The sequence below is a fragment of the Lipophrys pholis genome (genome assembly GCF_963383615.2).
Source record: "Lipophrys pholis genome assembly, chromosome: 9".
Lineage (NCBI taxonomy): Eukaryota > Metazoa > Chordata > Actinopteri > Blenniiformes > Blenniidae > Lipophrys > Lipophrys pholis.
In genome coordinates, this window is record NC_137639.1 from 15,106,341 (window position 1) to 15,161,115 (window position 54,775).

Below are 54,775 nucleotides of genomic sequence, written 5' to 3' on the forward strand. Positions count from 1 at the left end.
TCGACTGATTCTCTCACTGGATGGTCACAGGGACTGACCAAGTGACCTTAACCTTCCACACCCCAGTGCCACATACACACCCATGTGCACACACCCAAACACACATGCCCCTACCCCCAGGGGATGGTGGGGCTGGTCTAGGCAGGGATACAAAGACGTGCATTATTCCTCCATATCCCTTATACCAAAGTTCAGAGACTAGGGAGAGGGAAAGTTGGTCATTTTACGATAAAATAGAGCAATATCTTGGGTGGTTTGTTGTTTTTTGCAAACTCACATAAGGTTACGTGTTATTAAAAGAAAAGAAAATGTATTACAAATGCAGAATGAATTTTTTTCTGAATATAAAACAGAAAGAATTCCTACATTTGTGTATGAGCGTTATATGTATAATTACAATACATTATCTAATAACCTTGTCAAAGCTGGACTCAGAAGTCAACCTCAGTGGAGGTAAAAGAGTTTAAAACAATGTATCAATCTGTGTTGTGTCTCACTGTCCCGGTCCTGAGTTAGTACAGGGCAAACAGGGAAGTGTTCCCATAAAGAAAGAGCCCACAGTGTGTTTGCATTGCTTTCCTCAGCACAGTGACTGATGGAGGACCAGAAGCCACAGGGAGGAAAGCACTGGACTTGTGCATACTGTTCCCCCTGAACATCAACACACTAGTTAGACAAATGACGCTTCAGCCCAATTTCCACTGCACTGCTCTGGTCTCCGGAGGCTGGAGTCCACTAAATCGAGAGGTAAAAAGTCTCCATGTTTAACAAAATTTATCATCAGACTGTCTAGATGTGTTTTATCTGCATGTTCAAAGGCTCTGGTGGCAACAGAAGCAAAGACCAAGTATTTATGTTTTCTAGATGTAAAACATTTTTGGACAAAATTATGTCCTAATGATTTTTTTTTTTCTTTTAGTTTTTTGTTTACTTGTCTGTTTTCATATATTTCTCTTTCTTCCCATCCAGTGATATTCAGCACAACGAGCAGAAATAAGACATTTGGTCTCATCAGAGAAAGGTCAAGTGCTTTAGTTCAGAGTGAGATACCAGCACTTGTCTGTTGAGAATGTGCGCCTCAAGCTTTTATGGAGCTATCTCCCTCTAGAGGTGATGTGATGAGATGCTTCTGCTGCCTCTTTGGAACATGTCCTTGCACTACACCAAACCATGCCTGCCACTCAAATCGAGGAGAGAGGGAAAAAAAAGATTAAACTGGAATCCAGTGAGTCATCTTGTACCACTTCCCCCCAATTTAAAGTAGCCAGTCTTTCCAGGTGCATGGGCTACTTCTTTCTTGTACTCCAGTTTTTATCTCCAGGTGCAATTTTGTAGATCATTCTCAGATGCCATGACTGAGAAGAAATGCAAACTAACCCACTGCAAACTTAGTGGGTGACTATGTTGATCGCCTGGAGAAAACGAGTCAAAGCAGGCACTGAGAGGAACAAAATTACATCTTGATTAATGTCTGCTGTCCTCCTTGATGAAAGTTGGCTGATGTGCCTTCAGTGTTTTCTTAAAAATCATTCAAAAAGACTCTGGATTGTTATGTGATTTACTTTGCTTTGGGGAAAAGAAACGTTTCTCCTGAAAGCTTCAGAAAAGAATTTAGGAGTCACACGTGTGAATTTAAAAAATGGGAAAATACACATGAGAAGGAGGTCCTCGTGTCCACGAATGTCCATTCAAAATGAATTAATGAGTAATTTGATTCTGATCAAGTTTCAACTTCTGGCAAACATGAATCACAGACAAGCAACGGTACACATGTGTAAACCCTCACTAAAATAATTTCAGCGTCTCTCTCTCTCTCTCTCTCTCTCTCTCTCTCTCTCTCTCTCTCCTCTCTCTTTCTGTCTGTCGGTCTCTGTCTCTCTCTCTGACGCAGAGGGCATGCCCTCTAAATAAACTTTAGAGCTCATAGGGGGAGAAAGAGAAAGAGAGAGGGAGACAGCAGAGGGCTGAAGTCATCAGCGGGCCGGCAGGAGGGGAGTGAATGGGTCCTGCACGCAAAGCAGAAAAGCGCTGAAACTGCGGAGAGTTCGATTCAGTTTGGTTTGGTTGCAGCTCAGAGGAGGTGTGTGTTTGACAGCGGGGTCCTGCGGAGCAGACAACTCACAAACTGATCTGGTGGTTTCCAGTGTTGATCCTGTGTTTGCTTTCATTTTTTATTTTCATTTTTATTTTTAATTTTTTTGCCCTAGCTGATGCTGAGGTGCAGGCGAGAGCCTCGGCGCGCCTGGCACACTCGCGCATCCACACGCGCCGGGACGCACGGCGCATCTCCACTGACAGGCGGAGGGGAAGACAGACAGAGGCCAATTTGAAGTCATACGAATGGATTTATCATGTAAAACACATAGAGAATCGCGATAAAAAATTAATGATAGTAAGTTGTTTAAAATATTTTTGGGAGGTTTTGGTCAATACTGATGTTTGATTCTGTTCTCCACTTGCGCGCGACGGATGACAAGCTTTTTGGTGCGCCTGTTTTGCTGATTTTCCAAGGGGATGTTCTTCATCACAGCAAGGATAACGGATACCTGAGTCAGTCTTGCTCTCTTGGCACATATGTGGACCCTATCCAGGATGTTACAGTCTAAGCGGCCCAGGAATCATTGGGCCACCACATACCATCACCACATATCACCGCATAGCTAAGGATCCTGCTGTGTCCAGGAATTATCTTCACTCCAGCCTCTGTCTACGTCTGGGGGAAGAAAAAGGAATCCTAACCAATAATTGATTTGGTGAACATTGACATTGGCTTTTACGAGTCTCACCTCTGGGCTACTATGCAATTACAACTGATCTCCTTTGTTTTGATCATCTTGCACTGCATGGATTACACTGGATGTCAGCAGCACAGCAGCTCTCGGCACCGGCAACATAAACGTGAGTAAAGTAGAAGCAGGGTACGCTGCCTGCTGTTGGGTGCAGTAAGTTAAACTTTTAGAAAACTTTTTCCTTAGATCATTTTTTTTGTTTGTTTGTGTGTTTGTTTGTTTGTTTGTTTGTTTGTTTGTTTGTTTGTTTGTTTGTTTTCAATCAACTCACTTCAATTTATGAATCTATGTAAACCTTCATTAAGCAAGAAGACAAAAGGAACTCATCTTGTTCTTATCTCGAAAAATCTTTTTTGAAATATAACTATTTAACGACAGGTACACTATTTTTATTGTGCGACAAAATGGTTAATTTGCAGGTCACTAAGCTAAACTTCAGTCCATCTTTGTTTGATTGATGTTAATATGGTCAATAATAGTTAATATGATAAAGGAAAAGAAATTCGTGATGGATCATAAAATATAATAAAATAAAAAATCAGCAAACATCAAGGCTATTATTCACAATTTTCTTATGTCCCATCTCTTTCTGTATCAAAGGTTTGTCCCCTTAAACGTGGAATCTTCTGCTGCAATGGGCTGTTTTTTTTTAAGCCACGTCCACACAATTGTGATGGTGATTTCATTAGTGTTTTCACAAAGAATACCACACCTTTGATTGGTTTCCTCTTAACTTTAATTGGCAGGTTAATTGTTGCCTCACCTGCCGTCTACCCTGCGCCTCCAGCCTTCTGGTTCCCGTCGCTCTCTAGCGGTCAGAACTGCAGACTTCAGGCACGGAGCTGCTGCTCGGCTGTCAGTTCTCATTACTGTCTCAGTGCTCATTTAGGACATTTAGCTGTTTAATTTACTTTCTGAAACGGTGTTAGAAAAGCTTCTTCTAATGTCACCTGGTGAGGAGATCTCATCTAAATGCTGAACAGAAACTGGACGAGGATATTCCCTGAATTACTGGAAACTAAACAGAAGGTTTCCTTTTACCAGAAGCATTTTGGATCTGTTTTATTTTATCCCCCATGCAGTATATTGCTATTGGCTTCGAATCTGTGTCTCATCTCTTGGGCAATGACCAGGCGTTTTCCATGACACTATGAAATAAGTATCAATAAAATATATTTTTCCTGTTCTTCCTACGCACACTTTATCACTCTGGGTCTCCAGATGTGCTTGGTGACTAACTCTCTTAGAGAAGAGCAATGATAACTGGAATATTCCCTCCAACACTTGCCAGCGTGGTCAAAAACTGTCTGTGATCTACGATAATAGACCTTCAGAGTGATGTTTGTATCTATACCACCTGGGACTGCAACTTCTCTCTGTGTGCACATCTCTTTGTACACAGAGCTCACATGTACACACTGGGCCAAAAAGAGAGCAGCATTTGTTGGCAATTTGACAGGGTGAATGTAATACAGGAGCATTCTTGCTTAAATCTGTGTTTGTGCTTTACAAATGTAGAACATGTCGGGCTTGCAGTGTCTGCTGTGCAGCATGCGCTACACAGCAAAATACACAAATTCTCCCTTTCTGTGTTTATTTCCCTATAAACAACATTAAAGAGCCTCTCAACACAGTGTAAGAGAGAAAAAGCATGAAAGCACGCATGCTTAGTTTTTCAAACTTATGTCCAGAGGCTGAAAACTGCACATACAGATCACTTCTTGTGTAATTACACATAAATGTAATAATACCTCCCGTATGACTTTTGCTGCAGGCAAGATGATAAAATTAGCTTTTTTCAGACTAGAAAAGATAATCTGAATTCACATATCGTAATGTGATTCAGCTCTGCAGATGGGATGGCAACATTGAAGCATTATTTCATTTTGGCGTAGAGTGAGGACTAATCTTCCGCCTTCCATTCTGACTCAGTAACCTCTAATTGATGAGTTATTCCTCAAATCCAAACTTCCTCCAATGATGCTGATATGTAACACTTCCCGAGATATAAAGTAGGATGGAGAGATTAGCTGGTGCGAGGGGGTGAATGAGTACAGACTTGAGAGGGAAAGAAGGGGGTAAGCGTAAGTAGGGAGTCAATGACCATTCAGTTAACAGGTCAGAATTAACATGCAGAGACAAAACCCAAGCCTGCGCTTCCTGCTTGTGATGATGCTGTGAGACATGAAGTCCAGTAGGATAACAGGAGATACTGTACAAATATTACGTAGTTTATGTGTGCGTGCGTGCGTGTGAGTGCGTGCTTATTGCATATATGACTTTGTCGGTGTGTTATGCAAGACACTGCTGTCCAACTGAGATTTTGCTGGTCCAAGTACAAGGGCAAGGCCGAATTCCTGCGTCTTAAGGCTTCTGTGATACAGAGCAGCTTGGCAGGAACACATGTGCACAAATGAACAGCAGTTGTAAAGATAGTTGAGATATTTCAAACAGAAAAATCCATGATCTATGGTAAACTGGCAGCTAAACCCTGAACTGAAAAAGATGGCCAGCCTAAGCCAGTGGCATGAAGCTGCAAGGCTGAAGAGGATAACCTATTCCTATGGGTTCTCCAGAGGTGGATTTTCAATTACTGCACTCATGGAACTAAAGGTAAACAAAGCTGAACAACATGAGTTGTTCCTCTTCTCAAAAACCAGCAGTGTTGAACCATAACGCGGATTCAACCATACCAAGGCATTTATATGTGATGTGTTAAACCATGTGCCTCATGAAGACAGTGTAATTGTGCCTCAGACACGAAGATGAATGAATATCCAAGAGCACAAAGCCGCTCTTGTGTTTCTGAAGGTTTCCCTGAGGAATGCCCTCTTTTGTACTCAGTGTTATGCTGGAAGTCCAACCAACCTGCTCTCAGCAATTACCGTCATACATGTCATAACTTTACTTCTTGGACAAACTCAGCATATCTTCAATCCAGGTTTAGATCTATGGAAGACAAACTGTGGTGAATCATCTCACATATTAGAGTAGAAGAACAAATGAAAGCCAGCAGTTGAATGTTTCTTCGACAGTAAGTGTCAAGAAATTTGTATTGTAAGTCATATCTTTGATCAATAATTACTTAGCTGACTCTAGCTTAAGCCCCATGCTTTATCACACAATTGATGTCACTTTCAATCAAATTGTATTCCTTTTTCAAACTGGAAACTGCTTCTAAACCTATAGTGCCATCCTATCAATCACCCAGATGTCTCATCTGTAAGATGTATATGCACAAGCATATCCCACATGACATCAAAAGTGGGATTAAATATGGAAGTATAGATTTCAGCTTTTCATTGAAGAGTAACAGTATGCACAATAATGCCTTACAAAAGCAAAACACATGTTAGACGAAATACCAAAGTTAGACAAAAGGAAACATTTAAACTCAGATGGGTTTCATGTGGACATTTAAGAAAATCAGCCTGATCCTGTTTTGTAATGACTTTTACAATCGACGACAATAAACTGTTGAAATAAACATATGCTGTTGTATGGTGCACAAATGAAACTCATGCCATTTGCCACACACACTTCCAAAATTGCAAGTTTAAATTGGAACTAAATTAAAAGCAAATAGAATGGGAATGTTGATGGTTAACTTTGCCCTTTGGAGCTTTTAGTTGGTAAAATGGATTAAAAGATGATTTTTCACAGAGCTTGAAAAATAGTGGCCCCACACAGCTTCATCTCATGCTGAGTAGTAATTTTTGGTTGAGTGCCAGATGTAATAATGTGTCTCATGTTAAAAAATATTAATAGAAGGAGGAATCAGTATAGCAGTGAAAAAGCACAACTTCTCCAGACGCTTTTAATTAAAAACCTTTAGTAAGTCTTTATGTATAGTCTGTGACTGTTGTACGGTTTAATGTTCTCTTCATTTACAATTCAATTCAATTTTCATTAAGTAGCACCACATACAACACTATTACACTTGCTGTACGTTCCGAAAACATGTTTCAATAAGATGCTAACTAATTTAAACTGCCACTTATTCCTTTCCACCATGATCTTTTGTTGAAAACAGTCATAGACATCCCCCTGAATCCCAGATTGTTCCTGCTGCTATGCACACTTGGGAGAAGGCCCACCCAGCACTTTGAAAGCCACTGGGTTAAACTCTTAAAACAATAAAAGCAGATGTGGAAGAGAAAATTGTCAAAAAAGTGAGACAATGAACAGATTTAAATGTTTGAAAGATCTTGGTGAAAAATGTGTGAATGGCACTTTTCTAATGAAGGTTTTCTCGTGTTAGGATTAGTACAGCTATTCAAGTATAACACGTCTCACTGCCTCCGTCAACAGAGCTCTCGGGTGTGACCTCTGGGTGTCAGCAGGGTGGCTGTCTGACCTGCTCCGACTACAATGGCTGTCTGTCCTGCAAGCCACGCTTCTTCATGCACTTGGAGAGGATTGGGATGAAGCAGATCGGAGTGTGCATGACTTCCTGTCCTCCAGGCTTTTATGGCACACGGTCACCAGAAAGAAACACCTGCACAAGTGAGTCATGATTAGTAATACACTGAACTCGCATGCAAGAATCAGAACATCAAATCAGTGTGAGCATTCTCCTCCGTGATTGCTTCCAATTGAAATGAACCCATCAAAAATGATATTAACTCAAGTCAACATGGTATTGAAAGCCAGATGTCTCTGGAGTTCGTTTCATTGCTGTCTGAGGGAATTTCCAAAGTCCTGTCTCAAAGCAAGCAGATTCACACAATACTGTATTTCTCCAAGTGTATTTGGCTTCTTATCATTGTGAAAATGTTGATTCTTCCATCCTCTATTCATCATCTTAAGCAACAATCTTTGAAACAAGCTTGACAAGTATGGCAACTTCTATGCTTGTGAACAAAATTGAAAAAAAAGAGAGTCATCCACTTAAGGATTTTTTCTTTGAAAGCAAAGTGTTGAGTTTACTTTAAACATTTGGCCAAACATCAATTTGACTTCAGTGCTATACCTTCAATCCAAGCCAGACATGAACACACAAACATGCACACATGCACTGACACAAACAGGACAAACGCAATAACTTACACAGTTTGAATAATTGTTGGCGGTGGGTCTGTGTTGCTGTGTCAGAGTGCAGGTCGGAGTGCGACTCCTGCTTCAACAAGAACTTCTGCACACGCTGCCGAGCAGGATTCTACCTTCACCTGGGCAAGTGCCAGGAGAACTGCCCCGAAGGCCTCATCCGCAGCGACACACAAAGAGAGTGTGTTCCCCGTGAGTGCTCAGAGTTTGGTGACGATGACAGTCATAGTGTTAACCCTCCCATGGCCTTAGATAAGTGGAACAACAGTGATGCTAAACTCACATACAGTATATGTGCTTGCAGAGTGCCCTGCAGAGTGCGAGTCATGTGCGAACAGTGAGACGTGCACGCGATGTCGGCCCGGCCTTTACCAGCTGAGTGGGAGGTGCCACCACGTCTGTCCAGAGGACTACGAACCCAGTGACAAACTAATGGAGTGCATGCCACAAGGTCAGTCCAGTGCGTGTGTGAGGATGTGTCATAAAAACATAAAAGCCAAAACATGGTTTTCGTGTAAGTAAGTGGGCCTTGTTTTAGGTTGTAGAATTCTGAAAACTGAAATAAAAAACAGCAATCAAAACTATTCGTTCCTTACGGTTTCACTCCCATGTCTTCCCTGTCCCAGTGCACTGCGAGGTGGGTGAGTGGAGTGAATGGAGCCCCTGCTCCAAGTCTGGCAGAACCTGTGGGTTCAAACGGGGCCAGGAGACCCGAACAAGGCAGGTCCTGCAGTACCCGTCACCCATTGGCAAACCCTGCCCCGACATCTCAGAGATCAGAGAGTGCCTGGTCAAGAGGAAGAAGTGTCCAGGTAAGGATAACAAACTTAATGGCTGCTGAGTGGCTCTCCTTGTCCAGAGCGCCAACTCATGACTTTAGAGACGTCTGAACAAACATATGAACCGAGAATGCCAAAAACTGAATAACCAAACGGGTTGTATATTATATACTCTCAGTTGTAGCCACTGCCAGCCCGTCACGCTCACTGCCAGCTCTGTATTTGTGGCACATGGCACAGTTTCAACTCTGTATGAATTCCAGACCACGCTATTTCAGCTTGTACAACCAGAGCTAGCCATTCTTCCGCTCAGGCCAATGACTGTTTACTCAGAGGACTGTCATTGTGGCTAGAGCGAGGACAGTGAAGGAAACACACATGTGTGATGTTGCAATGGGTATGTTATGTGTTTTCCCATGAGATCTCTCTGGATTTTAAACAGTAAAACCACTTTTTGTGCTCCCAGAAAACAGGGAATAGCGTGATCATTTCTAATGAATTGAGTGAAAACTGGTTTCAGACGGGCCCCATCTCTTCATCAAGCCTGATGGTGCGGTGCATTTACGATTGCCCTGTGTTATGTGTATGCATGTGTGTGGTTACTGAGGTGGTTGGCGGCCACGGCTGGTTGTTTTTTCGCCTGGGCTCTGTAGTGTTAAATGACAGATTGCAGACAGGGTAGGAGGCTGAGATCCACCCCCCTGGGGCCTCACACTTACAGAACAAACACTGTGTGTGTGTGTGTGTGTGTGTGTGTGTGTGTGTGTGTGTGTGTGTGTGTGTGTGTGTGTGTGTGTGTGTGTGTGTGTGTGTGTGTGTGTGTGTGTGTGTGTGTGTGTGTGTGTGTGTGTGTGTGTGTGTGTGTGTGTGTGTGATGCAGCAAAAAAGCAGTTGACTCCGGAGCAGAAACAGCCAGCTCAACATCAACATCCTCCCCCTGAGAGGCACGCGGCCACCAGGGGATCAGTATTGGTTTATTCCCACAGCTGCCAATACACACACAATAACTCTCTCTCTCTCTCTCTCTCTCTCTCTCTCTCTCTCTCTCTCTCTCTCTCTCTCGCTCTCTCTCCCCCCCCCCCAATTCAGACAATTGTACAAAATCACACTTGCATCCCAAACACACGTATATGCGCGTGCTGATGCACGGGCACATATAAACTTTGTGTTAAAATAACTGCACATAACTGAGGGCACATAACTAAAATAACTACATAGTCTTTGCTTGTGGTGGTAATTAGTGAAGAGAGTCAACTGTGTTGACAATATTTGTAAGGCAGACTTCTAAATGTGCCCTCCGTCACCCTGACTCTCTCTCTCTCCCACTCCTGATCCATAACCCCCCCCCCACACACACACACACACACACACACACGCACGCACACACACACACACACACACACACACACACACACACACACACACACACTAAAGAAAACATAGACCCCCATATAAGCTCCCTGCTGGCGCTCCCAGTCAGTCGGGTCGGGGCCGAGATTTTAATGTAGAGTCGACAGCTTTGTTGATCTAACCAAGCCTGGTGAAGGGGGTACAGAGAGAAGAGGGAAGTGAGAGAGTGAGAGAGAGTGAGAGAGAGTGAGAGAGAGTGAGAGAGAGAGAGAGAGAGAGAGAGAGAGAGAGAGAGAGAGAGAGAGAGAGAGAGAGAGAGAGAGAGAGAGAGAGAGAGAGAGAGAGAGAGAGAAAGAAAGAAAGAAAGAAAGATGTGTGTACATCCAGTGCAGACCCTGCTTATCAACCTTGGCCCTTGGTGCGATTACTCAGTTGCCCAAGCTCCAGCAGGATCCCTGGTGAATGGGAGCTAATTATCTGCTTCGGCGCATCCTTTCCTTGCTGTTTACGTTCTGCACACGCTAGGGGGTCAGTGGTCCGACCTCAGAGAGCCCCCAGTAATCCTCCAACAGCCCTCCGACACTGATACATCCTTCTCCTTGTCCTCATCCTTTCCTCCTCTTTTGGACGTCCTCTTGCCCTTTTCCTCCTATCTTGGTTTGTTCTCTCCTTAATGCAGTTATTCTTGTCCTTATGAACCCACTTAGCTACTTTTATTTTCCTTAGTCTGCCTTTGATTTTCAGTTTCCTTATTTTCCTGACTTTCAAATGACATAGTATCTCAATTTTGGCTCATTAATATATAATGCCGTCAAATGTTTTTACAGGCCAACATTTCTTTGTTTCATTCTTTTCTTTGTTGTACGTTTTGTATCGTCATTTACCATCATGATCTCTCATTTGGACTGCAACTTGTCAAAATTAATGAAAACATTGAGTTTTAAGTCTGCGAAAAAGGTTCAACTTTTTAAAAAAGCAAAGTGGACTTTGATTGTCATAAATGCGTGTAGCTTTTTCCTTTTTGCACGTATGTCAATTACAGTTAGTTTAGTACTGTGATTTGCTAAATAGAAACATTAACTTCCACATGGCAACAAGCGTTGATTGATTGATTTACATACAATACAATGCCTTTCCAAATACATTCATCATTTTGTTTTCTTCTATAAATCTATTTATAGTATGTCTGTGGTATTCACAACTTACTTCTTGAGATGATACTTGTTCTTGGCAGAAGCTATTCACCACATTCAAAGCATCAGATTCTAGCTGACGTGAAATAAAAAAGGCATATGTTCCAAAATCTGAAATAATCTTTTCATGGTGGAGTCACGTTTACTGCCCCCAGTTGGAAGGAACAATTCGAAAATCACAACAGCAGTTTGTCCATATGAACACATAAATCGAGTTTTAGATTAAATGTCATGTCAGGAAAGCTGTAAAATTGTGGCGAATACGCAGGCATTTATGAATTAGAGTCCGAGAAACCTGGCACTGCCCCTGTCTTATCCACTGCTAGATTGTGAATGTTTACACACACATCCTCATTTGCCGCCTTCTCTCTCAAGTTAATGCCGGCTAATTTGTCCTTCAGTCGACCTGCTGTTCACCTCTCTATCTCTGCAGCCGGATAGGCCGTGTGCCCTCTGTAAACCTCCGTCCCCTTTAACTCCCACACACATAGACACACTCACACCTCCCTATTACACACAGAGAAACATAGAGCTAATCAAGCTTGTACCAGCCAGTCTGTTGGGGGGGGGTTACACACACCCACAGCCCCGGCATTCCACTTGTGGGACAACCCATAGCCTTTAATCCCGGCCTGGCTCCCGCCAAAAGCTCCCCGGACGACAGAACGCCTGCCACAGAGGATGTGCCACCATAAAACACACAGTGCCCCTCCAACTGTGCACACATACACAGACACACACGTCCTCTCATCCTCATTGCCCCCTTCTGCTTTCTACTTTGACCTCTGTCTGTTCTCCATATTCTCAGCTTCTTATTCTCAGTCTCTATTGACTGGGATCTACCATCCACCTTTATGTTCCTCTCTCCATGACTTTTACCCCGGACACTCACTTATTGTGCAAGCATTCACATGCACTTCTCACACTCAACAAACCATGTGTTTTCTCCCATTGAGTAAAGCTCCTCTTTGTTTTCTTTACAGTTGAGTTCTGTTACATGACAGTCACAGACCATTCCGCCGGGCTGCACTCAGGACTGTGTTTACACCACAAACAGGGATTTCGGTGGAATAACATTGGATGAAAAATATTTACAGATTTCTGAGCACATTTCTATTCATTAACCACAGATCATAGTAAACATGCAACGATGACAAACATTTGTGCTCCATGAACGGAGTGTGACACAATGTAGAATAAGAGAGCAGCCACAGACAACACTTTTATTGGAGCCACATTGATGATAATGTGACACAAATGTCTTTTTTTTGTTTTGTTTTGGTACCATGTTTGTCTCAATACATTTTTTAAGCAAATTACAAACAGGAAGGTCTGGAGGAGAACGTGAAGTCTGCAAAGAACAGACGTACTTCATACAACAGGAGTGACAGGTTTTTGGGGGATTTACAACTGTTTCCCTATAGCACACCTTTCTGATAGATTTTTGCGCTCACTTTTATCAGCCTTTGACAATGGTCCAGGAAAAGATTCAAATTTATGTTTCCATTTCTTCACACCTGTGACAGTTATATCGTCAAACACCACATTAAATGGATGGTTTGATCCTGTCTGGCTCAGTTATATAAATAAAAGTAGAAGACTCTCAGATCTGCAGGAGAAGTATATTGAGATGAAGACAGGAGACAGCCCTTCGCTTTCTATAATAGTTCAACATACCAGTGCCTGAAAAACAGATACCTGTACCTTAGATTGTAATCATATTTAACTGTCATTGAAATGATTATTTTACCAGAGTCTAGGTCTCCTAACAGAAAATTAGACCACCCGCTGCTTCATTGACACAGTCGACATCGCTATAAAACATTACGACGACTGATGGATCAAATGATTTTAAACAGGCTGGTATCAGGATAGAACAGGAAGGCTTATGGGATCTCTTTAGAACTACATCCTCTAAAATCAACATAAATAAGTAGGTCACCTGCAGTTAGCAAGGTATTAACTCAACCTTGTCACTGCAGTGGCCTAATGATTGCTCCATATATATGTTGGATGAATTGAAGTAATTTTTCAAAGTTGTGGTTAACTTTTTTTCATCTCTGGACCCGTGTATAAAGTTTAACACTTCGCATTTGTGACAGTGAACTAAGAGATGTAAACAGATAAATACACATTGAATGGCTGTTGTGGTGTATTCATGAATTCTCAATAGTGAACTCCATGCAAATGGAGGAGTTAATGTGATGGCATGCTTAACTGCTTAGAAATAAATCTCAGCAAGAGAATGTATGAAAGTGTTGAAACACCAGCAAGAATTCCTTTGTTGCACATGATCGACTGAAAGGACGTGGTTCTTCTGACACCCAGTACATCCTGTGGTTTGGTCCGGCCATGGAGGTCTTTGGTTTGCACTTAGTTAAATATTTCAGTCAAACTTTAATCAGACTGCCTTCTTGTTTGTTGAGAAGCAGGTCGGATTTTCAAAAGGTTTCGGTTCACTTGTTTAGTGGTCACTCGTGTCTGAGTGACACTTTTCATATTTTCACAAAGAGAGGGCACAAAACCCAGCTTTTGCATTTGAACCCTATGTGAGATTGTTTGTCGTGCAAATACAGAGGGCAGAAAAGCTGCCTCTGAAAATATATGAATTTATCTTCTATCTTCCTATATACCGATATCTTCTAAACTCACTTTTCCAAGTTAGGTTAGCAAGGGACTAGACTTATTCCATGGTGAAATGCAAATGCCATGCTGGACCACTTTTGGTCTCACTGGCCAGCAATTTAGAACCATGAACATTCTTGCTGCGAGATGGCATTGCTCCGACAGACCACACATCCTCTGTACAATGCTCTGTCCATGCCAACACTTTACCATGAACTCTAGTGGTGTCAACGTATTTGCATCTGCATACTAGGTTGGAAAATGTAAATACTAGCTAATAAGCCAATTAACCTTGATTTACAAGAGGATTTGGCCAGCCCAGTGCAAACACTACTGAACCATCACTGGTACTGATCAAACAACCCTCAGGAAGGTCTAAACGTCTCGTCTTACTCAAGGGAGCCATTTCAGCTCAGGTTCAAGTTACACTTCCCCACAATACGGGAGGAGGACTGTTCTTGCCAACCAATCTGTCACTGCAAGCCACCGAGTCATGAAGATATTTTTCATGAAATCTTGATTTTTGTTAAGGTTCTGAAAGTCTGTTGAAAATGCTTCAAATCTTCTGAAGGTGTCTCATTTACAGACCGTTATGCACATGTCAACACACAGCTTACAAAAAAGACCACCAGAAACTGTGCCAACTAACTAACTGCAGGTTGGGTTGATAAACACTCCCCTAATCATCTCAACACTGGCATGGATTAGATTTCTCCTCTGGCTCGACAAAAGCACCGGGGCTACAGTATGACTAATCCTCCGAACTTGTAAATAGTTATGGTGTCAGGACAGAGAAAACAATGAGAGCGAAGGGGACTTCCTGTGTTTATAGAGGACGGGGGCATACTCCGAATGACTCAGTGCACCAGATTACTCTATTCATTCATCCGTCTATGAAACATTTCACCTCACAATCATTGATGGGACTCCTTTTGACTCACATTTTACTTTCGGGAGATTAAACCTCAAAACTACCCTGTGGTATCCATTGAGATATGTCTCATCCTTTTGTCCTCTTATAATATCTAAAAGGTTAAAACACATCAGGTGAGGGAGAGGTTTGGATTACTCTTTCAAAAGATGTCATTCAAACATGTGCTGTGGTCCAGCCAGAGACCTGCTTTGATTAATGAACGAACTGGGAAATGATGAGTGCAGGGGGCCAAACATGAGACAGAGAACTCTTTCTCTCATGTGGTTTATCTCCCTTTCTCTCTCACTGTGTCTGTGCCTACTGCCGACTTCAGCAGTTTCACAATCCCCGACTGTCCAGCCAACAGCCAAGCACACCGTGCTGCTCCGTTCCACTCACACATGAGCTGCAGCAGTACAACAACAGGAAAAGGGCCTCTCTGCTTTCTCCTGCGGCTCCTGTCTCCAACCTCCCTGAGGGTGGATCTTGTTATTATCATTAATAACTGGCCTGAGTGGAGATAAGTCGTCAGCATTCCCAAACTCTTGGTTTTGTTTATGAGATGGTGTTGCAAGAGAAGATAAAACGAGGGTTTATTTAAAGGCTTTCTATTTTGGACAAAGGTCTGCTCATCACAGATAGAGAGCCGCAACAGCTGATAGAGGCTGACAGTGTGGCTACATTTAGTGGTCGTACACTGACCCCTAGCGGTCAACATTGTGCCTTACAGTCGAAATGAAAGGAGCTGGTTGTCCATCTTTTGCTTCCACTTCATCCAACTTGGCGAAGGTGAAAATAGGATAGTTTGGTATGTCTATTTACACACGAAAAGGACTTTTAGGGCTCAGTTATTTAATTTTCTGTCCCAAAAACAAAACGTTTGAGACAATATTCAATAAAATAATAGATGTAGGTCAACTCTGCAGTGGCCTCAACACAAAACACGGAATTCTTAATATGTAAAATAGATATAATTCTTAATTTATTGTAGAATAGCTGTGGTCATATTTTTCAAATTTGAGATTTTTCTGTTCAATATACAGCATTAATTCCTTAAAACTTGTTTTTCACTAAATCCTGCCTTAAGAGAAAGAAGAAATGACACTAACAACAATTTTCCTTACTTTTCAGGTGGACGCAGGAAGAATGATCGGAGAGACCGGAGAAATCGGAACAACCGAAAAGACAAGGAGAATCAGGAGGGCAGACGGGAGAGGAAGAGGGATAGGGAGCAAGAAAAGGAGAGAGACGCGGGGGAACGCGAGGACTCTGATAACAGGAACAAAACAGAGCACAGGCACCGCAGAGGCCACTTCACAGAGCCGCTCTCCCCAGAAGAAAGTCTTGTACAGTAACACCTGGAACAAGGTCTGATGAGTCCCCAGGTTGCCCTTGTTATCCCCTCAATCTCCCTGCCCTCACCCACTGTTTGCCCCCCACGACCCCTCTCTGCAGGGGTGTTGCTGCTACCTGTATGATTTGAATATACTGTTTATGCACAAGCGGAATGGGGCACATTCAGCCACAAGGCTTGGGCCACTAATGACTTTAGAAAGTCTTTATTTCTACCCCATAGCCTCACTTTGTTCACTTCCGCCGCTGAGGGTGTCTCACCTGAAAAAGTGCTGGAGACACTGCGGAGACTGCTGTTGGGACTGAAGAACAGAGCGAGAACTGTCTGTAAATGTGTGGAAAACTATCAGACAGAGAGACAAAGGTGTTATGTGCTTGTTGATATGGTTATTTAATGGGGCTATGGTACAACATTGCGCATCTTGGTTTTTGAATGTAGATTTTAGAGCAATATGTAGAACAATTGTTTATTGTTGTTTCTGTGCTTTAGATCTCTATTTGGTGCAGAATTTGTCAAGAGATGGAAATTATGTGAATCTTGGTCATTTTGTGACATCTTCACAATCACTACAGTTGACAGATTGCAGGGGCACCTGCATCCTGTGGATTTCAACTCAAAAACCATGTTTTGTACATCTTGGACACAAGGTAATCTCATCCAGATAAGTGACAAATCTAATCTATCACTGGTGTTTCTTTTATGTAAATGGATTCTGTGCTCTCAATAACGCTCTTTGACTAGGAAGCAAAACACCTGTATGTCAAATAAAACTATATTGGGTTTGTATTTGTGTCTGGTACGACTTATTTACCTTCATCTTTTCAATCGTCACCAAAACGCCTGCTCTTCAGAACGAAACAGCGTGAACCTCAGCACCAATATGCAACAAACTTAAGTGTTATGCTTTCATCCTGGAGGGAATGGATTTTGAACCTGGGAAGGGAATCATGTGCTTCAGATCAGACGAAGGCCACTGCTGGCCCACATCCACAATATCCCTCCTAAGAAACAACAAATTGTTGGAATGAAGGTTTTTTGTTTTTTTAAACATTGAAATCAGGGAACCTTAAGTTTAATTCAGAGGGAACAAACCAAATGGATGAATGCTAGGGACATTTAGAAACAGCTTTTCATTAAATCAGCACCCATAATTCTTATAAATCTTCATGGTAGAAGCCCTCACTCAGAATTTGGCCAATTAGCAAGGATGGCATGTTTGTAGACCTCAATGAACAGAATTACTTTATGTAATATGTCACTTTGAAACACAGGAAATAAACGACCAACAAAAGTAGTTCTCTGTAATAACAGTAAGTCATATGGTTCAATGTTTCTGTTGGTTATGTTCTGTTTGATGCCACTACAAAGAAGTGATGACAAGTATCAACACGATGCTCAATCTTCACAACTGAACGTCTTTACTTAATTCAAGTGTACAATTACTATGACTCACTTGTGCCTCTCAAACTAATCCAGAGTGGTTTGGTAGTTCACCACATTCAGCTTGTTTAAATGTAGGTTAACTGTCAACCTGATCTGACATAGTAAGCCGGGTCATGGCCTTTCTGTTTGAAGTTCACATGTTGTCTCTGTACCTGCAAAAGCTCCACAACCACAACCCGCCCATATTATGTAATTAGTTACTCTTGATCGTGGCAGATGTGCATCAGTGTGTTCTTATGATTGCGCTGTAAATGGACTGATGGCCTATGAGCGATAAAACTTGACCTTTGCTTACCGTCAGCTAGAACACGCTCCAGCTCCTGTAAAGCCACCCAAAGCAAAACAAGTGTACAAAATGGCTGGACTAGTCTTGACTATCAGTTATTGGTGTCTCTAATCAATCATTTCAATGTCACCGTAATAATTTGAAAATCAGGAGTGAAAAAGAAGCAATTTAAAGCTAATCTGTTTATTGGTGGAGTGAGTATTTTAGCTCATTGAACAACATCTACTGCATTCACATCAACGGGCAATACAGTGTTTCCTCCTCGTCAATTCAGCAGAGAATTCTCAGACTGTACATGAAAATATAGGGGATATTTTTGAGATTTGCAAAATGTAGAAGTCACATTACAGTATGTACACAAACCACAGGTGTCAGATAAAGCCATGTTTGTAAATGTAAGGGAAATAAAACAGAAAAAAGACCAAAAGCAATATTTTGGAGTTGAATAATTTCTACCGCTCAAATAAAAATGAAAGAGGAAACACTGACAGGTCTCCAGATTTACCCTGATGCTTTTTAACTTAAACTGGAACAAATCATCAATCACAGTCGCTGTTTCGGACTAAATAAATGTCCCCTGTTCACTTCATGTTGGCCACAAAGTCCTCTCCCTTCTTGATGGAACCCTTCAGCTCTCCAATGGCATCAGCAACCAGCTTCTCCTCGAAGGCGGTCAGCTTGCCCAGCCCCAGGTTCTTCTCAATGCCGTTCTTGCCCAGGAGGAGAGGTGTGGAGAAGTACTTGCACTCTGTCTCCTCAGACCTGACAAAGGCGCACTCCACCACTCCCTCCTTTCCATTGATGGCGTCCAGCACGGAGAAGGTGAAACGGGCGCCAGCATAAGCCATGGACAGGGTGGCAGATCCGGCTCCAGCCTTGGCCTTCACCACCTCAGTGCCGGCCTCCTGGATCCTCCCGGTCAGAGCGGACAGCTGGTCAGCAGGGAACTCCACTTTGGGTGTGCACTGGGAAATGAGGGGGATGATGGTCTTTCCAGCGTGACCTCCAATGACCGGCACGTTGACGCGAGCTGGGTCGAGACCTTTAAGCTCTGCCACGAAGGTGTTCGCTCTGACGATGTCCAAGGTTGTGACACCGAACACTTTGTTGGGGTTGTAGACGCCGTGCTTCTTCATGATCTCTGAAGTAATGGGGATGGTGGAGTTGACTGGGTTGGCGATAATGCAGATTATGGCCTCGGGGCAGTTGCGGGCGCAGGCGTCGGCCAAGGTGGCGACGATGGTGGCGTTGGTGTTGAAGAGGTCGTCGCGGGTCATACCGGGTTTCCTGGGCACACCGGCGGGGATGACCACGACCTCGCAGCCCTGCAGAGCCGCGTCGAGCTGGTCGGGTCCCATGAAGCCGGTCACATGGGCCCTTGTCTCGATATGGCTGAGGTCCGCCGCCACACCGGGCGTGTGGGCGATATCGTACAGGGAGAGGTTACTCACCAGGGGGCTGTTCTTAAGCAGCAGAGACAGCGGCTGGCCTATGCCGCCTGAAGCCCCGAGCACTGCCACCTTGGCGTGGTTCTGCGAGGAGGTGGACAGGCTCCTTGCGAGGCTGACGGTGGGTCTGACGGCGCGGGAAAACATGTTCTCTGCGGTTCTGTTTTCTGTTGTTTTGGTTGAAATAAGGAAACCTGGCGAGCCCCTCTACTCTGTGACACCAACGTCCTCTACTAGCCACGAGCGAACAGGAAGACGCCTCCACGCGCATGCGTGTAAGAGAGAGAGAGGTCGTGCCATTTTACGTCAGCTTGCGTCACCACGCACAGTTACGTATTCGCCTTTATCCTCTGCCTCTCTTTCGGAGGAAAACAAAGCCAGTTAACGCTGGAAGTCGCTAAATTAGCATCGTGCATAAATGCTGTCATACGAATTGTGACAGTGAACCAGATCCAGCGGTACGGTACGTATACAGCCTCCGTACCGTTTGTTTCGTGGAGAAACGTTTTTCACGACTGTTTATGTCGCCACGGCGAAAATAAGCTAGCGCCGTCAGACGAGCTGCGTCTATTTGCTGGAGTCGGAGCGCTTCCCACGGAATAGCCAGCGTCCGCTCACCACAACAGGTTCTCTTTGTTTTTCGGGATTCTGTTTATTACATTTATTCCTTCAGCGGCCGAATGGTTGGACTCATGTTTGTGTTCGTGGGAGCAACAACAAATGCCTCGCTTTGAGGCGGATGTTGTGCGTCTCAGCGTCTGCTTCACAAGTTGTTTTGGACCGTTCGCCGTGGATGTGACTCCGGTGATAGCTGCCTCTGCTGGAGGGCAGCTGGCTCCAGTCAGAGCAAACTTGTAACAGCTGACTCGGTTAACTGATTGTGGCACTATCGTGAACAGAGCAGCCCTTTGTTTACCAGCAAAGCAACCTCTTATGTTTCAGTCACAACTAAGTGAATTTACGTAAATAATCTGCGTTCACTCGAGACTTCCAGGTCATTAGGGATGTTTACGTCAGGAATGACCTTTCATAATATCGCTAAAGTTGCACATAATCAGCACGGCTGCCAGCAACAGCATCCCTCACATTCTCCACATTGTTTGTGTTTTGTATTACTGTCCTCTGCTGCAGCAACTATGAAGAGTTCCCTATTGTGAGACCATAAAGTCTTATCTTATATTATCTTTATACATTGCTACCATTGTTATGATTGGTTGACGTTACATTTTCACAATCTACTTGTTTTCTTGATGCAGTGGGGCGATTGAAGATCCAACAGCTCTCCTAATGATTCATCACCACTGAAGCTACTTTGAGTAAGCATGAAATACCATGTTTGCTTTGTGTGACGGTAAAGGGGACATTTATCTACCAACCCCCTCATTAGATGCACGTGTTCATGATGTGATCCACGACAACAGCTTTACTGTATCTGCTCTCATGAATATGTTGTATAATTTTTCTTTATGTATTTGCTTGGGGTGGGCAACACAACAACAAAATGCAGTAATGTTCAATAGCACTTCTATTGAGGAGTAGTTCTAAGCCATAAGATCTTGAGCAACACAAAGCTTTTTCACGTTTTAAAAAGGTAAACATTTTAAAAATTGTACTGGATCACATCGGAATGTTCAATGAAACACTGGGCAAGTGTAATCTATTTACACAAGTAACTTTAATAATATGCAAACCAGTAAAATACATAATAATACAAATAAGTGTGTTATTGATTTTTTTCTTTTCTTGTCAATTGTCCCCTTTCTTTTCCAGTTCTTCAGGATGGCTAGTTGTGGAGAAGTAGACCACTCTGTGAACTCCCTTCCATCCAGTAAGAAAGGCGGCAATAGTGGTGGTGGAAGTGGGAACAGCGCAGAATCCTCCTGCTCCGGCTCCAGCAACTCCTCCCCGGCCTTGTCTGTACCAGAGTGTGCCATCTGCCTGCAGAGCTGTGTCCACCCAGTCCAGTTGCCGTGCCATCACGTCTTCTGTTTCCTGTGTGTGAAGGGAGCGTCCTGGCAGAGCAAACGGTGTGCTCTGTGCAGACAGGAGGTGCCGGATGACTTCCTGGAAAGGCCCACGCTACTCTCACCGGAGGAGCTGAAAGCGTCGGCAGGCGGTCGCGGCGGGGCAACGAGTGATCACGCCTGGTATTACGAGGGCCGTAATGGTTGGTGGCAATATGATGAGCGAACCAGCCGTGAGCTGGAGGACGCTTTCTCAAAGGGCAAGAAAACGGCTGAGATGCTGATTGCTGGTTTTTTGTATGTAGCTGATTTAGAGAACATGGTGCAGTATAGGCGCAATGAGCACGGTCGTAGACGAAAGATGAAAAGGGACGTTTTGGATATTCCCAAGAAGGGAGTGGCAGGACTGCGTTTGGACGCTGAGGGTGTGACTGGGGCAAGTCGAGAAAACTCTGCTGATGGTGCTGATACTACAGTAGCAGGTATCCAGCAACAGGTTACAGGTATCTCTTCTACTGTGACAGCCCCTTTAGTTACTTCCAGGCCTCACACATCCCTTGGGGGTCAGCCCGGCCCCAGCACGAGCCCGGCTCTCGAGGATGCCCTCTCCCAGCTGCAAATCAGCCCCAGGCCCACACCTTCTCATGAGCGCTCTGAGACTGGAGAAGGCGAGGAAGAAGATGACGAGGAGGAGGCCTCACCCTCCAGGTCCTCCGACCCTCACACCTCCGTGGACGAGTCTGGATCTGGAGACTGGAGTGATGACGAGGAAGAGGAGGACGAAGAAGAGGAAAGGGGCGATGGGGAGCGTGTGGAACCCCTGGCAGACAGGCCACAAAGACTGAATCCAGAGGACAGAGCCGCTCCTCCTCGTGCAGCGTCCACCTCTCCCTCCTCTTCTTCCAGTAGCAGTGGAAGGTCCAGAATGCCCGATGGCCAGTGTACAGTGACTGAAGTGTGAAGTGATCTTTAATTTGTCATCACTAAATGGCTCTGTTCTGTTCCATTAATTAATTCCTCACTTTATGCTGGTGTTCACTAAGTCACAGACTGGATGTGGGTGTGTTGCTTGGTCGGAGGAGGCATCAAGCACTACGCATTCAATAACAAACAAAGCCATGTTTTCTTCTTTGTTGGTGCCTCGATGGTTCATCACAGTCAGTGTGGATCATTACAATCCACTCGGCAGGTATACAGGTTGATACACTGGAAGTGACGGTTCTCAGATTGAAAGTGGAGGCACAGATCAGCAAACGGTGTTGTTGTGAGCCAAGAAGTCTTATATTATCTTATTCAGCGCTGCATGTGAAAGATGTTTAACACACTCACGGTGGTGTTCAGGTGTATCAAGTCCTTTCATTTGAAGTATTTTATGTTCAACGGTAGAATTGAGTCGACACCCTGCTTCTGCCAACCCCAGCTGCTTGTATTGTTTACATTTCTTCAGTGACACCCAGAGGGCTTCTGGGAGTCCCAGACCAGCTTGATGTGTAGTGAATGAAAGTATAATGAGGATTTTACTCCTGGAAATGGAACTGAGCCATTATCATGAACGACCACTTTCTTATCATCACTTTAACTCTCCCAGCTAACTTAGCACGCAGAACAGGGCTCATTCAAGCTTAAGTCATCCAAGAACTCTGACAGAGAATTTAATCTTGAATACATGTCTCCCTACTCCCAACGTACCTAGATAATTTCCTGGATTACACAGCCTTTCCCTTTTTAAAAATGTTATTGTTAAACACTAACTCTTGGGAAGAGTAGAGTTGATTCTGGTTTGAAGAAATCCAAGTCATTTGAAATCAGGAAAGGTAATGGAAGCCGTTCATGACATTCTCACACTGTGTGGATCTTTAAATCTCAAGCTTGATATTTAACATAGTTTTTATTCAGGATGTCACAAGGCTTCAGGTTTTCTGCAGTTTTTGCAAATTCTAAATGACTTCTAGCCCCTTCCTAAATAAATGTGCACATATCAGATTGTTTTAACGTTCCCCAGCTTTAAATAATTTGGCTTTTTAATGTGAAATCTGTGTTTTCATCTTGAAAGCTGTCGAGTCCGCTCTGGCCTCATTAATATTCTTGTAGTCCCTCTAAAGTATTTTCAATTGGTGTGTTCCTAAAGTTTCGTGAATTGTACGTGTTTGAAGAGAGAGCTATCGAAGTGATGCTGGCTGGCAGGTCTGGAGAATTGATGTTCAGTTTAACTAAATGTTTTTTACTTTGTTTTTGTGCATTTCATATGGGTCCTCTTACAATTTCTGAAGGAGTAAGAGATGCCATCGCTGTTGGCTCGCCTGTGGAAATCTTAAGTTGTTGTTTTTTATATTTCTTACACGCTAATATCATCAGCTGTTTTAGATTTTCCAACCTGAATGAAGTTTGTGTAACTTTTTTTTTGCCTGGAAAGTTTTTGTTATGGTTTATAATTTAGGAATAAACGGTCATTTCATCATCCTAAATTGATATTTGTGTGCTTGTCTCAATCTCTGGGTGATTTTTGGCTTTTTATTTTTTACTCTGATAGTAAGTTTGTTTGGTTTTAGTTGTTGTTTTTTTTTGCTATTCCAAGCAGAACTTGAAGTGCAGCCATTTTCCTTCCCTTCCGTCACCTTGAAGATGTTTGGTATTCTGACCACAACAGGTACGGACACTCCAGCTGAGTTTCTATCCAGGAAACATAACCCCTGAAAGTGAACAAGGCCCTGGCAGCCTCTAGGGACCTGAACTGCTTCCCCTCATCTCTCTCTGCGCACTTATGTTTTTGTAATGTCCAAATTACTGGCGAGATGTGATTAATAGTGCAGCAAGAACACAAATTACTGTCAAGATTTCTCATTTCAAAATTTCAGTATATGCATTTTGAGGGTCTGATGCTTACGTGTCCTTCCAGGTTCTCAATGGAGCATTGAGAGCTATTAAGCAGAGTACCAAAGATCAGTCAGACAATCCTTTTATGGTTAAAAAAAAAAATCTCTTCAGTACAATAAAAACCAGCTGAGGTGATGATCAAGGTTACAATGACATCATGAGCACTGAGGGATTAACTGACAGAGGAAGGACATGCAGCAGTGTTTCTGTAATTCCTGCAATCAGCTGCTAAAACCTGCACATTACACATCATCATTGTCTAATCTACAGATCAACGTTGGTCTTGAATTATCTGCTTATTACCATAATCACACAATCATGGGACCAGAAAGAGAGACTTCTCATGTGTAGACAGGAAATTCAAATGGATATTCAACCAAAATGTGATGGGACCAAACAGGAAACTCATTGTATTTTAGTCAATTAAAAAAAAAAAAAACATTATTCATTGGATAAATGTAAATATTAGTCCTCATTTACAGGGTGCGTGTACACGTCAGCAAACAAGACTTCAGTTTAAGTTACACTGCAGATCAGATGCTGTCTGGTTTGTTGAGAAAACTAATGTCCAGGAAAAAAAAAACATTGATCACCTAAACGTAGACGGTGTGTCCCAATGACCTTTCTCTTTCAAAGGTGCTGCAGCAGTTCCCTGATCACAGCAAAACATTTCAGTGCACACTTGCTGACCCGAGGAGCTCTTAAGAGTAAAAGAGGCACTAAAACCAGGTTATTTGTGTTTGGGGCTTTTGGCCAGAGCCTGCAGGTTAGCGGGACCTCCCCACACGGTCCCAAACACGTCCTTTTCAGTCCTCAGAGCTTCTGACAGAGGAAGCTCTCTCCCTGATATCACAACCTTCTTCACAGCCTGGATCACTGGGGCAGGTCCTCTGGTGTAGCGACTGAGCCAGTTTTCAGCTTGCTGTAGGCGTGTTTCTGAACCTGCTGCTGCCTTATTGGCCTCCAGGACTTCGTCTGCCAGTCCGATGTGCAGCCCGAGTTCAGAGTCCACTTTTAAAGCGCCTCCCAGCAGCTTCAACGCTGCCTGGCTTCCTACGATGCGAACAAGTCGTGAGGCGCCGCCCCAACCTGGGACCAAGCCCATATGTTTCTGAACAAACTGGATGACACTGTCTGATGCCATCAATCTGTGAGACAAGACAACATTAACACATTAACGATGAAGTAAAAAAAAAAAAAAGATTTTAAAATCACTATATTGAAAGCACTACCTGAAATCACAGGCAGTGGTGAGCTCTGCACCTCCTCCCAGTGCCCTCCCCTCCACTAGGGCAACAGAGAGAAGAGGCAGCCTGCACCGAGAAAATAATCTGTCAGCAGGCTGTGGTGAGGATTATGTAACATTTAGACTCCTTCATGTCGAGTCTGGAAGTCAAAAACGTTTACCTTAGCAGCCTTGTGAGAGCACCCTGCATGAACATGCACATTTTCATCCCATCCTATAAAGAATGAGAAGCACTGTGAAAAAATCAACACATGAAAAAGAGACAAAGACAAGCAAGAAGAGCGGGAGGCCTGTAGGCTGTCTGTCTGTGGTTCACAGTAAAGAATTCATAATGTGTGATACCTCTGGGTTCGACATTGCCCGGACAGCATTGAGGTCTGATCCCGAGCAGAAAGTTGCGGCAGCACCCTGAACAATGAGTCCTTTGCCATCCGTCCAGTTCTCCAGCTCAGTCACCTTGTCGTCCAGATCCACCATCATGCTGCCTGGGAGGAATGTAATGTTCATGTTGAAGTGGGATTGATAATGCAACATTAAGCGTTCATCTGAAAAAGTGTGGCAGCTGAAAACACGCAGCATTAAATAAACAGTGACCTTACCAGTGAGAGCGTTCATGCGAGAGGGGTTGTTGATGGTCAGCACAGCGATACCAGAGTCCTGTCTCAGCAGATCTATGGATCCTCCAGGAAAGGCCTGCAGCTTCTCCCGGATCTCCTCCTTATTGACGCCATGAACACTGGAGTAGACGGAGCCACTGCTCTTTCTCTGCAGCAGCCTGGGAGCATCACAGTTTATACAGAACATGAATGCCAAGTCTGACATGATGGAATACCTTTTCTGAATGTTGTAGGTTATTAATGTAAGTATTAACAGTTAAAGTTGATTATTTTTACTACACAGTAGTAAATGAGAGCACCAGCATCCATCCATCCATTTTCTATGCTGCTTTATCCTGTTCAGGGTCATGGGGTAATGAAACCAATTCCAGCAAACTACAGGTGAAGGAAAGGTACACCATGGAAACATCATCAGTCTATCAAACACACAATCAAACATTCTCACTTGGACAATTTTGAGTCGCCGATTAACCTCAAACGCATGTTTTTACACTGTGGGAGGAAACAGGAGTATCCTGAGAACATCTTCACAGGCACTGGGAGAACATGCAAATGCTAAACAGAAAGTGACTGCATTTAAAAAGATGTGGGCTCTGAAGCCATGAAACATTAAAATGAGTCTGTGGGATTTAGTGAACATACATAACAGGCTTACACTTGTAGTAAGAGGTCATGGGGTGCATGTCTTACAGAATGTCTTAAAGGTTTAAGTAGTGCTCACAACACTGATTGCAACTGCCTTTATAGTTGTACTATGAATAAACATCGTCCATAACTGCTTAATGGATCAGTTGCTCAAGAGTGGAAATTAATTTCCACATATAGGATGAATATGAATGCTTAATATACCCTGTTACTGAAGAACGCCTCGTACCAAGCTAGACAAACAAAAATTGTACGGCATAAAGATTTTCAGCCTTTGATTCAGGATCAGATTTCAGATTTCACCTTGAAGGACTTTGACTTTGTAGTTTGAGTAGTTTGTAGACTTGTTGTTCCTTTATTTATGACTTCATTACCTTCAATAACATATTGATAAACAATTATATTACCGGAGCCAGGATCCACAGCAGTTGCTGCTCTTCAGAAGCTGCTGCCTCAGTGTACACAGGACCATCCTGCTGCAAGGAAATAGAAAGGAAGAAAAAAATTACTTATTTTACTTCGATTTGAAGCTTTAACCAAAGACATGAGAGATAAGAATATTTAATTCAATTCAATTCAATTCAATTTTATTTGTAAAGCGCTAAATCACATCAACAAACATCTCAAAGCGCTCTTACAATGATAGAGTACAACAGGACCCAACTAAACCCTTCCAAAGCAAGCAGGTGTAACAAGCAACAGTGGCCAGGAAAAACTCCCTCGCATGGAGAGAAGTTCAAGAACTCCCTCTTCAGGAAGAAACCGTGGGGCGGACCCTAGACTCTGGAAGGACGGCCATCCGCCTTGACCGGTTGGGGGGAGAAGTACATGGGATAGGACAGGGAGAGAGAGGAAAGAAGAGGGAGAGAGAGAGTGGCAGACAGGCCAGATAAGTACAAATACTAAGAAAAGTCTATGATGAGCGTTGGTCTGATGATGAGCCAATCTCAGTCTGGAGTTTAAGGGCCGTGCCGTTGCGGTGGGGTCCCGGTGCTGTGGTGGGGTTGGGTAGTAGGACCGTCGTAACTCCACTCTGTGAGTCTTGGGTCTGATCCCCTGGATCCTGCTCTCCTCCTGTCAGGGATAAAAAAAAAAAAAAAAAACTGCGGCAGTGTCTGGTGGCTCCAGTAATGTTGTTACACAGAGAGAAAGAAAGAAAGACAAGAAACAGAACCTCCAAATGTAGAGTTCCTCCCTTTAACGGGAGAGAAAAAATCCCCTCAGCAGAGGAAGTTAGCGGAAGTTATGTTTTGAGCAGTGTGGATGAGGGGAGTTACTGTCTCCTCAATAGGCCCACTATTATGATGCATATTATGGATTTTTTTTTTTTTTATTAATATGGGGTTTGATGTTCTGAAGACAACTTGGGAATTAAACAATGTGTTCTTTTAACAAACGGTGTGAAAACTGAAGAACTACACATTGTTAGAACAACGAAGAATATAAAATGTGTTGGGTTTTCTTCTTCATTGGAGTCATATTAAAAACTTGTGGCTTTCTAAAAGCAACTGGATATGCCACCACAGGAGCATTTAACAATGTCTGACTCCTTTGAAAAGAGCCATTAAACTAATTATAGATTAATGCGCACAAACTAAAGGAAGCTGATATTTTAGATCAGGGTTTCTCGCCACACCACGTCACCGTACTGTTATATTCTTGTATTGGAAGTCAGGTTATGACAAAAAGCATTTATACATCCTTCAATCGTCATCTTGCATGTGAGTTGCAATCCAACAAACATCCATAATAAACAACCTTTTAGTTATATTTTGTTATTAACTTTAATATTACGCTGCGATGATTGTAAAAATAGACTTGAAAACAGTAAAAACACAGGAGCCCACCTTGATAAATGACAGCTGACTGTTGTGTCACCCTGAAATACGTCCCTCTAGAAACAAAAACCACAAAGGAAGTAGAGGGTAGTGTAGTTTCTTACTTCATCCACGGGGAGGAGGTATAGTTTCTTCAAACTGATCTGTCATTTGAACGACATCTCCCAACAAATATCCATAAACTGCACTAGTCTGGGTCTTTTAAATATCGCATTACAAACAATAACTTGTTTTGTTATGACATTGTATGTTATGGCATTACTGCGCAACACAGAAACATCTGCTCTTTGTCTGTCAAAACTCTGTAAACACTGCTGAGGAACTGGCTCTGCAGACATCTCCTTGTTCAGTAGTATTGACAGAGAGACGTAAAACAACACTCAAGCAATATGTTGCAATGTTGACACTGGCGGCTGGTCACACCGTTATCAGGACCTCTTGTCAGCTCAAGGTTTTCACATTGTGTTTCGAACAGCACCAGGTCTGGATTTGTGGAGTTATTTGAAAGAAGCATAAACTTCTTAAAATAACCACAGCATTTATGATATGATTATTTTTATTTTCTCCACTGCTGATGACATGATGACAATATACTATATAGTGGCAATAGGATGGGGAGATTGAGGCTTTGTTCGAGGAACTGTCCACTTCAACTCTTTGAAGAAATGTGTCATTTTATACCGAGAGGTCCCACCTCTCTTAGTGCCTGTAAAAAGTGTGAAATGCTCTGGGCTCATACTACTGTGCAAACACAGACAACCTCAAACTGCTGCTTGACCTGCTGACGAACAACATAATTCAACACTTTTTCTTTAGAATATTATTGCTGCTTCAAGACAAAATATCAGTTTAAATAATGAATAGTAAATATTTGTATGCCATTACTATCATATACAGGAAACAGCTGCTCAGATGTGAAGATGAGAGAGAAATTAATACTTTAAAGTAGTGAAACATGTTGGCATGAACAAACAAGAATGAGACAATGATTAAAATACCGAATGACTGTGCGGGAAAAAGAGGGAGGACGTTGAGATGCTTTCTGTGCTCTGCTCAGATCTGTGGCTACTGAGAGCATAGATCCTTCACCTCTGTTTACACATCCTCTGTAAAAATAACCGAGGAGCCAAACACAGTCATGTTTGTTGAATCAAAGACTTAAACCAAATGTCCACCACCCACAAAAGTGAATATCCCTGCTGTAACATCTGTGATTTAACACTTTGAAAACACAACGCTTCACAACTGCATCCAAAGGAATTCTGCATGCTAAATGCTAAATGCACATCATGGAAGTCGGTACAAGTTGCTTTTTCCCTTGTTAAGACCTGTGCAAACGTTCTTCCATGACAAGCTGTGGGAACATAAAAGGTCATTAGCAGGAATACACCACAGTGTATCCGGGACTGCAAGAGGCAGCTCTGTTGAAAAGCCCTCACCTCTCCAGTCTATTTAAAAGTGGGGAAGGAATTCAGAAAGGTTGGTGGGACTCATCCCGGGCGGTCACTCAAGACACGGTGACTCTCTTTTTTTCTTTTCTGTACAGTACAGCGCAGTCAGCAAGAAAGTAGCCTGTCCATAAATAAAATTCTGTGAACACTATACCTGGACAACGCGGCGGTTCTGTGGAATTTGCGTGTGTGGAGGTCTTAAAGTGAAATATAAATCACTGCAGGTGATGTGTGTAATGAGCGTGACTAGTAAAACAACAAGATTTTTACTGGTTAACTTATTTGTCTTCACTAATTACTCTAGTTTTCATTTGTGTATTTACTAATACAGAAAAGTAATTTACAGGTAAATAGTTGTATCCACATGATTAAAAATATGTCAAAAAGCTTACTAGTTTTTACTAGTCTGACACTCAACATATGGTAAGGCTGGTTTGAAACTTGACAAAAGTTTGAGCAAAGTGTCATTACTGTGTGAGAATGAGTGGCCAGTGGGAGATTTCTCCAGAGGCAATATGCAGAAACATTATGTTTGACAAAACCTGCTAATGACACTTAGAAACAATATCAAAGATATGAAATAAATACTCCAACTGCTTGCCATAAACCTGTCCTTCATATACCTACAGTTGAAAACATTGTCTCTTTTCGTTTGTTCCGCTTGGTGCTTTTAGCCGGTTTTATCAGCCATCCAGATATGGAAAGCCGCAGACTGATAATGGAAGGTCGAATTACAACCTGGCTAATGGGAGAAAGAGAGAGACTCTCATTTCTCTATATGCAAGCTGACCTGCTGTGGCGTAAAAATCGGTGAGTGTTTCAGCATATGAGTGCGTGTGTACTGTATAGGACCTCCAAACTGATGCACCACTGTGCAGATCGATATGCAGCTGTCTGGAGCGCCACAGGAAGTCAGGGAATGTACTGCAGTCAGCGATCCTCTGTACCAACACACCAAGATATGACAGCTACACACACACACACACGCACACAGATCCAATAGGTGCCAGTCAGGATCTATTTCAGAACAAGGAAAATGGCAGATTGGCAGATGCCAGAAGCCCCCAGGGGTTTGGAGGTTTCCTGTGAGGAGTGCAGGCAGGTCAGCGGGGCTGGAAGGCAGAGAGCCAGGAGACACCGGAGGGCAAGTGTTTTTTTTAGTGGAGGAAGCAAAGAGGATGTGGCTGTTCAGAATGCCAATGAAACCACTCGGAGACAAAACACAGCCATCCACTGTGATGTCTACAATACATTTGAAACCAGCCCTAAGCCGTGAATACCAACAGCAGTATTCACTCAAATCATGTTCTTAGCAAGTCACAAAACTCCGAGAAGAGAGAGTAATGAAAACTTAATATCTGGTGGCACATGAGGGGAATGGTTTTGCAAAGGCATTTCTGATTGAGGAAAGATGGCCAAGAACTTTCTTGTAAACTAGTTAGGTTTTATTATTCACACTTCAACTTTCCTGGTATAAACAAAACAAATAATAGGGTCGGTCTCCAAAATGCAACCTGTAATGTTGCTCATCAGAGATCTGGTGTGGTGATTGAACAGCTCTCAAGGCTGAGCAGCAATCACATTTGTCTTCTATTGAGTAAGACTTGAAACAAATGCACACACAAGCCTTCCCATTGGCACAGTTTGATCAGAGTAGACAGTTCAGTTTCTCTAGAATGATTACATAATATTTGAAGTCACGATATGCATTCACTGTGATCAAACTGAAAAAAAAAAAAACTTTAATCTTCAGTATCATCAACAAACAGAGTTGTGTCATGGAATGTTCTGAGTTTCCAAAGTAAGATGATCCTGCTCTCCTGTCAGAGAGATACTCACAATATATTGGCATACATACAAAGATTAATTCTTCCAAATGAATAGATGGATAACATGACCATTGTCACAGAATTGATGTGACCTCATAGGCAGTAAATACTTCTATAAGCTTGTACTGCCTTCAGTGAATATCACCAATGTGTCCAAGTGTTCTTTACTTGACTCATCCACAAGCTGATGTCTCTATTACCAAAAATTATCTGCATCTTGTAAAGCAGCTGCTTTGTTTGCACTTGGTCTCAATCGTTAAGGTAACTATGGTCTCTCTGCGCTTGTATAATGAAATACAGACCTTTTTTCATAAATTCTTTCCAGCCTTGTGATTTGAAGCGGCACTGGGATGGATCGGGATGTTAGCAACGGTTATATAATCGTTTCAGCATCTGGAAACCTCCAGGCTTGAGTGCAATCCAGCACTGGGACTGTACACTGCTGACCAACCTTGTCACAGGAAAATCAAGTGAGACAGCCAGTGCAGCAGTAGGCTGGGCATGGGCATTGGGAGGGAATAACAATATTTATATTTATATCAGTACCGGGGTAGGATTTCTGGCTCCACAACATTGTTGCACCTGTCAGTTCAGTCAGTCCACGGTGCCAGGTTTCAGGGTAAGGGGTTAGGTGTCCTCCCCTTTCAGAGCCTTCGGGGGCACATGGTGGTGTCTCCCTTTGTAGGTTCGATACATGTCTGAGGGGACAAAACTCACTGATTTATTCGGGGAAGGGGGGGGGGGGGGGGTTAAATGAAATACCAAGGATTGTGTGATGTCTTTGACTCCAATAAAGGATAATTAATCTGAAATGAATATCATCACACTGCTTCAACATCTGTAACTGGAAAGAGAATCGATTTAAGAAAAAAAAGTGTGAGAAAATATTTGTGGACAAGTTTAAACTGAAAGGCATCCACACAAATAAAAGCATTTGGCTCCTCTGCTCCTCATCAATCAGAATTAAAGATCAGAGGATCACCAAGTGTCAGCAAGTGAGACTGAACCCAGAGCAGGCGGCCCGTCATTTTGGTTCTGATGCTTTGTCTTCGTGAGCTCAGCCACCACAGTCGAGTCCTCTTGTTTTGAGCACATGAACATTTATGAGCAATGTTTGATTGATGTCTTGAGCGTATTACATGTCGCCCCGACTGCAAGGATAAGAAATGAAGAGGAATGCAATGAGGCCTGGAAGTCACACAGTGACAGGGTCGAGGTAGCATGGAGTCAGTGAGCAAATGATCAAAGGTTATATTAATAGACATGTTAAGAAAACAAGGGGCTGTTCAGCTTTGGAAACAAAAGCTTAGAGTAACACTCCCTGGACACTAGATTTTATAATGTGTTCAGAAATTGGTTTTACACTGCCAGGAAGTTTTGGGGGCAGAGTAGCTGTCTGACAAACAACATGACACAGTCATTAGAACATTTATATATGTGGAAAAATGCAATTGTTTTGCTCGTTGATGTGAAAGGAGGATAGAAACCATTATGTTCTCGTGTTTATTACACAAAAAGAACAGCAAAGGCATCACCTTCATCATATGGTTCACGACTTTGACCCCCCAAAATTCTGTACTACTCAGCTGAGCAATGTCCTGATATGTGACCATTTAGAGTTAGTAAAAGTAGAAAAAGGCGTCTTTACTACATAAGCATCATTACCATGTTTTGCAAAAAAACAAAAAAACAAAAACAGGCTTTCATAGATGACATCAGCAGTGGATTGACAGAGAAAACAAATGCCATTATAAACATTGCATTGAATTTTCAAATGAAGACAAATGCATAAGAACCCAGCCTTTGGTACAAAGTTATAAAAAAGAAACTCACATTTCATTTGATCCATTTATATCAAGTAAATGTTGCTTTGCTTATTTATGAATAAAATCAAGGCAAACATGAGTGTAAAGCAGACATGTTTCAGTCACAGGCAAGGTACAGTCCAGGCGTGTACTGGAGGTGAATTGAACAAAGGCAGAAACTGACACTGCTGCGTTCAGCATACTGAGAAAGTAAGTGAAACCTCTTTAATGCTGAATACTATATGATGCTGCAATGTGTACATGTATTTAGAAAAAAACAAACATATTCAACACATTCTTATGAATTTCGCTAAGGTCATCCACATAAACATTGAGATTGTAAATAGAGCATAGAGAACAGAGGGGGCAGTGATCGGTCTGTTGTTGCTAGATCTGCAAGTTACGGTTGTCAAAGCTAGAATCCAGGCTTGAGTAAAGGCCGTCCATTCAAATGGTTGGTAAAAATGAATGGAGAACATGTTTACTTTCCTTTAAAAATGCAATTTTCACTGTTCTCTATGGTATGAACAATGTCTACTAGGTAATTGAGGCCATACTGCAGGATACCTGTCGTCTTTCACATCATTCACTTACCGTTTTCTTCAGTTAAGTGCCGCGGGATGCACATTCATTCTAAATGTGAGTAAATGAACTCACAGCTAAAGCACTTCTGAGTCTGTATTGGTGGAAAAGCAGTTTGGATTTGGTATATGCAGCAGTATAAAGACAAATATTGAAGGTTAAGAGTTCAGAGGTCATCATTGAAGGCTTCTGGTTGATACAAACACACAGTGAGAGGAAGATCAAATGATAACAGTTTCTATGTGGAAAGAGTGCGAGTAGGTGAAGGAGGAAGTTTGTTTCAGTTGGGGGGAGGATGGAGGTATAACAGGGGTGCTGGAGGGAGAGGAGGAGGGGGAGGATGATGTCGTAGGCGAGCGACTGGCCCATCGGGAGGGGAGACGACGGTTTGCTGGACGGGCAGGCCGCGAAAAATTCTTCTGGACGCAGGAAGAGGCAGGAAGCTCCTCGTTTTCCTGGAGAGAAAGAGATGAATTAACATTTAGGATTATCACACCATCCTGTCTCCAATCATATTCACACACATATATACGTTACATTTTGTCACGTGTTCCATCTGTTGTCTTCTCGACCCTAGGGAAACGACAGGCATAATTCAAACAGGACCTCTAAAAGTGAACAGCACGCTCATGTGATTAAGTCACACAAGCAGATCCAGTTTCCACTGATCGAGAACAAAACTGAACCTCACTCGTGTTGCTGTGGGATCTCTTACAAGCATAGAATCACTTTGTGCTGTGGAATATTTTTCTTATCTTGCACAGTCCCACAAGATGGAAGTCACGCTGAAGTGGTACCTGGAATGGCATTCTTTTCATGAGGTCAAATAAAATTGGCCTGATAATTGTTCCCACAGTTTCTTTAACAATTGGCTGACTCGAAAGCTGCGTAATCCATTCAGCCTTCTTGTGTCTGTTGTCTGCCAAGGGCATTTAGTCAGCTGGCTTCTTGCAGATACTTCTGGAATTGCAATGAAAAGGCCAGAAAAACACTTCTACCAACAGGCCCTGTCAAAGCAGTGAAAGATAAAAACAAATGCCGACGAGGTGATAGACCTCCCATCTAGTTTAAAGTTTATATACCTCATTGCCAGCTCCTTGTCTTAAAAGCCTTTAAGCAGTGGAATGGCCCAGATGCCCAGATTATAATGGAGGCTTTGGCCTGCTTCTGTCTCGTAGCACATACCAGAAATAAACAACATTCCCACCAGAGCTGTCCTCAGTCAAGGACAATTGCTTAGTGCTTCAGAATAGAATGAAATGTGCAAGTTCATTGAGGTCCAATAGCTCGACCAGCCTTGAAAGTATAGTTTAGCTGAGTTGCAAAATGCACAGTCAGAATGACACCTGCTACATGTCATGGCATCTGCATATACACTATGTTCAAGTGTAAATAGCTCTGTCCCACTGTACCCACCTGCACTATCAGCTGTATCTCTTTCACACCCATGGCAGTGTTGCTGCTCAGTGTGGTGTGTGTCTCTGTGAAGAGGGAAGTCTGCGTCTGTCTCATTGCGTCCATGGGCAGTCGGTCCAGCTCTGTGATGTTCTCCTCTTGCCTCAGACTGAAGTTTGGGCTTGAAGGCAAGTCATTCTCTTGACTCTGGTTCTGTTGTGCTCGAGCTGCATTCTCATAATTTTTCAGAATCCTTTCCACTGCTCCATAGTTGGACCTGGATCCCTCTGGCCGTGGATATGCAGCAAGAGTCAGGGGCTTCCAGGGATGGTCGTTCATCATTCGGGGCCCAGGTCTGGAGGAGTCAGACTGGAAAGTGGGAAGAGACACATGTCTTGGCTGTGTCATCTGCCTTTGTTTGTTCTCAACAGACAACTGCTGGAGTGAAACACCAGCTTTGGCTGGCTGAGGCTTTGCTCCATGGGGATTCTCATTCTTCAAGCTGGAATCATCCACAGGCTGACCGGGCTGGGTATTTGCAGGCACGACAGACACAGAGAAAGGAGCTTCTGTGGTTTCTCTGTGTTGTGGTTTTCTGGAAGGACTGCTTGCTGTTTGAACTTTGTGCTTAAACTCCCAGTTTTGAATTGGGCTCTGAGAGGATGTTGCGACTTCGATGAGTGCAGCTTGCAACTGTTCAGGTGAAACAACAGAAGGAGTTTCTTGTTTTATTCGGATTGCTTGATCTTCGTCAGTACACCTCACCTGCTTTGGTTGATTTTCAGGGTTCAGTATTGTGGACTCTGACACAAAGAGGCAAAATGGCTCTTCATGATGAGCATCCACGAGTCTCGCGGGGACATCAGTACAAAGTGGCTGTGATTTAGTAGCTTTGGGAGGTGAAACCTCATCTGATGCAGTAAAAACTGGTGGGTGACTCACAGAGCAGGTATCTATCGGTGTAAAACTGCTTTGTTCCTCTACCCCACGACCCATCTCAGCTTGAAACAAAGTCCTGTTAAACTCCGCTGTTTTTTGTTCAAGCATTATGTTTCTCCTGGACTCCTTAAGCTTGGGGCTGAGAGGTACTGTTTCCAGAGAGGATAAGAGCAAATCTACAGGCAAATCTCTGACAAACGGGGGCAACATTGGTAGTTCAGGGTTTTTCAGGTTTCCAACAACTGGACTGTAATCTGAGAGCAGGTCTTTCCCAGCACTCCTTATGTTGACTTCAGAGAAGCTTTTCTGTACAGTTCCATATGTGGACAACTTCGTGTTCGAAAACTTGCTGACATCACATGACCAGCGGTTGTGGCAACAGCCCATATTACAGTTGTTGTTAGTAGGTACAGGGCACGACGCCAACACACCGTCGATAAAAACCTTTCCTTCGTTTTCTTGCAACATAGCTTCAAACTTCCTGACGATGGATGGGCTGCTACACTTTCTGTCCACTAAAATACAAGGACTATGACACTTCCTCACTGTTGTCACAGGAGAATCTGGGATGTGAAGTTCCGTGTCTGGCTGGGTGGGAGCACTCAGATTCCAGGAGGATGTACGGGGAGGGATAGGGGGACCTGCTGTATCCATTTCAGTGTCGACTCCGGAGCTCATCTGCAGGCCTCTGTTGCCGTCCAGATCAGCGGTGTTCGTTGTCCAGGATTCCCTCAGCCCTCTATAGACCTGCCAGGTGTTATCTGGTGACAAGGTCATCCAATTTTCCCTCTCGAAGGCCCGGAGGTCATCGTAGATCTGGTTGAGGTCGCATGAAACTTCATCTGCTTCGAGTCTGGTTTTATCATTGCCACAAGTTGTCTCACTGTCTTCATGGAGGCACAGGGATTCAGATCGGTTCCTGAAAACAATCAAAGACAAAATTTACCTCTCAATATTTTACAAATATGTAAATATGCTTGACTAGTTTTCAGGGGAGGACGTTTACCATTGACTGATCTATGACTGATCATTGATGTACAACACATACACATGCATCTTCTATTATCAAATGTACATGTTGGTGCTGGTAAGTTAACCAAGAAGATGGATTTACCTCTTATCTCCACTCTTCTTTCTGATCTCATCTTGGTAGCTACAAAGCTCCTCACTTACACGGGCAATCTCCTTTAGAGCCTGACAGAGAGAAGCCAAAACAGAAACACCCAAACAGAGTACTGTGGATTACTCAAGTATTATTAAAATCTACCATTTTCTCAGTAAATCAATGGAGAGATGGTAAAAACAGTCAAGTCCATTGACCAAAACACAGCATAGAAGACAGACCGAATCAAATACAAAAAAAAGTAAAGGGAGAGATTGGAAAGAGAGAATTGGAACTGAAATACACAAAAACACTCACAGCATTGAGAGCAGTATTGTTCTTCTTTTTGTCGCTGCTGTGGCTCAGCCTGGTCCAAAGACGACTTTCTTGAGGGGTGACATGGTCACTTTTTTCACAGTTATTAGCATCCCCTTCCTGCAACACTCGACATCCAGGAGCTCCATAGTAAAGTGCATCCAGCGCAGCTCTATCCACCGCTTCCACAGTGTCAGTGACGGGGTCTTTCTGCCAAGAGCCTCTGAGTCTCAAGTCATCCTCATGCTCTGATCGTGAATGTTCAGCGAACTGGGTACCAACACTGAACTCACAGAGGTTGTCTGCTTCGAAACATGTGGGGTGGTGACCACCTTTGCTGCTGCCGCTGATGAGACCAAGAGCAGATAAGGAAGGGTGTGTGTTGAGTTCTGAAGGACTGCTGCTGCTGAGTGGCTCAGAGCGAGAGTTGTCGCTGAGCAGACTGGAGCCTGTGCTGATGGAGCGGATGCTCAGCCTACTCATCACGTCGTCGTCATCGTCGTCGTCCTGCCTGCCGCTATCCAATCTGATGCCTCCTCGCTTGACTCTCACTTCACTGTAAAGCTAGAACAAGGAAAGAACAGGGACATCAGAACTTGTGCCCACATATTTTGCACAAATCTAATTCCTTAGAAAGGGGAGGAGACCTTCCCCACAGAGCTTGGACCTCTCAAGCTGTCACTCCTCACATACTTTGTCTGACAGCAAGCAGTTATCTTCTTTTAAATTATTATATTAATTCCCATTGATGCTGGGATCCAAAGGCAATAAAAAGCCAGACTTGTCTCACTCTCGATGCATTTAGTTCTGCGACTGCTGCACTATTCCCATTATTTTACACCAAAACTTTTCTTGCAAATGACTTCACTTAATTCCCACTGCATTCACAATAAATTATGTTCTATAAATGTGTATTTAAATAAAAATAACTTCAAATTCTTTATTTGTCATGGTTTATTTTCCAAATCATGTAGTTTTAAGGCATCCCCCTGACTACCAGATTTCCCATCATGCAATGTCTGAATGGCACTACTGCTTTACTCCTCTTTAGTTTTTCTCTCTCAATTTCTGGTCTCAAAGGGGCAAATGAGAGCCACATGTTCCTCTCTCATAGCAAATTGTTCCATTGCTTTCACTCTCTCCAGCTATTTGGCTACAAATTCAGGCATGAAAAAAAAAGCCCTCTATTATGCTCTTCTGGGCTTGTCAGATTTTAATCGTTACTTGACTCTGGCTTTTCTTCAGCCATACTGACTTGCGTCATTCCTTGCTTTGTCTTTGTCTTTAAATGTTCATGATATACTTCTATATATGGCTTTATGATATACTGTATGTTCTTGTCCACTTATTTTACCCAAACGATTCTTTGGTTAAACTTTAAAAATAAAAAAATCCTCATGAAGAGAGCAACTATAAATTATTATTACATACGCTAATCAAGACCAGATATCCAAGAGCAATATTTTGTAGGGGTTGGGTATACACAAATTACTCAACACCCCATTAAATATATACATAACAATCAAAGTTTTCAACCAAACAGCTGTTCTTGGGATTAACATGCTCCATGGCCATCGACAGAGAAGTGTGCATTCTGAACTCCTGATCTCCTTTCTATAGGATGCCTGTTTGCATCCAGGTCCCATATTATCAGAATCATTGACTGTTTCAGATCAGAAACCACCACATGCCTCCCTTTTCTCTGCCGACTCCTTCTTTTGCTAATCATAGTTATGTGGATCAGCAATGTTGTTTTGACAATGTTGATAACGAACAGGCCATGTAGGAGGAAAGTTTAACACTATATTAAGAGCTCAGTGCTCACAATGTCAGATATTATGTTGAATTTAGGGCTATCACCCTTACAATATTAGAAATAAATAAGAAAATATGTTGGTTTAAACATTCCCACAACCTAAAAAAGCTAACCCCCTTAGAATGTGGAACCTGGCATCTTACCTCCTCTATTTTGTTCTGCATATCCTTCAGCTGGTTCTCCCACTCTCTTCTCTCTATCTCAAACCTCTCCAGCAGTTCGGTTTTCTCCTTCAACCAATCCCGCTCGTTGTGCTCCAGGCGACAGCGCAGGTCCATGGCTGCTGTCTGCGTGTCCGCCAGGATCCTGCGCTGCTCCTCCCTCTCCCTGCGGAGCGTCGGCGTCTGTCCGTACTGCTGTTGAGGACTCCGTGATGCCACAGTGGCAGGACCACCTGGAGCCTGGACCTCCCCGCTCACCAATCCAGCTGTGTCTTTGGCCTCCAACTGAGAAAAACAGACGGGGCGTGCAGAGGATGTGGGGTGGGGAGACGAGTGAGCGAGAAGATGGAAAGTGAACAAGTGGGAGAGATTGTGGAAAAAGCAGCAATGATAAAGGAGAGAATGCAACAGGATAACCAAAGCAGGAGAGGCAGATGGCAAGATATGTGAGGCAGGCGTGGGAGAAATGTTTAAAGAGGAATTACGAGAATGAAGGAGCGGCAGGAAGAGAAGATGGGGGAAGTGGGGAAATAATGCACCATGGGGATGAGTGTGAGTGGGTTTGTAGGAGGGAAACATGAGAAAAGACAAAGGATTAAACTGTGAAAATATCCTGTAAGCACTCACATCGAGTTCAGAGGTTCAGGGTTCAAGTTTTTTTCTGTGGTACCTCACACCAACACAGGATGCAGTGCAGGATATGGCAGCGACATGAGCAGCACAATATGGTTGCAGAATTAACCTTATCGACTCTCGTGAACCTCTTCTATGAAAAACAAAGACTTACGAAAAGATTTATGAAAAAAAATATCTCCTAGTACAAATAAGACAAAACTACTGATTCCTATTAAGAATATTACTTAAAAATAGTCACATTTATTGAGTTAAATGATTGTTGCTTTTTTCGCTTCCAACAAAATAACACAAAGGCCCTTTTCAATGTTCTTACTAATGTAAAGTACCATGGGCATTTCCCTGGGATGTTTCCTGTTCTACAGGCAAGAGTCCTAATTACAAATTTACCAATACAATGTGAATATTAATTTGATAAGAGGATCTCTTAAATATGTGACTGTAGAGCTGGTATCAAAAGAGCTCCTTTTACCAAAACAAAAGTTGTGTTTTGAGCATCTGTACATTTTGAGGCCAGTGTGCATATTTTGTACTAGTAAAAAGAGGCATTAAAAAATGTTGGCTTTGGTACTGGAAAGTACCGAAGACAACGCCCGTGCATGTGCATACATCCACGTGCTTGTGTGTGTGTGTGTGTGTGTGTGTGTGTGTGTGTGTGTGTGTGTGTGTGTGTGTGTGTGTGTGTGTGTGTGTGTGTGTGTGTGTGTGTGTGTGTGTGTGTGTGTGTGTGTGTGTGTTCTGCCACAGACATCAACCAAGGCCTTCTTACAAGCTTCGGTCACAGTGCTATTTCTGCATGTGGCCTGGGGTCAAGAAATTATGGTGGAGCAAAACAAGTCAAGCCATTCTGTAGGCCCGTGGCTTAAAGCTCTCCACAATTAGAGATGCACGATGTTGGCTGCTGTCCGCAAACCTATTTAAATATCAAAAATGTAAACAAACAGGGCAAGCGCAAAAACAAGATGACTGGAGATTTATAGCTGTTTTAATTGATTAACACCTGAGAGCCAAATAATCTTCTTAATGGAAAGTTTAGAGGAAATTAGTACATAAACAAGGATGCAAATCACTGGTATCATATCGAGCTTTGGGAAACACAGTTGTTCCTGAATAGACGTGCGTGAGCGCGCGAACAGACACACACACACACACACACACACACACACACACACACACACACACACACACACACACACACACACACACACACACACTCTCTCTCTTAACAAGCAACTTCCAAATACTCTTGGCCACCCTGGCTGTCGCTGCATGGGACAGGGTATATAAAGGTAACTGTGTCACCAGGGTGACCCACTATAAATAGCGGACACACAGCCTTGTACAATGTCACATTCCAAGAGGAGCTGTGGAGCCACGGCAAAGAGAGGAGGGGGAGCTGGCTGCTAAGACGGAGTGAGATGTCTCCTAGCTGCCAGCAGCAGCATTCATAAATCAGTGGCATGCAGAGGAATATGCCTGGAAATATATGGCCTAAGACCTCTGCCTTGGACCTTGGATGCTCTCTTGGTATTTGGTTGTAGAAATACCCAAAAAGGATGTTGAAACCTCATGCAGTAAACAGACATAGTCTATTGTGGTTAAAGGAGTGTAATTAAAATCTCTATAATAGCCTATCTCATTGACCCACTTTGAGTTTGTGGCAGTGGTATAATCATGTGAAAAACTGTTTTGGATACACGGTAAATCCAAGTTTATAAGAGTTAATATGTGAGTTACAACAACTGGCTTCAAACTGAACTGACTGGATTTTATTGTCAGATAATTAGTCTTTCATTTGTTTCTCCGAATTGAGAAACCTTTTAAAAGAAGTTAAATACGCTCTAATGCTTAAACTAAATCAACTGTTCAGTTCCGAAAACATTAATTAAAGACACAGAACCCTTTTTCTTTTTTTGCATTTTTCCTGTTCATACTTTGTTCACTTAGCTTGGAGAACGGACATAAAGCAGCAGCTGTTGAAGCCATTTTCAACCCGACTCAATCCAAAGCTGACCTGTGAGACTGGTCCCATTGTTAGAGTCCTAAATTTAAGGTCTCTGGGTTAGAGAGTAAATTCAACAGCAACCTTTGTCATCATTAAAATTGTTTTCACTTTATTGCAAGCAACAGCTTGATTTAACAGGACCTAATGAAAACTCACTGTCTCACATAGAAATATAAAGGACAAGTCTCAGATTCTCGTCTCGTTCCCCGTTTTCAACGTGTCATTGCTGATAAAGTGACACAGGCCGATGCAAAACTGACAAACTGCTTTCTCACCCATGTTGAAATTGTTCACATTTCGCCTCTAAGTGAAATAAAGGTACACCCATTCTGCTCCACTGACCTCCTTACACACTTACTTTACATACCTCACTTCTTTGAGCAGCAAAATATTAAGAACCCAAATTACACTTAATCTCTCTGTCACTAAAGGAAAATGTTTTACTATCCCATTAAAGATCCAAGTTTGTAGTATGTGAAATTGATTATTCAGCTGCATAAGATGTATTTTGAACTTTGTGAGCAATCTTAGATAAGCGCTTGGTAAATATGTACCCGAAAAGTATAAACTGTGGCAGGATGTGGTATCAAGACTAAACAGCTTTTACAATAGAGCCCTGCTCAGCATGGCTTCATTCCAACTGACATTTCCCTTGGTCTGTTAGTGAAATCAGTGCAGAAAACTCCATGTCTGCTTGTGTGTGTGCTGGCCCAACTTGGAATCTCTCTATATTATAGTAGTTAACACACTCGTGAATAAATGAGCCTTTTGCAAATATGTCCAAAGGCAGACAATGAGTCGTCTGTCTTGGCCCAAATAAAGCTCTCAAAAGGGGTCAGTAATTTAACAGCCCCCAATATAGGTGACTCGTAAATTGGCATCTGGCGAAAAACATCAATGTGTGTTTTAGTGTGTCATCATGGTGGCACACATGGGTGCGTTTTAAAAAGAGAAAGTGCTTTACTTTAGACATAGTTGTTATAGCATGAGGTCTTATCTTGAAAATACTACTGGTCAAACAATGCCTCTGTGTTCTTTTAGTATACTTTCACCAAAATCAAACAATGTAGCTTGGCAAAATTCAGATTTTTATTGTTTCCGAGCCATGAATTCATTGGACGTTGTTGCTGCACTGAGCACGTTGTGGGTTCTCCCCTTAAATCAAACATCACATGCTGTGCGATTCTTGTGACTTTCGCCTTGGCCTGTTTATTATAAGAGTTATGGTGATTAAAAACATTACTTTTTGATCTGTCCTCACATGACTTAGTGCAGAAACTGAATTATCTTGCCCATTAAGCATTACTTGCTGTGCCTTCCAAACTCAAAGCATAAGAATAAAGTGCCTGTTTTATATGGGAAACACACTGTCAGAAGTTCACAAGCGCAAAGTTGGGAGTTGAAATACTGAAGTTGCGCCCTTGTTTCATTGAAAGGAAATAATACTTTGGCACTTAAGCCGCCTGTATGTGTGCGTGTGTCTGTGCATGCATTCGATTAGTGACCTGGTAACACCAAGTTACTGTTTTGAATTCTTGTCTTATCGTGTCATTGGTGGTTTTCTCCAACTGCTCTGCAGTGCCATTGCACCACCATGTTAATTCCCCGCACCCCATTAAGGAATTTCTAAACGTTGTCACTTCAGTAAAAGTCCCTTGACACAAAGAATAGGAGAGCTATGTGCCAGGAGTGAATGTCTGATCCGATGGCTTTTCGTCTTCTGTAGGAATCATATGAGGCTCGACGGGAAGATAAAGACACTGTTGTCAAAACATCACAAAGAGGCAAACAAGCATATAGGCATGCGCAGCGTGCCGACTAATCCAAATCGGAAAAGACTCCACAGAATCAAACTTTTTTTGTTTTGTTTTTTTAATCTCGAAAGGCTAACATGTTTCATCTGGTTCAGACTTCTACTTTAAGAAAGCTAAATAAATCCATCCTCTGATATAACTGGAAAAAAAAATCTAAATCCCTAAAGCCACATAGCTTTGAAGAATAGCTATGTGTGGCCATTCAAATGATCACACAGCCAGACACAGCATGGTACCGGTATGCAAACTTTACTCTAAATATTTTCAGCTCATTTTGGCTACACTTAGCGATAGCTGTTGTTTGGCAGGAAAGGCCGATATTTCATCCACTTTATGCAAGCTGTTAAAAGCCAGGAAGGGTGTTAGTGTCTGGCTGAGCAGAGCAAGGGGGGTAACCAAGTTTGTCTGTTTAGTGCAAATCTTTTGTCTAAGCTGAGACTTAAGCTGGATGGATGCCATGGTGACTTATAACCCTGCCATAAGGGTGTCCAATTTACACCACGCTGAATGCCACGCATGCACAGACATGAGACAAAACAAGTAAGAGTGTTAACTGAAATAAAGCATCCTTTTCTGTTTTGGCGGGTCAGGACTAAAGTTAAATAAGAGTTTCCTTGTTTTTGGATTTGAGCCCTCTTATCAGTGTGTGCAGCTGTGCACACAAACAGGCAGCTTTCAAAAATACATAGCAGTCTTTAAAGTAACACACATTCACACAGTAACAGTTAGCCAGATCTTTCACTGGTTGCTCTTTGAACTCACATCTCAAACCCATATAGTGTTACCGTTCTCATCCCTCACCTACCTGCGCAATCCTGCAATTGAGCTCAGCTTTCTCCAGCTCCCAGGCACATCTGTCTCTGGTATACTGCAGCTGGAGATCACTTCGCTTCTCCTCCTCTCTTTTCACTTCCGCCTGCACTTCCTCCAAAACCGTCTTCAGGTCCAGCAAAATCCTTCGGTTCTCCCCTCCCTGCAGGGACACATAGTTGGCAGCAATTGTGTCAACCCAAGAGCTCAGAAGAAGTCTCTGCTTTGGCAAAAGTCAACTTACACACACATGAAACTGCAGGATGCACATACATTGAAAGATCTCAGTGAACCAGACATGAAGCCACTGACCACACAGAAGTGACACAGACAAAGCATGTGCACAACATTATATTTAGATGTCACAAGGGGTAGTAAATTTACTTGTATGTCAGCCACTTCTCTCAACAGTGACTCTTTTTCCCTGAGCCATTCCTCCTTGTCCTGTACGTGTCGTTTTTTCAAATCTTCAAATTTCTTTTTTAGCCTTGTGTGTTGTGTTTGCTGCTGCTGAGCCTCGGGACCCCCTGGCCACATCTGTGCCCTGAGGATCTCCAGCGGGGTCCCTGCGCCTCCCTCTCCTCCTCCGCCCGGTGGAGGGCCGAAAGGAGGCTCGTATAACTGACTGAACACGGTGGGGGGAGAGGAGATCCTCCGCAGCGGGCTGCGGCTTTTACCCCTGCCTCTGTCTGCCCTCTCCATCCTGGAGCACGGCACGAACTCCCATCCCTGAGACGGGACGTACCCACCTCCGGCACCGCCCCCGCCGTTCATGAACGCACTCCACATATTCCCAGTTCATTAAATTGAAACTAAAAATATCGCACAAACAAATAGGAGCTGATCACCAGGCTATTTTGTAAGTATCCATGTCTTCTCTTAGAGTCGAATCAGTCCTGGATACAGTTCAGTTTCCAACAAAGTGTTCTTTCTTTTTTTTTCTTTTCTTTTTTTTTTTCGCACAGTAAAAGCGCCAATTATCCAAACCCAACCAAATCCCCTGTGGGCCACACAGCAGCTCTCAGGTAGGAATTCACCGCCGGGAGATGATCGCAGGCGGAGGGACCTGACGCTTTGCTGCCCTCCATTTCTCCAGCCCAGGTCAAACTGTCATTCTGCTGCTACAGTCATCTCCTTTCTAGAAAAGAAAAATTCCTCACAGGTCCCACAGCTGCACACCTGCGCTGTTTGTTTGCGTCTGTCAGTCGTCTCGGGGCTCCGTGTTCCGCCGCGTCTCTGTTTGCGCGCATAGTCGTTTGTAGGCGACAATCCAGAGCTGGCAGTGACAGACACCCAGTAAACCACTCCGAGGAGGCGAACGGGAGAACTTTCCAAAAATATCACGGACCGCTCTGATGTAAGAGCGGCCTGAGTATTTTTACCCTCTTGTAACCATGAGTTTATTTCCCTGAAGCCAGATAGCCGAGCGGCGCCTGGGAGAAGCTGCAGATGAATCTCCGTTACCGTCAATCGACACAGCACTCCTCGAATTACGCGGTGGAAGGTGCCACCTCGCGCCGCAGCCACGGAAATAAACACGTTTACGCGCTGCACCGCTGCAGATGTGAGCGTCATCACAGCTGTATGTTCAAAGTAATGTGATCTAGAGCCAGTTAACAACGTAGAAATAGATTTAAACCGTGTGGTACTCCGAGACGGAATAGAATAAATAGTCCTACCGTGCGCGTAAACAAAGCACAACTGTATCCTCTCTCCATGCGCCTACCATTTCTGTCCTGCTATCTTTGCGTGACAGGGGGATGACTATCACGAGGAGAACGATTTTATTTTACCCTTATCCCACCAAACCCAAATCTCCATTGCAGTTCCACAGTGTTATAAAGAGATTTGGAAAAAGTAATTAAAGAACTACTTTTGCAACCCAAAAGTATAGTCCTGTGCTCACACAGCTGCGCTGGCTAACCACATGCTGCTTGACTGAAGTTACAATCTTTTTACCTTTTCTTTTAGTATGATCCTGAAAGTTGATGTGAGATGTCCCCTTTGAAATCCAGTCTGCAGTTCAGCCTTCAGAGTAGCTAAACTAATGCCTGGACCGGAATGTCGTGGCTTAGTTAATAAAAACAACCGGAGAGCGACGACCCTCAGCTGAAACGATGCTTTCATTAACTGGAATATTTAAAAAAAGAACTCCCCTTCCTTTCACAGTCTCTCCTCCTCTCTGCCTCCACAGCTGGCTCTAATATGTGACGTAAAACATCCCACCGGTGGGCTGGAGAGAAGTGGACCGAGTCCTCCTCGTCCTGGTGGTCAGCTCCATCGGTTAAACAGATCCACTGTGCACACATTTTTGTTTGGCTTTATTCAGACCTACCTGAGGGCTTCTTTCCATAAAATAATGGATGTAATGTCACCCAAATCAAGTACCAATGCCCTATTCCCTAATGGACATGTCCATGATTTGTTACAGATTATGTTGACATTTAGTCATGACTCATTATAGTTGCCTCAGAGGAACTTATAAGCCTTTTTTCAATAGTCAGGCTGCACCACTGTTACTGTGTGTGTTTGAGCCTGTGTATAGTCAGTGTGCACTCCCTTAACCTGCAACCATGACACAAAAGAAGTATTTATATAATCTAGCCTGCTCCTCAAAGGTCCGTTAAAGCCTTTTACTACAGTCACATGAAAAAGTCAAACATATGAATGTAAATGTTTGATGATGAGTGCAAACATAATGGCATAAATCTGGGTTACTTTTGGATCTCCAGTATATGTTTCAGACGTGGTGGTTTCCAGCTCTTCACATTTTGGAAAACAGATTTTGATCTCTTAGCAACATTATACATTCTTCACCCTAGTAGCAACAGTGGGTTGTTTCCACATTGTTTTTAAATGAAGCTATATACCCTGCACACACTTCCTGCTGCTGATAACTCCTCTGGTTGAAAGTAAACATCTTTGGTTTCCATGTATTATTATAGACTGCACAGAAGCGTTCTATCATATCATTCACACACTCATTAAAGGAAGATTTATTATTATTAGTTAGTATTATGACATACTCACCTAACAATGTACAGTAGCTGTGAGATGGTTGGTCTCCAGTAAATGTTGAAAGTGTCTGAGTTGATGAGTGTCCTGGGTCATACTTGGAAAATGATAATGTCCTGTACCTTGAGTGACCTTACATGATGTGATTAACATAACAGAAATAAAATGAATGAACAAGTCAAAAGGAAACAATAACAATGTACATAATATGATGCTGAACATGTGCTTCACAGAACAAAGAATAGGGTGAAAAGAAATACCAATTTAAAAATGGTGGCATAAGAGAGTGAGGAAAAGAGAACAAGAATGAGGATCAGCAAAATAATGGGCTGAAACATCTTGATGCAACAAATGGAAAGGAAAGAAGATGAGAACGAAGAGCAGAAAGACAAGGCAAGGTAATTAGATTAAAAAAAGAGCATAAGATACCACAAAGTGACTCATTTGTGGGATTGCATGAGCTTACAGAGAGCGGCTCCTCTGCCTGTTTGTCTTCCTGTTTGGGGACATCCAACCGGTCTATGAAGGTCTGCAATTCCTTCCTGAAAGCTTTCATCTGGGCGTTGATCCGATAGAGCAGCTCATGTTCCCGGATCCTGTGGAGAAAAGACACAAGTTGGAATCTGTTGTTTCAGTGATAAACATTCTTTTAAAAAAAACTCTAAAAGACAGACAAAGTGGGAGACAGACTGTAATCGATTGTACGAATGACATACCTGCCACCTTCATCATCCTCATCGAGCCTGGCAAACAGCTCCCCGTTGGTGACATATACCCGAGCCTCTGTGATGATAGTGCTGGTGTCAGCGATTAGCCTGTCGATGGTCCGGCCCAGCCTCTCCGCCTCGATGCGGATGTCTATCATATGTTGCCGGTCCTTCAGGCTTCTGGATAAAAAACGGCTATCCACTGGTGAGTAAAGGGAACGCGTCGGTGTGAGGCAACGGATGTTCCTCACCTCGTCTGAGTCACTCTCCCCTCCAATTGGGCCCTCGCGCTTGCGATGAGGTGGAAGGAGGCGAGGGGAAGAGGCTGAGGCCGACGGGGTGTCATCATCCCGCCCTCCATCGCTCTCTGCGTCGCTGTCCCGCGGGCTGCTGCGGATTCCCAGGTGAGAGGCCAGGTCGTAGCGCTGCATGTTGGAAAGCAGCACTCGGTTCTCGTACTGAAGCTGCATGACTTTGCCGCTCAGTTCATTGATCTGCAGGCGAGCAGCTTTCAGCTCCTCCTGGAGAGCCTCCATTTTAGCTGAGTCAACTCCACCTGGGGGTCAAAAACAGCAGGAATGAAAAGCAGATAATCTCTGAAAATCAGACACTAATACTTAACGCCTTTACTTTTTTTTCTCATACATAGTGTTCATCTTAAGAGATGTGATACACAACATTCAACAATGACCTTATGATGACTCCCAGAGACTGAGAAACCACAAACCTCCTCCATGTCTTGATCCAGGTTCATGAGATCCGGCTTTGTATTTCAGTTTATTGAGCTCACTGGTCACCTGGAGATAGAACCACGTGTTAGTTGAATTGCTTGTTGAATAACACGGTGTTCTACAATATAAGGTATTATATTGTAGTGGCGACTGTGGGATGCCGGCGGCGCTGCCAGATGGGATAATGCAAGGACTTATGGGATGGGATTTCCCAGGACTTTTCTCAGGGCTAATTGTGGTTATGCTTTAGTTTTTGTGTTTCTGTTATGATTCTGTTACCTGCTGTGTTTATTACCCCAATTAGATGTGTGTCAGACTTGTTAATAAATCAGAGTTCTAGGTTCTCCAATAAAGTCTCAGGTATTTATTGCACGCCTTGCTGTTGCTACAATATGTTAATGTTAACATTTGTTGGACAACTGCTGCTAACAAGTCTTTTCCTTATAACAAATCCAATACTAAAAAAGTGTTTGAATTTATTTCTCAATTATTATGATTTAAACTTTCACAGTGAACATTTGAGCGTTAAGGTTTGTAAAGCATTCTATGTCACCGACCTTTTTATTCTCTTCTTCGACATCTGCTAAATTCCTGCGGAGAAGTTCTGCCTCATCTTCCACCAGCTGAAGCTGTTGCCTCAGTTCAGACAGGGCCTCGCCCTGCTCTCTGCTCTGTTGACCTCCAATGCTGGAGCCATCGACTCCTGCTGCAGCCAGACTAAGAAAGAAGAAAAGATCATCCAACTCCCAAAGAAATAATTCAAGAATTTTGTCATTGTTACACTTTGGATATTTAACTCTGCCAGAGCGGAAATAAAAAAAAAAAAAAGGATTCTTTCCAGTTCAGCGTTTTAAACAATTGAGCGAGAGTACAGTACCTGTCCTCCCTCATGTCATCCAGCTCAGCCTTCAGCCCCCTGTTCTCCACCTCCAGTTCTACAATCTTCCTTCCCAGGATGTTCGCCTCCTCCTCCACGAGACGCAGACGGAGCTTCAGCTCAGACTCGCGGGTGGTGGGAGGCCCTCCGGCCTCACCTTTAGGCAGAGGGCTGTCCACGTCCCCATAGAAGGAGCGGTACTTCTGCAGTTCCTGCTCCAGTCGATCCTTCTCCTTGTCAATCTTTGCCATTTTTTTCCTCATCAAGACGGCTTCTTCTTTGATGAAGGCAAGCTGGCATTTCAGATCGTCATTTTCTTCCTGTGAAGTGAAGAAACATGTTTACCTACTGTGTGGTTTCAGTCCTGTGTTTTTGTGTATTTAGCCAAAAATTATATGAGATTCCAGAGCAAAGTAGTTTCAGCGTATAAAATCGACTTACTTTGGTAGCAGGCTTAACACTCTGAATTCCTGGAACTTTGGAATGCCCCAGAACATTTTGTAACAATATAACAATCTGTTTTTCCATGTTTCGCTTGATACACTACGTTGTATAAATTATGGATCTGATGCCCAGTTCTGCATAGTTCATTTCATTTTTATTTGAAAATTCCATTGTAAAATAGGGTTGTTATTAAACATACTCACCAGAGTTCATAATCTAATCAAGGGGCTGACTCACCTCAACTGGGGTTTGTGGAGTCTTTCTCTCTGCTCTCTGCACATCCTTGCTTCCTTTTCTTTTTAGTGAAAGCTGCAGGAAAACATTGGTTACATCACGATCAGCTCACTGTTTTCTCAGGGAAGGCAGTGATATCATCCAGATTTATGGAACGCTGTCGACTCACTTATGGAAAACCCTCACTGCTTAAACTCACCCTCAAGAATATTTACGATATGATATTAAAATTTAAATCAGACTCCTCTCAGTTAATGTGTATTTTCAAACAGTAAACTGAAAATAACATAAACATAAACATGTCAGTGTTCACAAATCTGTATCTTGCAAATCTTAACAGCGCATAAAGACATAAATCTGTGATGTTTGTGCAGCATAGTGGGAACAGCTCCAGTGACTGTGAACAGGATACTGCTGGCGTTGTGGCTGAACACATTTTATGGGCTTGATTTTGTTTTGTTTTTAACCCTCTTAGATTTTTAGATCTCACAGCAATGGGAACATTACAGGATTAAATCCCACCACAAACTATAAGTTATATGTACAGTATGATATTGGTCTTTAGTTGATACTGTTTTTGTTATTTTCAATACATCGTAGAACTTTGTACACATATTCACACTATTACACGACATTGTTTTTTGAATATATAGTATGCTAGTAAATGCATTCAGCCACTGTGTGGATGGACAGACAACAATTCATATTACATTACTCTTACAGAATGTGGAACAAACATGAACCACCTCAGCCCCTCACCTCTTTGGCTTTCTCAAGTTCATTTTGCAGTGCCTGCTTGGTGACCTCAACCTCTATCAGCTGCTGCCTCAGCTTCTCATTCTCATCCTCTGTCCTTGTCCTTTTCTCCTCCACATTTTCCAGCTCATGGTGCAAACGTACAGACACATCCTTTGCCACCTGGGAAATGTTCCAAAAAGAAATGAACGGAGGAAAAAAATGAATGAGGATTACACAGACAGGGTTATTAATGATAATCAGGATATGGATGGTAATCAGCTCTCACCTTCAAGTCTTGCTCCAGGCTTCTCAGCAGCTCTTCATCCACTTGACCAGTTTCTGTGATCCTAAGTCTCTTTCTCTCAGCCTTCTTTAGGCGGTATTGTAAGATCCGACAGTTCTTGTTAGCCCTCTCCAGCTCTCTGCGCATGTCTTGAAGCTGACATGCATCTTCTTCATAGAAGGTGTCTCGCATTTCATCCATCTCTGCACGCATCTCCTCAATTTCAGTCTAGCAGAACAAAGAAAAACAGGGAAGACTCGCCTCTGTTCATCCTCTCAGGACATTTGTTCAGAAGCTTTAGCCTAAATTATCCAATCATGCAGGCTGCGCGCAAGCACAACAGGTGCCACTATTGCGCACACAAAATTAAATATTTCACTATGAAGCATATGAAATTCAACCATATTGTTTTTTACCTTTAGATCGTCGTTTTCATCCTCAAGTCTCTCGAGCTCATCATTCAGGGTCTGGTCTGGCTGTGGGACCATCTGGGGTTTTTCTGGCTCGGGGGACAGCTCCGGCTCGGAGGCCGGTGGAGATGCTGATTTCGTCTGCATCTTCGTCCCTTTCTTCCCCAAGCTCTTATTCAAGTGAAACTGTATCAGCTCGGACTGCAAGCATCCCTCCTTCCAGAAACCCGGTCCGCAGCCAACGGTGCTCTTGGAGCTCTTCTTGCCGCTGCTCGCCGCGGCGGCCTCCCCTCCTCCTCCTCCTCCTCCTCTCGGGTTTTTGCTCCTCAGTTTGGGGGATTTGGACGCGCAGGGTTGGTCGGAGACAACGCGGTTCGGAGGGCAGGATGCATCGGCGTCCTCCGCCGCCTGGGCCGCGGCTCTCTCCGCGGCCGCGGGCCTGCTGAGCGTCGGACTTTCAGCACCGGCAGCCTGGACAGCAGCCGCGCCTCTGATCGGTGGAGCGCCGCCGGCTGGACGCTCCCTGCCCGTGGAAACTGGAGAATGACCCCGGCTGTTTCTACCTCCACCTCCTCCGCCTCCCCCTTGCTTTGATGAGACGGGTTTAGACGGGTTGCTGGCCTTCTGCGTCGCTTTAGATCCGCTGTCTTTCTGTCCGGCCGGAGACGATGATCGCTGCTGCTGCTGCTGCTGCTTCCGGCTGCTATTGTCTGGCTGCCGCGATGAGTCGGCAGATGATGGGTTCATCATGGTGTCAGAGGCTAAGTTGATCCTCAGTGTCACCCATCTCCTTCACAAATACCCCTCATACTGGAAGAGAAAACATTATTTTAGACATGCATGGCTAAAAAAATAAAATAAAAAAATAATCTTTCCATGTCAGAAAAGCAAAAATGGCCAAATCTGATTCGCCTCCATGAGAAAAGATGCTTTGCACAAAGAGCAAAGTATGTCATCAGGTCCACCAGTAATCAAGTTGCCCACCCAGGCCTGTTTGTTGATACTTGACAGAGATCAGCTGCAGGTTGGGTAATTAGGGCAGACATTGGCGTCACATGTGCCCGGAGGGTGGGCAGGGGGCGAGAACAAGAGAGCCATGGCCATTATTCCTGAATCAGGACCCGGGCAATTAAACAGCGCTACTCGTCTAGTTGACAGAGAGAAAGAAAAGAAGAAAAAAAAAACGAAAAAAGAGCTTCTGAGAAGCCCAAGATGTGATCCAGCAGAAACAAAGGCTGGTACCAGCTCTCCGTTTCCTGTCAGCCATCATCCTTATAGACCCAACATGCCCGATGACTCATTACTTAAACAGGAGGATGAGCTACAAAAGTGCCAAATGCGAAGGGCAACACGTACTTTTCACTGTTTCTGCATTTATTTTATGGTCCTCAGGTTTTAAAAGCTTCAGAAACACAAGGTCTGCCTCAAACAAGCCACCAGCAAGACCTGATTTATTGAAGTAAATTCAATTAGTCAAGGAAAAGAAAAACACAACTCAAGAATAGACTCATTCATTGTGTCCTCCACATACAAACAGCTGGGAGCAGCAACAGTAAATCAACCTACCTCGGAGGCCTGACAATAAAAAACAGAAATGTGGACCACATCTCATCATTTGTCCTTCATGCAGGTTACTGCTGTTGCGTTTATACATTTAAAAAAAAGAAGAAAAAAACGTTTGTGTCTTTGAAGAAAAGGTATAACCACTTGGAATAAAACGTTTTCTTACCTTTCTCTCCGGTTTCTGTCGGATGCTGAAGGGTAGTGGTGATGGGGAGGCAGAAGAGATGCTGACTCGAGCGCCTCCCAACCAACAAGCAACCTGTTTCAATATTCATGACATTACATCATGTTGGGTGGACCCGAGCTGCACGGAAACGGAGCTGCGCATCAGGCTGCGCTCATTGGAGGAGCACCGGATACAGTCTGCTCTGCTCTCTGCCTCCATGTCTCCTCTAGACAGTCGACGATCCAAACTTACAGTTAACCATCTGTGGATGTCTTTAACCGGATATCCACAGATATTTTATGTTGTCTTTTTTGGAACAATCAACCATCATTCATTCTGATAGCGTATTTATTAATTATAGTCTTTAACATTCAGATAGTGCTCCAGAGTGTTGAATGATGGGTTGAGAGTATTTATAAAATATTCCACAAATGCATATAAACATAAAAGCCATGAAGCAATAAAGATGGTAAAAAGTTCCAAAAATAGTCAAATTAGTTTTAAGGCAAGAGAATTTTGTGGGTTCAAATACATTTGCAA

The 54,775-nt window shown here is 43.2% G+C and overlaps 6 protein-coding genes across 11 annotated transcripts; 2 read left to right on the forward strand and 4 right to left on the reverse strand.

The window, feature by feature from the left end:
• Window positions 1-1,860: 1,860 nt before the first annotated feature.
• rspo3 (R-spondin 3) lies at window positions 1,861-16,834 on the forward strand. The gene is made up of 6 exons (XM_080470679.1): window positions 1,861-2,898; window positions 7,101-7,295; window positions 7,884-8,027; window positions 8,140-8,286; window positions 8,462-8,647; window positions 15,827-16,834. Exons 1-6 carry the CDS (start codon window positions 2,799-2,801, stop codon window positions 16,048-16,050), a joined length of 996 nt encoding a protein of 331 aa, XP_080326805.1. The 5' UTR covers window positions 1,861-2,798; the 3' UTR covers window positions 16,051-16,834.
• A 507-nt stretch (window positions 16,835-17,341) lies between these two features.
• On the reverse strand, window positions 17,342-19,497 carry mdh2 (malate dehydrogenase 2, NAD (mitochondrial)). Its single transcript, XM_080471556.1, has one exon. The coding sequence runs from the start codon at window positions 19,371-19,373 to the stop codon at window positions 18,360-18,362; it is 1,014 nt and encodes a 337-aa protein (XP_080327682.1). The 5' UTR covers window positions 19,374-19,497; the 3' UTR covers window positions 17,342-18,359.
• A 50-nt stretch (window positions 19,498-19,547) lies between these two features.
• Window positions 19,548-23,658, forward strand: LOC308114566 (E3 ubiquitin-protein ligase rnf146-like). 2 transcript variants are annotated; one of them, XM_080471557.1, is made up of 3 exons: window positions 19,548-19,689; window positions 20,483-20,542; window positions 20,997-23,658. In XM_080471557.1, the coding sequence occupies exon 3, from the start codon at window positions 21,006-21,008 to the stop codon at window positions 22,149-22,151; it is 1,146 nt and encodes a 381-aa protein (XP_080327683.1). In that variant the 5' UTR covers window positions 19,548-19,689; window positions 20,483-20,542; window positions 20,997-21,005; the 3' UTR covers window positions 22,152-23,658. The 2 variants fall into 2 exon arrangements, with proteins under 2 accessions (XP_080327683.1, XP_080327684.1); XM_080471558.1 differs by having other exon boundaries at window positions 19,579-19,852.
• Window positions 23,659-24,129: 471 nt separating this feature from the next.
• echdc1 (enoyl CoA hydratase domain containing 1) lies at window positions 24,130-28,464 on the reverse strand. Of its 5 annotated transcripts, XM_080471561.1 has the most exons (9): window positions 28,420-28,458; window positions 27,545-27,646; window positions 27,211-27,375; window positions 26,980-27,048; window positions 25,910-26,085; window positions 25,653-25,795; window positions 25,472-25,524; window positions 25,297-25,377; window positions 24,130-25,212 (listed from the first exon to the last, which is right to left on the reverse strand). In XM_080471561.1, the coding sequence occupies exons 4-9, from the start codon at window positions 27,042-27,044 to the stop codon at window positions 24,795-24,797; spliced, it is 936 nt and encodes a 311-aa protein (XP_080327687.1). In that variant the 5' UTR covers window positions 27,045-27,048; window positions 27,211-27,375; window positions 27,545-27,646; window positions 28,420-28,458; the 3' UTR covers window positions 24,130-24,794. The 5 variants fall into 5 exon arrangements, with proteins under 5 accessions (XP_080327687.1, XP_080327689.1, XP_080327688.1 ...); XM_080471563.1 differs by lacking the exon at window positions 27,211-27,375 and having other exon boundaries at window positions 27,476-27,646; window positions 28,420-28,464; XM_080471562.1 differs by lacking the exon at window positions 27,211-27,375 and having other exon boundaries at window positions 28,420-28,454.
• Window positions 28,465-33,181: 4,717 nt separating this feature from the next.
• Window positions 33,182-45,856, reverse strand: mtcl3a (MTCL family member 3a; the record flags this gene model as incomplete). Its single annotated transcript, XM_080472205.1, has 7 exons — window positions 33,182-34,532; window positions 35,494-37,330; window positions 37,526-37,605; window positions 37,832-38,392; window positions 39,788-40,090; window positions 45,063-45,230; window positions 45,452-45,856. The coding sequence occupies 7 exons, from the start codon at window positions 45,854-45,856 to the stop codon at window positions 34,299-34,301; spliced, it is 3,588 nt and encodes a 1,195-aa protein (XP_080328331.1). The 3' UTR covers window positions 33,182-34,298.
• Window positions 45,857-48,309: 2,453 nt separating this feature from the next.
• On the reverse strand, window positions 48,310-53,316 carry mtcl3 (MTCL family member 3; the record flags this gene model as incomplete). Its single annotated transcript, XM_080471112.1, has 10 exons — window positions 52,513-53,316; window positions 52,100-52,324; window positions 51,835-51,993; window positions 51,079-51,150; window positions 50,398-50,717; window positions 50,078-50,237; window positions 49,517-49,586; window positions 48,799-49,345; window positions 48,549-48,678; window positions 48,310-48,420 (listed from the first exon to the last, which is right to left on the reverse strand). The coding sequence occupies exons 1-10, from the start codon at window positions 53,254-53,256 to the stop codon at window positions 48,310-48,312; spliced, it is 2,538 nt and encodes an 845-aa protein (XP_080327238.1). The 5' UTR covers window positions 53,257-53,316.
• Window positions 53,317-54,775: the final 1,459 nt, after the last annotated feature.

Bases quoted from the DNA above. Each gene is read 5' to 3' on its own strand.
- echdc1 (XM_080471563.1), bottom strand. From the start codon at position 27,044: ATGGTCCTGTGTACACTGAGGCAGCAGCTTCTGAAGAGCAGCAACTGC. The intron at 26,086-26,979 runs GTAATATAATTG...TGATGCTCCCAG, and splicing joins TGCTGTGGATCCTGGCTCCG to GCTGCTGCAGAGAAAGAGCA. The intron at 25,213-25,296 runs GTAGTGCTTTCA...CTTGTCTCACAG, and splicing joins ACCACTGCCTGTGATTTCAG to ATTGATGGCATCAGACAGTG.
- rspo3 (XM_080470679.1), top strand. From the start codon at position 2,799: ATGCAATTACAACTGATCTCCTTTGTTTTGATCATCTTGCACTGCATG. The intron at 7,296-7,883 runs GTGAGTCATGAT...TTGCTGTGTCAG, and splicing joins AGAAAGAAACACCTGCACAA to AGTGCAGGTCGGAGTGCGAC. The intron at 8,287-8,461 runs GTCAGTCCAGTG...TCCCTGTCCCAG, and splicing joins AATGGAGTGCATGCCACAAG to TGCACTGCGAGGTGGGTGAG.
- mdh2 (XM_080471556.1), bottom strand. From the start codon at position 19,373: ATGTTTTCCCGCGCCGTCAGACCCACCGTCAGCCTCGCAAGGAGCCTG.
- LOC308114566 (XM_080471557.1), top strand. From the start codon at position 21,006: ATGGCTAGTTGTGGAGAAGTAGACCACTCTGTGAACTCCCTTCCATCC.